Raw genomic sequence first — 72,089 nt, forward strand, 5'->3', positions numbered from 1 at the left:
TTCATTTTCTCCTTTCTTCCTCCTTCCCCTAATCCCCAGTCCCCCCTCCTTCCCTTCTTTCCTTCTTTCAAAAAAGGAAATTAGTAGGTCGAATCGTTAAGTCAGAAATGATCAAACATCAGCAATTTCATACACTTCAACTTGATACTACAAACCAAATCCAAGATTTAAAACCTTTATTTTTGTATACCAAGAAAAGAGAGTAAGAGCACAATATCATTCTAAGAAAATCAAGTTTTTTCCTTATTTGAGAAGGCAACACAGTTTAGGACTGAGAGCCAGTGCCATGAATTTAACCAGGCCTGAAATGGAATCCCAGTTCTACAGTCTGCTCTTTGCAAAACCTTGCTCAAGTGCCTTTGTCTTTCTGAGCCTCATTTCCCACATCTATGAAGTGGGGCTCAGGTATGTATATTACGGGATTGTTCTGAGGGTCAACTGAGCTAAGTATAACAGGGGATGTCACTTTATAAAGTGATATGTTTTTGTGGTATGATACATACATATGCCTCACTATTTTATAGTGTGTTTAGGTGCTTTGGTGATTAGAAAAATGCAAATTAATTCAAAAGCATTACTGAACACTTGTTGTCTTTGGTGAGTATACACAGGGTGATTCGAAAAGAATTGAACATATCTAGGGCGCCTGGGTGGCTCAGTCGTTAAGCGTCTGCCTTTGGCTCAGGTCATGATCCCAGGGTCCTGGGATCGAGCCCCACGTTGGGCTCCCTCCTCGGTTGGGAGTCTGCTTGTCCCTCTCCCTCTGCCCTCTCCCTGCTAGTGTTCTCTCTGTGTCTCTCTCAAATAAATAAATAAAATCTTTAAAAAAAAATTGAACACATTGGGGAAAACTGTATGCCTCAATGACAAGTAAACATGTAGTAGGCACCAACTTGTAACTGCTCTTGCATTTCACTTATCTTGAGAGAACTGTGAATCATTTTTCTGTCCCATTCAGCACAGCCCCAAGAAATCAATAAGGAGGGTTGGCTGAGAGCCTTCTGTTCCTCAGCCATGATCTGGCACCTTGTCTATAAACGATGGAAGGTGAAACCTTCTTGCACCCTGTTCAGGCCCTGTTGGAGGCAGATAAGTTCAAACGATAAAACCTCCAGATTCACATGGAAGATGAAGTTGACTTTGCAGGTGTCTCAAATTCGGCGGTAAGACCGCATTCACTTAATCAAAAAAGTGAATCCACATATCATTCCACATCAAGACACCAAATACCAACATGTGGTGACTGAACACACAAGGGATTCCCCAATAGTTAATGCCTTTTGTGCCATATCACACAATATAGGGCTGTGGGCCATTATGTGAGTATGTGTGTGTGTGTGTGTGTGTGTGTGTGTGTGAACACAGTGTCAGGAGTCATGAGACAGGATATACCAAGAGGTTTCCCCACAGCTTCGGGAAACCTTTGGAAGCCTCATTTTCCAGAAGGATGAAGCTCCCCCTCACTTCCATTGTGCAGTCCAGAAGTTCTTTCATGAATATATTCCAGGGCACTGAGTTGGGGGCTTTCTGTCTCAATATTGACTTAATTCTGGAATAGTAGTGGCTGCCCAGGTCCTCAGATCATCACATCATAGACATCTTATGGGGATACATTGAGAATCTCACAGTCCTGAGGAAAAGAAGGAATTCATCATGGCTGCCATTTCAAACATTGGCATGAAGCACCACATGGAGTCTGGGATGAACTGACACGGGCGCTGTATATCGAATATTCACCCAATTGTAGAAATTATTGTGCTAGTTTCTTTACAACTTTGGTTTTAACTATGTGCTATTATATAACTTTGATTGTCAAGAAATATGTTTTTAAATGTGTTTAATTATTTTTGAATCACCGTTCATTTTCCCTGTCAACAGCTACTGACACTCCGCTGGAGGTGTCTGAATGCTTTTGGAATTTGAAAAGGAAATTCACACGCTTGAGGAATTTGGGAATCCCTGTCCTAGGCTGGTTGACTGAGCTCTGCCTGGATCTGGATCGTAGTGCACCTGAACTGATCTGCCACTCAGGCCGAACGTTTGCTGCTGGGGCATTTCGTGAGATGTGTCCCGCCTTTGCTGGAGCATCGTTCTCTAGAGCATTGGGTAATAAGCCCCCATCCTTTCTCTGACTGCTCAGGACACGGCTCATTTTCCACAGGACTCTTTTGTCACCACCAATTACATGGCATGATTTCCCTTAGTTTGAGACAGAGACATGCCTCCTTAAGGGAAGAAAATCATTAGCTTTTTAAAACAATGACCCTACTAGAAAAGAAAACATGCCACATTCCAGCCCATAATCAGCACAAACTGGGGAAGAAGAAATGACTAAGCCTGGGTCCTCCAGCCCATTCCTCCAACGAATAGCCTAGGCCAGCGCTGAGAAAATTGCAGATAATATGGCATGCTTCACTGGCTTCCACAAGGGCCTCGTATACCTGCCAGCAGAATGCCCCCCACCCCCAAACCTCTCCTGCCTTTGTCCGGCTGCAGGCCCTGCCTCTCGAGGCCTCCAGATGCCATCATTCCGATGCCTCTTCTTAGCTCCAGCTGGAGGGAGAACATGAACACACATGGCCTTCCACAGCCCTCGCCAAGATCAAGAAATAGTTGGCCACTAGGGCTCTCTTATTTGTGGTTATTTCTTGCTTTTAATTTTGCAGCCGGCACCAGACTCTGCCCACAAGAGGATCCTGCCTCACAAGCTGACAGCTCTCAGAGAGGGCGAAAAATGTCAAAACTCAGCAAAACTGTCTGCACACATTCCTGGAAGCGATGCAGGTCGTCTAATGAGAAGGTACACCAGAGCCCGGCTTCTTGGAGCAAACCGTGTACACCGCAGAAAGGCCAGTCTGGCCTGCTGCCTCTCCTGCGTGCTCCCAAGCTCTCCGCCTCTCTCCTCTCCGCCCAAGGGCTTCTGTGTCCTTCGTTACTCTGCGGCCGCTGTGTCAGTCCTTCTGTTGTCGGCGCCCGCCGTGTGGCCTGCCTTCTGCCCGGGGGGGGCCTCACGCGGGCTCCGTGCATTCCGAGTGCTGAGCCTGCCGAAGGAAGATTGTCTGACCACAGTCCACCTGGCATCCATCAAAGACAACTAAACAAACTGTGCTTATCACTGAGCTGCCTGGCGTAGCCAGACCGTAAATTAGAACTACAACGGCCTCCTTAGCAGCATCACAGGGCCCAGGCAGGGCCCTGGTAGTGCTTGGTCTTCACTACGGATAGGTGTGGCGGAGCGTCACCCATCATGGCTTTAGCTGGGGGGGGGCGGGAACACTTTGTTTTACTTCGTCCTTTATATTGGCGTATACACATACACAGCACGTGTGCACGCACGCACACGCACACGCGTGCACGCTAACAACGAACCACAGACAAGCCGAAACATGCACACAGTGGTTGACTTTGCCTGGTGACCACGGGTCGATGAGCACTTTTTCTCTCTTTGTGTGCTTCTGTATTTTCCAAAGTTCCTACCACGAGGACTTCATCATTTCTATAATTCTTAGAAAGGTGGACAGATCATTTTATTTAGTAGTTTTTGAAAATCAAAACTCCTACCTTACGTATGGATGAGGGAAGGTGGGAAACAAGGTGAGCTTAGTGTAAAGGCAGGCACGTTCTGACTGTCAGGGCAGAGCACCCGGGCAAGTTGCTGCTGTAGCAAACTTCCCTGAGCGGAGCCATCTTTGGAACCTGGGCTCTGTGTCCTGTCGTCTGCCTGCCTGTTAGAGCTGGCAAGCTCGGACTTCCTGATGAGACAGTGCTGATCTTCCTGCTGAGACAGTGCTGATCTCCCAACCAAGGAGGGATGTGAGTGAAGGGCTCTCTCCTACCTGCCCCCACCAAACCTTTGCCGATTTTGCCGAAGGGAACAATCACAGGACTCCCAGAGTGAAGGCTGAGGAGCTTGTCAGTTATTTTTGGATACACCCTTTGGCTCTTCCTACTTTTTCTAAGCAATCTCACAGGTGAGCGAGCTGGAATTAAGGTGGTTTATCACCTCACACAGTACCTTACTCAAGTTTATGAACCAGAGGACAGGTTCTTTGTCAATGCCTGGCTCCATTTGACCAAGACAATCTGCCAAGCTGGGGAGTCTCTCGTGTATACACTGCCTGACAGGGTTGACCAAAGAGCCGAATTGTTTTGCGAATGATGTAGACTCGGTTCTCATCAAAACATCAGCCATCTCTGTGGTAAAATAAACCACACAGATGGATTATGTATCTCAAGTATATCCAGGTGGTGGTGATATTATGTGAAACATTCACGTTTAATCTGATTGACTTGGCACTTGAATTGAGACCAGAGATGGAAAGGCTATCCCGGGATACTCTGATCCCTGAATGACGTAAGCAAGACAAAACACATTTTCAACCAAAGGGTTAATTTTTAAAAAAAATTTTGGTAGTTATTTCGAAGAATTTACTCTATTGAATTTGAGGAGGTTGATCTTGAGCTCTGAGAAAGCAGATCTTCCTTTCTTCTCTGCTGGCTTCTAATGTGCTTCTGCCAAAATTTTGCATACGGATACACTGCAGAGAGTTAATAATGAGGAAAGTCATGAAGCCAAGAATCACTGAGGGAAATGCAAATCTGCAGGCCTTCAGCTCTGAGGCAGCATTCTCAAATGCTGAAGTCATCTCGTATTTTCCAGAGGCCCTCAGATCTGCACATCGATATATGAAATTGGAGGCTAATACACAGCTATTGATTTCTCTGAGGATGGGTGTCAATATTTACAATCCCAAGAGGTGGCAACTGATTGAGGCAAAATCAAAGTCATGGTGGCGACTGCCAAGGTCATGGCTGAGCAATAATCCTGCTCTTCACAATGCAGGTCAACGTCTCTGCCTCCAAGCGGTGCCAGATTCTTAATACAAAAAGCGGAAATTTCAATTGGTCCTCTGGACATTAACAATCTCTATCACCTAATAGCCAGGTAATGTGAAACTCAGCATAACTCACTGGATGTCTTCTATCACATAAGCTTTGTCACATTAAAATCACCTGGGAGGATGGGGACTTTTTCAAATTAATTGCTCTGGACTGCTTTCTCCAAAATGGTGATATTTCCACAGCACTGTGTGCCCCTGAGACACATTGCCATAATGCTGGGGTTAGGTCCTTTTTCTCAAGTATGGAGGGGTAAACCAGGAGGTTCAGAACACCTGGCTTCAAGATAAAATCCATTCACATTAAGAATACGAACCACATTGATTCCTAACCCCAGCTATACATTACAATCTTACCTTTAGAGTTTCTGATCTGATTCAGTTGATCTGTGCCGAGGCATAAACATCCGTATTTTTATAAAGTGTCCTGGTGATTCTAATGTGAAGGCAGTACTAAAATCCACTGGTATCTAACATCCTTCAGCTACCTTTCCCATGACATTTCCTCCCCCTACTACACACACACCCCATGTCTTAGTCTTGTGTTTGCATTTACCCGTTTATATTGCTTTTCCTGTAAGGAATTCTCCACCCATATTTGGACACCAAATCACCTATTCTTCCTTCAAGCCACAGATTGTGACCTCTTTTTCTTGTATACTTTCTCTGACGTGGTCCCAACTCTTAAGTCAGATTTCACTTTTCTCCCCCCTCTACACACCTCTAGCAAACCACTCATCACTCCAGGGCAATTGCAAGTTTACAAAATCTATTCCGCCTGGTGGACAGTGGGCCCTCCAAGGCAAGAGATCATGCATGAATCCGCTGGACATCTAAAGCACACCCACTTTGCTTAGTAGCACAATTCACAGTAGCCACTCTATTAGTATCTGTTACAAAGATGGACAAATTGTAAATTCGTGTTTGGGATTACGGTCTTTCGTAAATCAAGGAAGAATTGTCATTGTTGTTTCTATATTTTGAGATAATTGGAATATTTTTTAAATGAGAAAAAAAAATCCCCAATTTTTCATTTGAGCCAAATGTCCCCTCTGGCCCTCCTCCCTATGACATTATCTTTGGGTTCAGTTGGAATAACTCAGATCATTTCAGCCCTGAGCACCCCATGTGCATCAGTGACACACAGAATATAACTCTATTCCGACAGGGAGAAGGGCAGCTTTGTATGCCAACCAGAAGGTGGATGACTATCATCCATGACTGTGTGTTGGGTGTGGGTCCTCCCTTTCTCCTGTTTCAGGCCTTTCCCCCAGGCTGGGCTATTCTCTCACTTCAGATTCCTCCCTCTTTCTATTTGTTGTGTAACTGATTATCGAATGCAAAAATTTTACATCAAGAGTTAATGTTGACACAAGATTTATTGCATACACAGAGATGAAGCGGATCAGCAGGATCAAAACCTCGTCAGCACCAAAATGTGCAGGATGGGTGTCTGTGGCTTGGAGAACATCCTGGAGACAGCAGTGGGTCTTCTTTTAAGAAATTGCTGCATCACCAACACTCCTGATTGTCTACATGATAATTTTGTGTGGAAAATCGTAGATTTTAATGGAGCTGAATAGAAAAGTATTTTAGAAAAGTCATACTCTTTGTGAAGAAGTTTTAGGAATGCCTTAACTAATGTATTTCTATTTTATGATTTCCTTTTTTATGTATGTGCAAGAGTTACATTTGATGAAAGTTAGTCTCCTTGAAAGAATTCTTTGGATATGTCTGAAAAATTCAAAGCTAGGTCTGAATCTCCTCTTCTTACAAGGACACCAGTTATATTGGATTGGGACCCACCCTAATGACCTCATTTTATCTCATTTAAAGATCTTATCTCCAAATGTATTTCATTTTGAGGTACTGGGGGGTAAAGACTTCAATAATGAATTTTGAGGGAACACAATTCAGTCCATAACATTGCCTGCCCTACAGTTGACGGCTTCTTAGTTCAAGAAAATTTTGAGTATAAACCACAGAGGATTGTAATGATAGTAAATGAGTCCCTGGAGCATAGGAAGCAGTCTCTGAGCCTTAGCTGTTTATTATTACCTACTTCACAGGGTGGTTGAGAAAGCTAAATGAGATACAGCACTAGCAAAGTACATAGCACAAAACCTAGCATGTAGCAAGCACTCAAGTCAGCGTTGGCGACTATGATCACTGATTTGGGAATATTTTCATACCAGTAAAAAAAGTTATTGAGGAAAAAGCATCACAGTATGCTTTAAAAACAGGAAATGATTTTTTTAATCTTTGAATTTGATGACAACATTGAAAAACCCTGGTGCACAATTAAGGAAAAGTTGGTAGTTATGACTTCAGACATAATGCTTGTACGATGACTTGAAGGTGCAAAAGTGTTTTGTAATTATCTAATTGTCTGGTACCACTCAAGTCCTATTTTTTAACCCCTTTGTGTCAAGCCAAAGACTCTAGCAAGTGTGACATCCTGATGCAAAATGCATTAAGCTTTTAAGGCACAGCCTCCAGACCCCCAGTAGCATCGAGAGATTAATAATTGGAGTAAGAAAGATAAATGTCTTTTATAAATAATTTAGCCTATCATTAGAAATTAGAAACTTGAGAGCCCCGATACTTGGGAGAGTAAACAGGAGCCTGCCTTTAATGGGCTATCATTTTAAATAGGAGGAGGCCGTTGCCAGTTGTCACTTAGATAAGCGTAAAACACACTTCTCAATGAAAACCAACTCCCTCAAAATGAGGTCACCTAGTTGAGTCAAGTCTGAGATAAATAAAGAGATGAATACATTTCTGATCTGGTTTAACAACTGATTCTCTTTGTCATTCTGAACAAGATAATTAACGTCTTTACAGATCAACTTACGAAGTTTTTAAGCCACGCACATATATTTTATCCTAAACGAGGCATTCCCTCACCATGCCATACTTTTAGAATGCGTCTTCTGTCCTCACACCCAGGATTTCCCACTGAAGCTACCCTTATTAAAATGTCCCAACAAATGCTAGAGCTTTCTAATATTGTCTACAAATCTATTCTGTGCTAACACAAGAAAACTAGTGATGATGGTCCTAAGAAGTTTGTTCATTTTATATCTGGCCTTAAGTGTGCAAAACTCCCATCTTTGACATCATACTCAAGGGAGTGACTCAAATGATGGAAATTTCCATTCAAGCAGGAGGAAAGGATTTTGTCAAGGAAATAGAGTACAAGTGTGCAGACTTCTATCTGTAAAAGAAGGGTATAGGTCTGTGGCAGAGACAAAGCTGTGCACTTACCGGGCCCATTTCATGTTCTTCCTGAGCTCACAGCCAAGCTCCATTTCCAAACCTTCTCTGCAGTGAGTGGGGCCATATGAGTGAGTCCTGGCCAATGGAATGAATGACACTGTTGGGCCTACCCCTAAAATTCCCCAAACCATCTTCCGCTCTTTCGTCTACCATCTGTCACCTGGATGACAGTACAAGCCTGGAGACCACAATGCTCAGGCCAACTTTGGGAGAAAGGCACTGACAATGACAGAGCCATAATCTGGAAGGAGCCTGGCACCCAAATGATTGCAGAGAACAGACCTGCCCCATTAAATCTTTACCGACCATATCGCACTGCGATATGACTGAGAAATAGACTTCTGCTGTGTGAAGCCATTCAGATGCAGGGGTCATTTCTTACAGCAGCTACCTTTACTTATCTTGAAAACTACAGGTATTAATCTTCCTGAGAGGACTATTATAAGGATCAACTTACTTGTTGGCTTTTTAATTTATCCAACAAGTATCTGCTTCAAATCCACCACGCAAGAGTTACTCTGTCAGGTGCCAACTCATGAAGCACTCTGACAATAGCAGTGAAGGCCCTGGACTTTCAAAGCAAAACAGGGGGTTGGATTCTGGCTCTGTCACTTACCAGCTGTGTGACCTTGAGCATGTTAATGAACTTCTCTGTGCTTCAGTTTTCTCACTTGTGAGACGGAGTAATAATAATATCGACCTCAGGGTTGTCCTGCGAATTAAATGTACTAATCAGCGTGCATAAAATCCTTAGCTCCTTATCTGGTATATATCTCAATAAAAGTCAATACCATTGTCAAATCTAGACAAAGCTCCAATTTTCCAAATTAAACATCAAATAAATTACTGTTAATAGTCCAGGTGTAATTGCCTAAGTCTATCCTCCTTGCATGGCCACGAAGCTCAGATCCATGATGCCTCTGAAAGGGACTGAAGGAATGTGATCATTAAAGCAGATTCCCAGCACCCGCTCTCGTTTGGACACGGACACATGCCCTCTGGCAGTGCACGTGGGGAAATCTCATTTTAGCGGAGGAAAAGGACAAAATTACTGGCAAGTTTATTTGCAGATTTGGAAGTAGAAGAGAGAAAGAAAATGGTAGTTGTAGGAAGGCTTGCTTCCCTCAGAGAGCCCTAATCATATGTTTTCTTGGCACTCTGAGGCTTTTCCAGGGGGGTGGGCCCATTGAATAAATACATGTTTCTCTTTACTTTTTCAAAACCCAGTAATGCAAAGACTTATATTTGTTTAGTATTTTCCCATTTGTTTTCATAGCCAAAAGAAATGTCTCTGGGCAGGCAGTTCCTTGTGAAAATCCTGTTTACCCCATCCTGCCCCAGTGAAGAGACTTTCTGGAAGAAAATACAAGATGCCATTTTAGAGGAAGGATTCAGTGGGCTGGCATTCAAAGACTCCATTAACCTGGAGTAGGAGCAAAAGAAAAAACCATGCACAGCAAAACCCAATCCAACGGAACTCTGGATAAATTGACTCCAGGCCCAGAAAAATGTCTTCTTAAAAAAGTTTACATTATGGTGTTTTGGTTTGTTGTTGTTGTTGTTGTTGTTGTTTTTTCCCCTAGGCCTGTTGCCCTGGTTTCAATCACTGATAGCTAATGAACATGAACTTTTATGATGTGAACAAAGGAACTGAAGGAAATGGGAGATTGTGCTCCGAGAGTTGATGACTCGCTTTGGGAGAGAAGCAAAATCCAAATAGGAATACAAATGACATGCTCCCCTACCCTGTGCCCCAGGAATTTTACCAAATAGGAGAGTTTGGGCAAAGATACTAGAGCCTTGAAGATGGGAAGGCAGCCGCTCCCTGCCAAGCAAGCCAGGCAGGTAGCTTAGCCTATTTTCTATGACCGACTGAAAGGATTACATTTTCTCAGACACCCCAAAAAAGGTCAGTGTGAACCTTGAAACCTCCATTTCATTTGTTCGGCAGTTTGCATAGGACAGAGGACAGAGCCATTTGTGAGACAGGGCACACATTTGTGACTTTAACCTCAAAAACTGGAGAAAGATGGGAGCAACCTCTTCTTGGCACTGCCCTTCAGGTGATGAGAGGTGGTTGACAAACGTCCTGTGCCTTTGTTCTCTGGGCCTGGGTTTAGAGATGGGCTCGGGAGCTGGCCGCCCCCAGGGGCTTAGATCCTACCATTTCTGAAAATGTTTTTGAACATTCTTGGAGCAGGTGGACTAATCATATTTTCTTTTTAATGATCTTTCGCTTTAAATAAGAGTGTATTGAAGAAAGAAAATCCATCACGTTAGCATTTGGAGTCAGAAAATCAGCCTAACGTGGAATTAACTGATGACCTTCTGAAACCAGTTTCAGCTGATGGGGCCCGGGATGCTTTCAGTGGCCCCAAGACCTTCCAGGAGAAAGGGGATGGCTCTGTGTTGGGCTCATTCCCCTCCGCCTACATCCCACGCCTGTATTATAAGTCTGTGGGAAGTTTAGAGCTGAACAAGGACTCGGGAAGATTATACAGGAACAGGAAACACCAGAGCAAGTCCTTGTCAAGGGCAATTTTCTGGGTCCTGAAGTAAGTCCTCCTCCGCTGGACCATTGCCACCACTCTTGGCTGTTTGCAGAACTTGAGCTCCAGGTTAGAACCTTGATATCAGACCAATTCTGTGTGTTACATATATCAGCTCAATTTAAGCTTTACAGGGTCTCTGTGAGGCAGAACAATTATTATCCCATTTTACAAATGAGGAGACGGTGGCTCAGAGAATTTAGGTAACTTCCCCAGGGTCACGCAGTCATGAAGTGGCACAGCTAGGATCCGAACATAGGGAGCATGGCCTCAAAGCTCATGGATTTTACTAACTTACTACATCTCCTAAAATACAAAATCCTTAAGATAAGAAGGGATGAATCTCTGACGTTGGAAATGTAGGGAAATCAGTGGGGAGATATTTTTCAGCAGCAAACCCTTCTCAGCTCTCTTCGGATCAATTCCTCTAAGACTCTCCCTGGTAGATACCCCAGGACTGCTCCACTCTATGTAGTTTCTCCTATGTCTCAGTACACCTTCCCTAGGAAATCAGCATCCTGGCAGATCAAGTACCACAGGAGGAAGCTGCTCTCAGTCCCTCCAACTAAATAAGCATATTCACATTTTCCAAGATCCCTGATTATGAGCCTGAATAGAAAATTTGGTTTCTGATTAATAAGCATCCTTGCTTTTATGTTTCTACAGAAAGCATTTGTGCTAATAATATGATGCTTAATAATGAGATGTCTGTCAAAGGAAGGGAATGGCAATGGGGAAACAATGATGTTGGACCAAGTTTAAATATCATGCTATTTAAAAAGCCTTCACCCAAAAGGGTCATGCCCAAATCACTGGTATTTGTGAAAGGTGTTGCAAAGCAGATTTTTGTTTTCCTATTTCATGAGTGGTTCCAGGGTGCTTTTCCATTTTTTAGAAAAGTCTTAGGTCTGGAAACGTTCAAGCATCAGGCTGGCAGAGTTTGGCATGGTGACATTGCTGCCAAGTTCAGGACAAATCTATTTCTCTCTCTGTTGCCATTAGAACCTTCATCCCTGCATTTAGAACCTGACATGTGCCAAACTGCCCAATTAGTCCCTGCCTGTCATTAAAGTGTGCAGCTAAACACTGGGTTTGAAATACATCATTGCAACTGTCCAAACACAAACCCAAGTGTATTCAAGAGTCCCGGGGAGGATCAGGGTGAGGGGCGAGAATGATTCAAATTGGCCAAGATTCAAAATGCCATTTAAACTCAAGCACAAAAAAGGTTGTCCTCATGAAAAGAACTAGATTGACACTCATAGAACACAAAGGCTCAGTCCCATGTTTCCCGAGTTTCTGAGAGGGCCTGCCCCTCTTCACCTTGCCTGTGTGGCTCATTCTGTAGGGACAGAGGAAAGGTGCAGCTTTGGAAGTAGCCTGGCCGGAGGTGTGCCCCCAGACTAATACCCTGGTGATGCTGCCTTTTCTCAGCTTCCCGCTCCTGAAAGCCAACTTGATTCCAGTCAAATCAGAGAGAGGTTGGAGGTGATAGGATTTTATTTTCATAACAAATAAAAATATTTGATTTTCCCATTTAATTTTGCTGGGGAACCTAAAACATAGAACCATCGCACAGTATAACCTAGTCTGTCTGGTCAGGTTACGTGAGGTTGGTGCCACAGGAACAAGTGACTATGAAGTTGCAGTAGCTTAACCCAACAAAGGTTTATTTCCCAACATACTACCTGGCCGTCATAGTTCAGCAGGGATGCTCTGCTCATCACAATCTTCAGAGACCCAGTTTGGCAGAACCTCCACCATCTCTGATGCCATGGGTCAAATGCTAGGGGGAGAGAAAGCCCCGAAGGGTCTCAGAATGGCAACTAAATGATCTGACCTGGAAGTGACACCATGACATTTGCCCAAAATTCACTGGCCAGAACCAGTTATATGGTCCCACCCAAACACAAGAAGGTCAAGACACATAATCTTACCATCTAGCATTAATGACTACCACTGACACAATCCAGGTCACATCTCTAAGTAGCAAAGTTGGAATTCCTGACTCTCATTTGGCCCTAAAACAGAGGCACAGCTCACAGACTTACGGCCCAACCAGGCTCCGGAGCTGATCTAGAAGGGCTCTTGAGGATGGGGAAAGGTGAGACATCTGGATAACTCTCTATAGCTTAAAACTTTAGCTTTGATCAGATATTCCATTCTCACTCCAGGAGAGATCAGAATCCCTGGTTTGGTTCCAGAATAATTGATCCCTTTGTTCAGCTTTTTGGAGTTCTCCAGATTGGAGAGAATCTGAAAACATACTGAGTCTTTTGGACGCTTCCTGGCCCAGATGCCCTTGCCTTCTGGGTAAGAGAAACGTAAATCCCTAGAGCAGAGCAAAAGCCCTAGGTAACTATTTTCTGACATCAGCTCCAATACAGAATTTCTGCAGGAGGTCTGTGATATCAGCAGTGTCTGCAAACTGCTCAAGAATACTTCTTTCCCAGGTGCGGGTGGCTATTTTTAGAAATGTATGCAGATCTAAAAAAAAAGAAATGTATGCAGATCTTGTGATCTGTAAGATATACATTCAATTAAAAACGGGTACTGAATTTATTTTATCATTACATATTTTCTCAACCAACAGTTCCTCAAATCACTTTTAGCATAATTTGGGGGAGGGGTGAGGAGCGATGGTAGTCCGCCAATTTTTTTTTTTTTTTTTTTGAATCATGTAAGGATATAAAGAGGTGCTCATGGTGTTAGAAACCTCTCCTTACTGAGCAGGATGCTTCTGTGAGGGTCTTTTCTCTAGACTTTCTTAGATCTTGTTGGTGAAATTTGTTGACAGAAAAGAAATAGGTAAACATTTCAGTAGCTGTTTCTGAAGCTGTATTTAGCTTCTAGGAGAATTATTCCATTGAGGGAAGGGTGAGGTGAAGAGGGTAAGCAGCATTTTGAGAATACCAGCCTAAAGCTACCCATAAATAAAACCCCTGCCTGCTGGCAGGTCAGTGTATGTGACATTGGTCAAGGGGCATCATGAAAAGCACTAAATCAACAATAACAGAGCTGAAACAGAGGGGATTATATGCACAAACCCTCCAGTGTTTGTTGCAATGACTGAATGGGTGTCATCACCTGTTTCAGGTGGGTCAGAATAAACTGTTTAAAGTCGTGAATGGAGTGAAGGGCAGGTACAGGTCAGGATGATGGCAACATCTCAGCCTATGATTTTCTGTCATGTTAGTACAGACAATAATCCCAATTGTCTGGCCACTTCCATTTATGGGGTGGTTGGTAGTGGTGCAGAGTGAGGAATCAGAAAACCTCCTTAAGTCCATCTCATTCATATTCCTAGCCAGCACTCTCCTTCTCCTTCACGGGGTCTTCTGGAAGGGCTGAGAAGGAGTTCCTGAGGCTGTATATATTAGCTGCCTACATATCCCCCATCTGGGAAAACCTCCGTATCGGTCATTTTCACTGTGAAAGTGACCACAACACATTGTATGAGCTTTGCAGATGCAACCAACCTGCTATACCAGTCATCATTTATAGGGCCAAGAAAAGATTTGTAAGCTGAAGGCAATCATTTATGACCTGAAGCCAAGGGAGCTCCTCTGCTGTGAAGCTTGCTCTGAACTCTGCCCCATGGAGGCATAACATTCTGTTTAATCCACTCAAATACTCTCTTTAGGGAAACATCAATAGTAGGTGAACAACATGAGAGCCTGTCACTTCAGATGAGGTTATTGCCATTGCTCTTGAAAGCTCAAGCATATGTTATTGTTGGAATTTCTGGGAACCAGAGTGACCACATAGCCAATAAGGCCAAGGAGGTAACTTCCTGTGTTACTACTGTGAGTCCCTATGTGCCTTTGTAGTAAGTTCATATCAGTTAATATATGACTCTTCCTTTTGTTTCTCTCTTTAGAAATCTGTCAACATTATTCATTTGCATGCATGAATCCTTTTATCTTAATGGTAAACAATGAGCAAAAGTTGAAATAAAAATTCCATCCTTGGGTCATATAGCCATGTTTTTCCACATGGTTTTCCTGCCAACGGTCCAAACTGGTTGCTGTAAATTCCCCTCCCAAGTCCAGGAGTCGGGGCCAGAAAGGGGAGAAAGGGAGATGGGGCTGGTCTGCAGCTCCTGGGCATGAGAAAATCCACGGTACTGCTTTGGGCAAACACAGACTCAGGACAAAGGTACAATCCAAAGTGGGCTGGCAGGGGGTGTAGCTCAGTGGTAGAGCATTTGACTGCAAAGTGGGCTGGCAAGCTCCAGATCCCAAGGAGAGCATCTGCAATCTGCCTGAGCAATGGGAGCAGGAAGCCCAAGAGCAGACAGAGAGATATGGGCTGAGGCACTGATTCACAGACCTGGGCCCTCTGACAGCAGCTCCTTGGAAGCAGCTGTAGATGGAGGAGGTTGGACTTCACTTTCTGTAGTGTAAACCCAAGGGCCCCTCGGAGTCAAAAAGTTACTGGAGAGTAAAAGAACACTGGCAGCCGAGGGGATTACACCAGCCTTCACTCGGCAGGCTGTCTTCTGATAAGATTAGGATCACAGAGCTCATCAGCCAGAAGCCACCTCTGAATGTCCAGGGTGAGTGGTTTGCACACACAGAAATAATCCATTGCCATGTCCCTGGAGGATAATCTTGGAGCCAGAACTGCAGTGAGGGCAGGACTTGCAGGCTGCCTGTGAAAGCTAACAGGACACCATGAGCTAATGGAGTGAATCCAGATGACGAGAAAGGACATAAGGTGGGTAGAAGGGCCTCAGAGCATCTCCTTGCCAATGAAGGAGCTCCTTGAGGCATGCAGTGGGAGACAGCCTAGGATAGGGCCCAAGATTCTGCATTCTGGACAAAATCCCAAAGTGGAACCACCAGCCACATTTTTGGTGGCTGGCAGGTTTTAGAGGACTGACGTGTGTGGCATCCTGTTGACAGGAAATACAGTTTTCAAATTTCAAATGTTTTTGTAAGACCTCCGGAAGACTATAGTTAGTGGTGTTAGAGAAGGAGTGATGTTTGGGTGGACAGTGGGATAAGCTTGCAGGGCCAGCCTGCTCTAATGTCGAGGGTCTCCCATGCAGATTTGCCCTTGACCTTGCTAAATGTGAATCTGTGAGATGAAGATTAACACTATCTTGGTATGAAGACCAGATGCTCTGTCTTAGGGTCTCACTCATATTGTCATGAAACCTGCCCCATGAGTTATGACCTCCATGTTTCTGAAACAAGTTTGAATAATGTTTAGGAATCCTAGACATTTTCCCTTTGGGTTTTAAGAATAATCTAAAACAAAAATATTACCAGTTATAGAGACAACACTTTTTATTTTAGAGTAATAATTCCCATGTGAATGTCTTCTTCCATAGAATAAAACTTGATTTTTTTAAGTCAGTGTCTCTCCAGATGTGGTCTTCAGAAATGTTGGCGGGGGGATCTTCAAAAATGTTGGCGGGGGGTCTTCAAATGCATTCTCAGGGTTCTATATGAATGGTCTTTTTTTCCTATTAAAAGTGAAAAGTTCTGTTTTAGTGCATTATAATGTAACAGTAGTTTTAAATATAGGACCCAGAAATGAAATTTTCCTTGGCTTTATAATGACTTTAGGTGGAAAATCTCCAAGGATGAATATGTTGCATGCCAATTCATTTGAATTTTATCCAATTCCACAAGTATTTATTGAGCTGTGGTCCTAATGCTCTAGCAGGCACAAAGGAATAGAGAATACTAAGTTCCTGGTCCTTTTGGGAGAGAATTATCGTACAAGAAGCAATGGGAACATTCTCCCTGGAGGAGTCAGGGAAAGCTTCTTAAAGGATGAATTCACTAGGATGACTGGCAGAGAGAGAGAGAAAGAGAGAGAGGTAGATAGAACATTGCACAAGCAACAACATGGACAAAGACATGCATACCTGGTAGTTTAACATGACCAGAACATGGAATTTGAGGATAGACAGCATGAGTAAAGTGACTAGGAAGATGACTACCCTTTGAGCCTTGCTAAGGAGCTTGGGCTCATTGGCAGGAGAACATGGCAACTGTTCTGTGTTGTAATGCCTTTTATTGTTGTTGTTGTTATTGTTGTAATACCTTTTGGGGATCTCTCTCCCTGTATGCCTTTATTACTCCATTTTCTCTGAAAAGTTTGAATTCTCTCAAGAGCCACATGTATTGGTCTCACACTCCCGGGTGTAAAGAGGTAAAAAAATGTCATCAACTTAGCGATGGTACAAGAGTTCCAGTTGGAGAAAGAAATGTCTTTGTTGGGAAAACTATGTTGGAAAAGCCTTGGGGTATATCCAAGACACCTGAAAATTTGTGATTTTAAGTATCAGAAAAAAGGGAAATAATTTTGCCTACGTGGGGAGAAAGAATTTGGGGTTTTGGTGGGGGATCAGTCCGAAGGAAAGGTGCTGACAAGGGTGCGGAGAAGGTTACAGGAAATTGTGGAAGGATATCTCCCAATTCTACAAATCTTGAGGACAGTCTGTAAAATCCACAAATGCTGTATGCAAGTGATTTTTTTTTATAGTGGGATACTGAGAACAGGTTTGAACTTCAGGGCAGACTTGGACTAGGATGTAGGATGGAAGCTGCATGTGTTATGGAGCCTGAGGTGGCCCTAAAAACAAAAGCTTCAAAGAATGTGCAGCCATCTTGGAAAGGGCTTTGGATTCCTCAGGCTATGGTTTTGAACTAGATCTTGAGGATTATGCTGGTTAATTTTATGTGTCAACTTGGCTAGGCTATGGTGCTGGTTATTTGATCAAAAACCAATCTTGATGTCATTGCAAAGATATTTTAGGCGTAATTAACACTTATAATAAGTAAAGTTTGAGTAAAGTAGATTACTCTCCATAATGGGGATGGGCATCATCAAATCATTTGAAGGCTTTAGGAGCAAAAACGGAGGTTTCCAAAGAAGGAACAAATCTGCCTACAGACTTCAACACAGAAACCCTGCCTGAGTTTCTCACCTGATGGCCTGCCCTGCAGAGTTTGGTCTCAAGACTGCAACATCAACTCTTAATTTAATTTCCAGGCTGCCAGCTTGCCTTATGGATTTCAGACTTCCCAGCCCCCACAATCACATGAGGCAATTCCTTAAAATCTCTCTCTAGATAGATGGAAGAAATAGATGTATAGATCTCTAGATGTAGACTTATAAATAAGATATGAATCTATCTTTATCTATCTATTAGCTATCTATCTATCTATCTATCTTACTATTGAGTCTGTTTCTCTAGAGAACGCTGACTAATACAAGCACAAGGAGATTCCAAATGATAGCTGGGTGATACAGCTCTATGAAGGGCAACTATACATGTTTCTAGGTCCTGGGCAGGAACAAGCCTTTCCTCACAATTTGAGAAAATGCCAAAAGGAAAGGGATTCAAATATGGTTGCTCCTTGACTCATTAGGATACTCAGTAAGTGCTCTGTGATATATATTGCTAGATCTTGACCCAATAGCATCTCTCTTACCCTTTCCCTACTGAAAGAATCCTAATTTTGTCTTAATCAACAATTCCTAAACAAGTATTTAATTTTCCAGCCTCTTTTGCAGCTAGGGGTGGTCATGTGACACAGTTACAGCCAATGAGACTTAAGCCATCATGTTTGGCTCTTGAGAAAGTTTGTAATGGGATCAATCTGTCTGGCATGTTTCTTCACTGATTTGCCCTTCCCTCTTTCCCATTCTTCCTGGCTGGAATAAAGATGCAAAACCTCACGGTGCAGCAGCCATCTTGTAATGATGAGGATGAAAGACACTAAGAATGGTAGAGCATAGAGTTACAAGGACTCTGGGCAACTGAAGACATCCCTGATTAGCTGCATCAGACTTGGACTACCTATCTCCAGCCTTCTTAATATAAGAAGACAATAAATCTCTTCCTTGTTTATGCAGACCTGATCAAGTTTCCTGCCACTTGCAGCTGAATGCACTCCTCACTGATACTGCCACAATCTCAATCACTATTGGATTAAGCAATGGCATTGTTTCCAGAAGTCCACCAGGCAAAAGAAGAGTGAGGGGCCTGAAGACCTGACTGACTCTCTCTGTAGCCCTTTTAATTAGCAAATTAATTGAGCTTAAATGATCATATAAACTAATCATCACCTTGAATGGAACACAGAAGAGGTAAATTTCTGTGGATTAGAATTGAGATTTGGATGGAGAAGAACTAAGGGTATGTCATCATCAGGTGGGAATGAGGGAGCAAGAGGGCATTTTAAACTATAAATGATGGTTTTTAAAAAATAAAAGCGTGGTTAAAAAAAAAATAAGTCCACTACAAATAGTATATCTTGATCTATAGTCCAGAGGTGTCTGGTTTAAACAAAAAAGAAATGAATACTCAGTGATACGAATATCTCTGTGTTCATAAATAAAGACTAGTATCCTATGTGTTTTTTTCTATACTTTCCTTCATTTTTTCACTTTATTTACACAATCATTCATTCAACAAACATTTATTAATGAATAGGAACCAGGAACACAAGGATGAGTAAGACAAAGTTCTTATCCCTCTAGAGTCAAATATTGAGTGAACAGACAGAATTGTGAGCGGATAAATAACCAAACAAATCTCTCAGGGATATAGAAGAGATAAAAATAAGTCATGAACCACAAACACTGACCAGAGGAATTAGGAGTGACTGACTCCATAGCATGGGAGACATTTGAGCTGGAGTTTGAATTTTGAATAGGAGTTTCCTAAATGGAGAAGGAGGAAGACCATTTTCATTTCCTATATCTTCATCTTTGGAAACAAATATTAAAGGAGATTTGACCCATTCAGATATCAAGGGAGGCTTCTCTGAGGGAGCTTCTCTTCAGCTGAGACGTGGGTGAAAAGGAGTTAATGAGAAAGAAAAGAGAATTCTGGATAGAGGGAGAAGCAGAACTCATATCATAAGGTGGAGAGAGGTATGAGATGAAGCTGGAGAAATATTTAGGAAATATTCCAAATGATATAGGGGCAGAACAGGTTAAGGAGGGTTTGAGTTTTTTTTTTTTTTTTCCTTAAAAACAATGAGAAGGCATTGACATATTTTATGCCAAGTGAACCTTCTGGCCATCTTAACTGCTAGCAATCTAAAGTGCTTAGACTAAGGAGCTGTGGCTTTTCCCGAGAGCCTTGGGATTCTGAATTCCCCCTGCAACCTCTCTAAAGCCAAGCTGCAGATTCATTGGTGGAACTCACCATAGGTATCAGAATATCTTGCCATCTCTAGTAGTCCCATAATTCTTCTTCTCCATAAAGGCAAGCATACTGGCAAACTTTAATAACTGTCAGGTCTAATTATGAACAGCCATTGCCCTTTAGACTTGCATAGGAAGCCCTTTCCACTCCAGACGCTGCCCTGTCAGTCTCTGAATGGCATCCTATGAAACCACGGGTTAGACAAAGCACTGGGAAAAGATGCAAACAATAGCAGGAGCTAATGATATCTACACATAATACAATCTCCAAAAAGCAGGAGCTAGAGCCCAGCAGATACCACTGCATTGACGGCTTCATTTTATTCATACCCTACTGAATATGTCACTTCCCACAGTTCGGATGTCAGGCTGTGACCTGAATTTCCAAGCTTGTTGTTTGTACCATCAACCGTTAGCTTGGAGAAAGGCAAGAATTTAAACATGCAAAACTGGATTTGCATATTCGGTGTTTTAGGTAAGAAAGATGCCTTGGATTTTGGCCCAGTTGAGAAGGAGCTGCCGTTCTTTTTTCATTAATATCCTCTTACTTACAAGAACATGTTGACACAAACACACACATACACACAGAGGACACACAAAGAAATTCTCAAAGGCTTTCCAGTGATAACCTCTTAAGAAGCAAAGCTCTCAGAAGCACATTTCATTTGAAAAGGTAAAGAGCTAAGCCGGAGGGTTAAAGGAAAGAAAGCAAAGGCTGAGGAATACTGCAGCAGACACGCCATGATTCCTCAGGAACCTCAGAGTTTTCTCTAGGGAAGAAGAACCCGAGGTCAAATAGAAAAGCATGGGAAAAAATGAAGTATGGAAGCAGAAGAGCTGGAACAAAATTCAAAGCAGCCCACACTCTAACCACTATATATGACCCATACAATTACCTTTTAAAAAAAAATTCTTTTTATTAAGACTTTATTTTTTTAGGGCAGTTTAAGGTTTACAGGGGAAGGTACAGAGATTTTCCATATACTCCCTGTCCCCTCACATGTACACCTTCCCCCATTACCAACATTCCGCACCAGAGTGGTACATTTGTTACAACTAAGGAACCTACACTGATACAACATAATTCTCTTAAGTCCATATTTTACATTAAGATTCACTCTTGGGGGTCCCTGGATGGCTCAGTCAGTTAAGTGTCTACTTTTGGCTCAGGTCATGATCTCAGGGTCCTGGGATGGAGCCTCATGTTGGGCTCCCTGCTCAACGGGGAGTCTCTGCCTGTCCCTCTCCCTCTTTCAACCTCTCTCTCTCAAATAAATAAATAAAATCTTTAAAAAAAATTCACTCTTGGTGTTATACATTCGGGTTTGGACAAATGTCTAATTACATGCATCCATCATTATGGTATCATACAGAATATTTTCACTGCCTTAAAAGTCTTCTGTGCTCCCACTCTTCACCCCTCTCTCTCCCCAATTCCTGATAACCACTGATTTTTTACTGCCTCACTGGTTTTGCCTTTTCCAGAATTTCCTATCTTGGAATCATATAGTATGTAGACATTTCAGATTGTCTCTCTTCACTTGGTAAGATGCATTCAAAATTCCTCCATGCCTTTCATGGCTTGATAACACTGAATAATATTCCATAGTCTGGATAAACGACAGTTCACTATTAAGTATGATGTTAGCTGTGGAGTTTTTGTAGACACTTTTTTTTTTAAAGACTTATTTATTTTATATATATAGAGAGAGAGAGCGCGAGAGCATGAGTGAGGGGAGGGGCAGAGGGAGAGAATCTCAAGCAGACTCCCTACTGAGCATGGAGCCCAATGTGGGCCTCAATCTCACAATCCTGAGACCATAACCCAAGCTGAAATCAAGGGTCAGTTGCTTAAACAACTGAGCCCCCCAGACACCCCAGGCACCAACCAAAATGTCCTTCATTAGGTGAATAGCTAAACCATAAAGATATTCTTTATCTAGTTGAAGAAGTTCTAGTCCTACTTTACTGAGAGTTTTTACCATAAATAGGTATTGGATTTTGTCAAAATCTTTCTTTTTCAGCCTATTAATGTGATAGATTACAAAAATTGGTTTTCAGATGTTGAACCAGCCTTGCATACCTGGCATGAATTCCGCTTGGTTGAGGTGTGTAATTCTTTTTATATGTTACTGGATTCGATTTGCTAATATTTTCTTGAGATTTTTTTTTTCAATCTGTATTTATGACAGATACTGGCCTGCAGTTTTCTTCTCCTGTAATGTCTTTGTCTGGTTTTGGTATCAGGGTGATGCTGGCCTCATAGAAAGAGCTAGGAAGCATTCCTTCTGTTTCTATCCTCTAAAAGAGATTGTAGAGAATTGATATCATTTTTTTTTTTTTTTTTTTTTTAAATATTTGGTAGAATTAGGGCGCCTGGGTGGCTCAGTTGGTTAAGCGACTGCCTTCGGCTCAGGTCATGATCCTGGAGTCCCAGGATCGAGTCCCGCATCGGGCTTCCTGCTCGGCAGGGAGTCTGCTTCTCCCTCTGACCCTCCTCCCTCTCATGCTCTCTGTCTCTCATTCTCTCTCTCTCAAATAAAAATAAATAAAAAAAAATCTTTAAAAAAAAAAAAAAAATATTTGGTAGAATTAGCCAGCAAACCCATCTGGGCCTGGTGCTACCTGTTTTGGAAGGTTATTAATTACTGATTGAATTTCTTTTATAAATATAAACCTATTCATATTGTCTATTTTTATCTTCCAGGCAGTTTAATTACTGACCATTTACCATGAATGTGGGGAGGCTTGGTTTTAAGCTTTGTTAGAGTGTTGTTTAAGCTATTGTGATGTTAAGCTAGAGTGAGATTATTCAGTTATTTCCTAAGTTTTGAGGCTTTTACTTAGTCTTGGGACATAGATTTTACTACTAAAGCCTGGCTATTATGGTATTTCAAAAGGAAAACCATACCCGGTAATTGCACTCCTGGACATTTATTCCAGAGAATTGAAAGTTTCTGGGTGCACAAAAGATCATAGCAGCTTTATTTGCAATAAAACTTAATACTTGAATATTTGTAATAAAACCAAAAACTTGAAATAACCAAAATGTCCTTCATTAGGTGAATAGCTAAACAAGCTGTTATATCCATGTCAGGGAATACTATTCAGCAGCAAAATGGAACCATTAGATCTATCGAGACACACAACAACTTAGGTAGATCTCAAGAACATTATGCTGAGTGGAAAAAAGCCAATTTCAAAAGGTTATATACCATATGATTCCATATATATGACATTCTCAAAATAACAAAATTGCAGAGATTGAGAGCATATTAGTTATCGTCAGGATTAGAGATAGTGAGATAGTGGCGGGGGGGCATGATTATAAGGGGTAGCACGAGGGAGCTCTTTGTGGTGATGGAACAGTTTTGTGTCTTGATTGCAATGGTGGTTACATAAATCTACACCTGTAATAAAATGGCATAAAAACTGTGCACGTTTTGTAATGTCGATTTTCTGGTTTGACATCATAATATAGTTAATATAAGATCCAACCATGGGAGAAACTGAGTGTAGAGTGCATGGGACCTATCTTTGCAACTTCCTGTGATCTACTATTATTTCAAAATACAAGATTTAGAAGAAAAAAAGGAAATCCTGGGCCTTTACCAAGTCCCTCCAACTTGGTGGGATATAAACTCCAGTCTGTTGCCTCTGTGTAAGACAACAGCTGGAACTCTGCTCAACTTTCACAGATGTCTAGCTGTTGAATGTTACTCATCTCCTCTGCATCTCCTCCATGCATCCAGGTCATCCATACACTTGAGAGCTTTATGCAGATCTGAGAGCTTCCTCCTTTGCAGTGCCTCCTTTTCAGGATTTGCCCCCTCAGTTTCTTTGGAGCCCCAAACTGCATCTTCTGACACCTCAAGCCAATAGGACTGGCTTTCTGCTTGAATTCTAACTACCCTGCAGTTCATAGAATGCAGAGTGCCCCAAATAAATGTAGATCTCACCTACTGTGGTTCCCTTCTTTCAAGGACTGGAGCCTCTCCAAACTTCATCTGCTTTTGTTCAATCTCCAGTGCCTTCAAGGCATTATATATATCACTATCATATAAATATGCAAATATATATGCATATATATAGATATAAAGCACTGCATGCATAAAATCAAACTGCAAACTTGTAATAATATCCTATAACTTTAGAATGTTTTCTAGTTTACAAACCACTTTTCCATTTTATGCATACCAAGCCTATGAGTTAAAAGACATAGTATTATACAATATATATAACCTTTGTATAAATTATCCTGGGTCTCCTCATTTGGTAGCCATTCTTCAGTCTGTTATGAGCACTTCATCCTCAGTGTTCTCCATAGACATTTTGGTTCACAAGGTCGCTCTCCTCATTTTCTGGTTATTTCCCCCTCCACCTACCCCATGGGTGTTCTCATTCATGATCAGAATTTTAACTACCTCCTATGAACTACAAATCACGAATTTGTACTTAATTCATGACCTATCATCAGATTCCTGACTCATGTATCTAATTGGCATCTCCATTTGGGAACCCATAGATACCTCAAAGAACATATTCAAAATTCAACATTTATCCTCCCCTAAGACCTAATTTTATTTTCTATATTTTCTGTTTTTTGGAATGGTACCACCTTTTTCAACACTCAAGCTAGAAACATGAAACTTGTCTTTCACCCTTTAGGTCCAACTGCCCACCAAGTCCTGCCAACTCTACCTTGTTTATTTCCTGAGTCCCATCTCTCCTCTCCATCTGACCTCTGCCTTGGTTCAGTACCTCAGGATTTCTCATCCAGACTATTGCAATAGACGCCTAACTGGTCTCCTCATTTCTGATTTTGCTTTGGACTGGGACAGGGGTTACAGCCTCAAGAGGGCAGACAGCAAATTTGGACTGTGGTCTAAGTTAAAGAGGAACCATGGGTTAGTAAGTAACTCTCTGGTAATACAGAAACCTCCCAAATTAGAGTGTTAACACCAGCAAAAATCAATATGCTCTTTTCCTTCTATGATAGCAGACAGGCTTAGTGATAAGAGTTTGGGTCGGTGTGGGCAGGCAGACCACAGCTTCTGAGGGCCCCTATCTTTTTAGGGGACAGAGGGAGTAGAGAGGACAGAGGGCAGAGAATGAAAGCCTATACAGACAGAGGTGGATAAAGAGGTTCAGCTCAGATCTTAATATGGGTTCCTGGTGAACTCCAAGACTCAGCTCTATGAATAGTAGGAAGGAAGCAAGTGTACACCCAAGACTGTGCTAGTCCACAAAAGGCATAAAGTGTGAGAGGAGTAGTTTGGGCTAAGATTATTTACTTAAGAATTCTCAGTATCTGTATGTGTTTCAAACACTTTTGTTTCATGTAAATATTATTTAGTCATTCATGTTAAACTTCTTAATGTAATCCCATTTAAGTGTTTGTCTTATATTTCAAATATCCCCAAGGATATGGTATGTGTGTGTTTGGGGCGGGGGGCGTGCCAAATAACAGTGTCCTATGCGACCATTATCTAAATCAAACTCACATAACAAATGAAACAGTTCCCTCACACTGCCGCCAAGCCTCACCTATCCAAAGGTAAATTGGACAAATCTGCTGAAAATACTTCAGTGGCTCCTCCATCCTTGATAGTCTGTAAACATCCCCCACCCCTGATGACCCCACTCCCTTGGTCTCTGAAGCCTCACCTAACGTTTTCATAGGATAAAGAATCCTTTTCCGTAGTCAACTCCAGATGCTGCACTTTGACTGTGAGCTTCATAGGCAAGAAGTCTCTCTGACCCATCCCTGTGTCATCATTATCTAGCACTATGTGTGGCTCATGGTAAGTGCTCAAAAAAAGATTTGCTGAACAATTAATTTACTCAGGGATTAGCAAACATTTTCTGTAAAGAGACAGAAAATAAATATTCTGGGCTTTGCAGAACCTAAGTCTCTGTTACAACAATTCAGCTCTGCCATTGTAGCATAAAAGCAGCCATAGACAATACAAAAATGGGGCATGGCTGTATTCCAATAAAACTTTATTTACAAAAACAGGTACACGGATGGCTTTAGCCTGAGGGTCATAGTTGGACAACTTTTGAATTAAATGAATGAATGAATATGCAAATTGCCTTGGAACCACTTGGTTTTGACTCAAACTCTCTTTTCCAGGAAAGCGGACTTTCTCCTCACACAAATTCTTCATAGTTTCCTAAAGTAAGGCCCAGACCAAAAGATGCTCCAAGTGCAGATAGGATAAGATCTGTTTATTTTCTCATTGAACAGTTTGAATGGTATTATTTAGATGCAGTGTCACTTGAAAGGATAGTACTGGCAGCTCTCATAAGTTATTAAAACTGGAATTTACTATCATGTATATTAAAAACAAGAAAAAATGTCCTGATGCTCAAGACCATGATACATTGAATAAAATATGCCATGATTTCCCAACAGCCACAGATTCCCATGAAAAAAATGAAAACAAAGATAATAGAATAAATAGGGTGAGTTCAAGCATGGTTCAAATATGTGTACCACAGTCATGATTAAAGCTTCTCTGAGGTCCACTGCAGGGGAAGTGACTGTGAATAGCTGAGTATTTGGAGAAGTTGGGCATCCAACAGAAGGTTCTTTAAACTGGGTTCAAATACTAACTTTGACCCTTGTTAGTAGTAGGACTCCACAGATTACTTAACTCCTCAGGGCCTCATTTCAGTAAAATAAGCATAATAATACCCATATTCCCAGGTACTCTTAGGGATTATAGGAGATATTTAAAGCCTTGAGGACAGTGTAGGAAACACTACTGAACATCTGTTGGAGCTGGGAACAGTGGTGCATGACTCACACACCTCATCTCCTGGGTTCCTTCATAGCACTTACCACTCACTGCCTGATACTGTCTTATACATTTATGTCCATTTGTTATTGCCTGCCTCTGTTCCCCATTAAAATATAAAATCCATGAGGCCAGGCACCAGCCCACTTTCTGAACAAAGACAGAGCAGACTTCAGGTTCTGTGCCTTTGCCAGGCAACACCATCCAGCTAGAATTTAATCATATTTGGTTTGCATTTACATTTCTTTTTCTCATTTAGAACAAGTGATACTGAATTTCTATTTATGGGTCTAATAAAAGTGCCTTTTTAAATTAAATTTTTTGATAATTCCAAATATATGCATGAATTTATTCAGGCTTATTTGTTTATAAGTATTGGGTAAATGATAGTAAAGATGTAATGCTGATATGATCAAAAAATATATATCGATTTCTGAAGTTGAGGGCTTGCTGAAGCATAGGACCTCTAGGTCCTTTTCTAGGATCTTCATGCTATGATTTGACGCTTTTGTAAGGATTGACCTCAGCATGAGCAAAATGTGTCACAGATACACTTTTGTCTTGGGAGACCAAGTTTTGGGTGAAAGGAAAAGCAGCTTGTGAGTAGCAACCTGAGGAGATTCTCCCTACCCCAGAGGGAAAGCTTCCAAGCTCTTGTTTTCTTACTTTCCCCTTGTCTATTTTTGTTCAGCAAATTTCTGTTTAGACACCAAACATCTTGGAGCCAGACACTATGCAAATCAAAACAAATGATAAAAGTGAGACTTGAAGAAGGCAAGTGGAAAGGAGAAGTGAGTCAAGATTTCTTCACTTTACAAGTATCGGATCCCAGGCATGGGGACATCGTAAGGCAGGATTGCATCCTAACTCAAGGCAACCCACGGTTTCTTCACGTCTCCTCCTTCTCCTGCTTCCTTTTCCCAATCATTTTCCCTTTCTTTTTTGTTTAAATGAAGAAATTCAATGCATACACTGATGAAATCTTTGGGTCTTGTTCAGTTCATTTTCAATTACACCAGAGTGGTGTGGCTGGGGTGAGAAGACATGTCAGATTCCTCAGCACTTTCTTGTTTTCAGGGAACATCCCGAATCATGAGGAAAGCCATCCTGCCAGCAAGGAGAGGATGTCCTCATGGGAGGATGCCCTCCTATGCCAATGCTTCTCAAACTTTAATGAGAATATAAATCACCTGAGGATCTTCTGATTTGGTAGGTCTGGGGCACACAAGAGAGTTGGCATTGCTAACAAGCTCCAGTGAGGCTGACCCATGGACCACACTAGAAGGTTATATCATTACTAGCAGCATATGTCACAGCACTTGCTAAGCATCTACTTACACTATGCTCTGACCTACGTGCTGAAGTGACATTCATTTTCAGATCAGAACCTCTCTCCTAGGTCCTGGGAAAAACGTGAAGGTGAATAAGATTTTATTTTTGCCCTCAATAAGCTTACCTACCATGTCTAAGATCAAAGCCAAAGACATAAAATAGCACTGTAATTATTGTGTGAAAAAGCCCTCATAATGAGGGCACAGGATATATACCAAATCCAGGGTGATCAACTTAAAATATATATATTAAATTATCTCTGTATCTCTCTCTCACACACACACATACACACACACACTCATGTTCTCCGTTCTAAGAAATTAAAGTTAGTTATATCTTGTGTTCATAGATTTTACCTGGACTGTTTAGATGGAGGGTGGACGAGAGGTAGCCAACCATTTAGGTAGACCTTGAAGGGCAAGAATGTAAAGCACTGAAAATTTAAAAAATTTTAAATTACCCTTGAAAACCTCTTTTCTGGGGTCCCCAGAGGAGGTATCTCCTACTGTCCTTTGTTGCTGAATTTGGTCACATCTTGGGTCCTGCCCTCAATGTTCTTCATGCATATATGTGGTATAAGGCCTAATATTGGGGCTCAATATCATGTGCTGCGTTCACATCTAGAGCACAACGTGGGGCTTTGAGTGCTTAAGTGCAAGTTCCCTGCCCTCTTTGCTGCCGTGAATGAGGTTCCTTGCCAAACAACCCTCCTTATCCAGGGACCAGACACAGTTCCCATTTATCTCTGAGTAGTGGGTTCCGTTTCCTCTCAGCCCACAGAATTATTGAAACAAGCCAATTACATCCTCCCATGGGAACCAGGAGTCACCCCACCCTCTTGATACTACAAACCTACCTAGCAGCCCCTGATAGTTTACACTGTTCCTGAGTGCAACCCCTGTGTGGTCCTGCAGGATATGAGTGTCCACCTACTCCAGGCTGTGAATATATGTGCTTAATAAACTCCTCTCAGTCTCCTCTGTCTGGGGTTCAGTGCTTTGTGTTCAACCATCCCCACAACCCTAGGACAGGAATCCCTCTCTCACTAATGAGGTGATTAAGAGGAAATTAAAACAATATGTGATTTGTCTTTGAGCGGAATCTCAGTTTGATGTGTGTGCTGAATGACATGCAGGTGTAGTTTGCTGCATAGAACATGGATTTCAGACAGCACTGAAGTTCTCTTTATTACCATCGTTACCTTATAGGCATTCATGCATGGGCTTATGCTAACTCCCAGATGCCTTGGTATTTAAAACCCTTTTGATTGGGTGTTGAATTTCTATTTCAGTAATCCTTTCACTTATACTAATACTGTTCATTGTCTAACACAATATTGGAAACATTTTAACTACTCATATATATTACAATTTATTCTGAAATCAATCTGGATTGTGTTCAACTCAATACCATAATCATTACTAAAATGCAAACACCATAGAAGAGTGTTCATAGCAGCATTATTTGTTATAGTCCCAAACTGGAATATCCATCAAGACACAATATCTCAATGCAAGTGCCCATCAAGATTAGAATAAATAAATAAACCTAGGTATATTTATACAGTGGAATACTATTCAGCAATGAAAATAAACAAACAAAATAAAGCCACATGCAACCACTTGGATAAATCTCTCAAACACAGTATGGAGCTAAAAGAAACCAGACACCAGAGAACACATGTGTGCAATTACAGTATATAAAATTTAAAAAACAGTCAAACTAATCTGTAGTATTAGAAGTCATAACAGTGGCTAACTTTGGGAAAAGGAAGTAATAATTAGGAGGAGAAAGGAGACCTTAAGGGGGTGTGTTTAATGTTCAATCTCTTGGGGCACACGGGTGGCTCAGTCATTAAGAGTCCGACTCTTGGTTTCAGTTAAGGTCATGATCTCAGTGTTGTGAGATCGAGCCCCGCAACAGGCTCTGCACTGAGGTTGGAGACTGCTTAAGATTCTCCCTCTCCTGACAAACCACGAGAGACTCTGGACTTCCAGAAACAAACTGAGGGTTACAAAAGGGAGTGGGGTAGGGGGATGGGGTAACTGGATGATGGGTATTAAGGAGGGCACATGTTGTGATGAGCACTGGGAGTTATACACAACTAATGAATTGTTGAACACTACATCAAAAATTAATGATGAGCTAATTGAACATAATAATTTAAAAAATAATAAAAATAAATTTAAAAAAATTCTCCCTTTCTCTCTCCCTCTGCCCATCCCCCCCCCCCCCCCGATGAGCCTCTCTCTCTAAAAAATAAAAGAATAAATAATATTCAATTTCTTGACCTGGGTCACAATTTAGTGGCTATGTGTCCTTTGTAATAATTAATTGTACACATCATTTTCTCTTTTTTCTATATGTATGTTTTATTTCAATAAAAAGAGGTACCACGTTTGCAGTAAAAAAATCTTTTCATCCATGTAACATTATTAGGTGCTTACTATGTGTTTAATATGAAGATGAGGTTTCTGTGCTGAACAAGATACGCACAGTCCCCTGTGGTATATCAAGATGAGAATTGGTCACTAACAATTAGTGCTCTGGGTGGTAAGTGATAAAGCCCATGAGAGATGCATATGCAAATTGTCATAGGAGTTCCAAGGAGGGAAGGATCTTTTTCACCTGGGGGATGAGGGGAGGTTCCATGCACTGCCCCTGGGCCATGAAGGGCAGGTAAAATTTAGATGTGTAGACATGGTAGAAGACATTGTAGGTGGAGAAAATGATACCGATAGGATGAGTCTAAGGTGAATAGGGAAGTCAAATGCTTTAAGATGGCTGAAGCACAGGAGTGTGGTAGGAAAAGATGGGGAATGAAAACAGAAAAGTGGTTGTAGTCGAGTCCTGGAAGTCTCTGAATGTCAGGCTATAGAGATCAAGCTCCTGCAGAGGGTGGGGTTTTACTGAAGGAGAATTGAGCTTTAGGGAGATAAATAACCACAATATGGCTATCAGATCATAGGTGGGAAGGCCAGCTGCAAGGAAGCCGGGTAAGGCACCATGGCTATAGTCCAGAACTGAGGGGTTAAATGCTTGAATCCGTGTGCCTACAATGTGACAGACAAGTGGGGCTGATTAAGCAAAAGTCCAATGGATTTGAGGTTTTAATCCTAGGTCCGCTACTTCACTGATGTGTAAACTTGATTCACTTGTCTAATTGTTAGTTTGTCTATCTGTAAAATGGGGCTAATACAGGATTGTGCTGAGGTTTATGAATATAAATGAATATAAAATACCTAGTACACTGCTCATAATAGAAACTTGATAAATAGTAGTGATCATTATCATTATAATTGTTATTGCCATCCTAGCCGGCCTTAACTCAATTTTCTTTGGGTTTAGTCTAAATTAGATTCCTTTCACCCAGAAGGTAAATATCAACTTTTAAGAAAACAATCTCCTTCAATCAACTGGAGCTCTTTCAAAATTCTTCCCAAACATAGTATATTAAAATAAAACAAAATAAAATAAACATTTCTCTCTGTGTGTGGGTGTCAATTTGTGCCTCAGTGCACATTCCTAGCATTAACCAAAAAATGACACCTTTCTAGAAATCGATGAGAATGATCAGCTCTTGAGATGGACTGATGACTTATCCTTCATCAAGTCCAAATACAGCTTCAAGGTCATGAGTCACACCAATGACCACTCCTGACTGGTAAAGATGTTTTTTCATGAGGACATTTTTACTTATTTATTTAACAGCAGACACCACTCTGTCTGACTCAAAATGTGGTTAGCTTCTGTAACAAAATCCATGTAAATAGGTCTCCCATGAGCCACTGCAAAAATCCTCAGTAACTTCATGCATAATGGAAGCTTATATAAGTGTGTGTTGCCTCAGGCGGGTGCCTTTTCAGAACTCCTGGGGGTTTCTCTTGTGATTTTTGAGTTCTGTCTCCTTCAGATGTTTGGGTTCTCTGAGCTGTCATTCCACAGAGATGATTTCAATCCTGGATTGAAATGCCAGTCCAAAAAAAAAAAAAAAACAGATAGTGAACATTTACTTTTCCCTTCAGAATTAATTTGTCTGACATGAAATAGACAAAATCGTTGTCAAGAAAATAGACTTAGTTTCACCAAATAATGAAGAGTTGTCTGTACTTTAAAAGGTATCTCATGAAAATAGAAACTTCAGTCCAAAGGGTTAATTTCCACAAAATATATCCCATTTCCTGGAGTTTATCATTTTACATTTAAAATTTGCTATCCATATTTATGACAATTGAACAGACACAACTGAGTTTTGGTTTAGCTTAAATTTGAGCTAGTTTGGTCTATTATGTCTCTTCTGCAGAAGCCATTTATCTGGTAAGCTTATCAAACCAGAATACAGAGAATAAGCATCCCCCATCACTGTATACACAATTGTAACCAGCTTGGTTATCTGGATTCTCACATTAGAGAAGATTAGAAGCGAGAGGGAAGCTAGAATTAGACACATTGACAATTATCAGCAATGACAGCTGACAACCTGACAGAGAGTGAAATAATAGGAAATATCTAAAGCACACACATAAAAACACAAGGCCGGCAGTTTGGAGTCATTAAATGTAGGGGCACATCAACAGCCACTGACCCCCAAATTGTGTTGACAAATGTTTCAAGTAGTCATCATACAAACATCACAAAGCCATTGTACATTTAAAAATGCTTTCCATCCAACATGGCTTAAATTGATCCCCATTGCTTACAGGGCTAATCTTTAGACCTTTAAATTTTGTACTCAGCTGTACAGGACTTATTCTACGGTGTCAATGGCTAAAAGAAATGTTACCATATGTTTATAAAAATGGCAGCATCAGCTCAATTAGTCTAAAAAATAAAAACTTACTATGAAAACTGTTAATAATCTTCCCTTTTAGGTCCATTTCCAAGGTATATCCAAATACTGCATTTCTACAATGACTCCATGGGAGCGTTTCTTGGAAAATTGCTTACAAAGGATGTGTTTTATTTTTTTTTATTTTTTTAAATATTTTATTTATTTATTTGAGAGAGAGAGAGAGAGAGCATGAGAGGGGGGAGGGGCAGAGGGAGAAGCAGACTCCCCGCTGAGCAGGGAGCCCGATGCGGGACTCGATCCCAGGACTCCAGGATCATGACCTGAGCCGAAGTCAGTCACTTAACCAACTGAGCCACCCAGGCGCCCGGATGTGTTTTAGAAAAAAGAAATGGCCATGAAGTTTTAAGACTTACTCACAATGCATAACAGCTATATTAAATTCTCTGAGTAAAGAAAGAAACATTCTAATTTGGTCAGATCCTTTCTTTCCTAGACTTCTTTGACCAACGAATATTTTTCAATGTAAAAAGTATCCCCACTTCCCAGGGCCCATCTTCTCTAGATCTTCCCTCTGTGGCACTTGTGGAAATACCAGTCTCTGGCAATGGTTCCCACATTAGTCAGGCCTCCAGTGTAGAGCAGATGATACACTCAAACGAATTTAACTGAAGGGAGTTTAATAAAGGGACTATTCTGAGAGGTGTGGTCAGAAGTAGGAGAACCAACAAGAATACAGCTGTCAGCAGTAAAGAGAAGCTGTCATCAACCCTAGGCCTGAAGACCCAAGGGGAGGACACAGTGCTACCAAAGCATGGTGAGGGTTGGAGTGGTTGTGCCCAGTGGTTGTTTCCTGGTACATGTTGCACAATCTGTTCTTCAGGGAGGAAAAAAAGCCTGCTTGTAAATCCTCCCATTATGGCCAATTTCAAGCTACCACTGTGAAGTCATTGCACGTGGAGTTGGGAAGAAACAAAGAGCAGCCTACCTTTCTCTAGGATTGCCATCATACAAACACAAGAGTTGTAAGCAACCTCAGCAGCATATGTGATAACAAAATAAATGCAGAAAACTATTTCAGGAGTGATGGGTTTTGTGTGTTTATTTTGTTAAATGTATTTACTTGAAATTCGATGTATTTTATTTATAAAGACTGGCTGTCTTTCGCAACTACCTTCACAAAATTACTGAAAACTTAACAAGCCAGCAACAGCAAACTGTTGGCTGTAATAATACAGGAAATAGCCAATATCGAAATCAGAACAATGGGGAGGGATCCTGGGAAAAGATACACAGGCTCTCCGATCTCTAACCAGGGAGCCCAGAAAACTCTGCATCCATGAGAGGATGCAGTCTTCATGAGTCAGTCTCCCAGGGTTCAGGATTGGGCAGCAAAGGGCAGAGAATGGAACTGAGGGAGGGAGGCAGATGCAGAATAAATAGCGGAGTTCCTAAATGCATATGTTTGTGGGACTTGCAGTTAGGCTGGTTGTGTGAGGATCCCCCCAAAGTACCTTTAAATGTACATGCTGAAGCAAAAGTCACTAGGAATCTATATATATTTCTAATGCTCCTTAGGTGATTCTAATACATAACTGGATTTGGAGTAAGGTATTACATGAATATGACTCTCAGGTATTAATGGTGCCATAAGGCACTGTTTTTCTCTTTATTTGAGCTCAACTGTTCTTTACTATCTGACTTGCCCACTTGAGAAAACATCTTCCTAGATTATCTCGCCACATCAGGGGTAGCTGGCTGGATTCTGAGTGATTCAGGTGGGAGCAATACTACAGCCAGAAGCTCAAAGATTGGAGTGAGAACTGAGAAGAGCCACATAGGGGATCAGAACCCCACCTAAAGAGTGGGAGTAGAGTACTGTGGTTCCCCTGAGTTGAAGAGGCAGAGAGATCAGAATTTGGGGCAACTGAAGTAGCTAGAATCTACAGAACAGGTGTCTTAGTCAGCTCAGGCTGTCATAACAAAATGCCATAGACTGAGTGGTTTAAATAACAGGAATTTATTTCTCAGAGTTCTGGGAGCTGGGAAGCACAAGATCAAGGAGCCAGTCAATTCAGTTCCCACGAAGGCTCTCTTCCTAGCTTGCAGACAGCTGCCTGCTCACTGTGTCTTCCCATGGTCTCTCTCCTTCTCTTTGTAATGACACTAATCTCATCCTAGGGGCCCACTCTCATGACTTTATCTAAGCCTAATTACCTCCCAAAGGCCCCACCTCCCAATACCATCATCCTGCAGATAAGGACTTCAACATATGAATTTTAGGGTGACATAAATGTTCAGTCCATAACAGGAGGGCAACAGAAAAGAGAGAGCTGAGCAATCCAGATGTTCTGTGGGTTTCAACCATGAGTCCTTGACTGAGGACTAGTGTATACATGCCCAGGGCAGGACCAACCCAGCTTACTACATGGAATGAAGTCCAAGCTCTAGGTTTCATCTTCCACACCCTTGCATGTGTTTATAGTTTCCCTCTGCATCTAAATCTCATGAGCCCTCCCAAGTGCTCTCCATGCTTAGGGCTCTCAGCTTTTCACATCTCTATTTGTTAATGTTGCCCCCTATCCTGGGGCTTCCCTGTATTCTTCATGTAGCTGGATTTTTTTATTTTTTATTTTTTAAAGATTTTATTTATTTATTTGACAGAGAGAGAGAGAGAGAATGGGTAAGAGAGAGCACAAGCAGGTAAAATGGCAGACAGAGGGAGAGGGAGAGGGAGAAGCAGACTTCCCGCTGAGCAGGGAGCCCGATGCCCGGATCGATCCCAGGAACCTGGGATTGCGACTTGAGCTGAAAGCAGACACTTAACTGACTGAGCCACCCAGGAGTCCCTAGCTGGATTCTTTTTATCCTTCAAGCCTCATCTTAAAGTCACATTCTCAAAGAGGCCTTCCTTGAACATACACTATAGACATTCACTGTGTTTCCTTGTTTAATTTTTTTTTTTTTTTTTTTTTTTAAGATTTTATTTATTTATTTGAGAGAGAGAGAGAATGAGAGACAGAGAGCATGAGAGGGAGGAGGGTCAGAGGGAGAAGCAGACTCCCTGCCGAGCAGGGAGCCTGATGCGGGGCTCGATCCTGGGACTCCAGGATCATGACCTGAGCCGAAGGCAGTCGCTTAACCAACTGAGCCACCCAGGCGCCCCTCCTTGTTTAATTTTTTAAAAATTGTTTTTACTTACTATTATAAAAAAAAACACAGACACACAAAAAACTGTATAAAGCACATGTATTATTTCATGGCAAAGATCTTGGCAACCACTACCCACACCAAGAAATAGAACTTTGACAGCCACCTCAGAAACCCCTCCATTAACCCCATGAAAATTTTCTCTCTTCCTGCTACAGTAACTGACTTTTATACAAATTGTTTCCACGCATTTTTCTATAGTTGTATCACTTAAGTGTACCTCCCTAAACATTATATTCTCCTCTGCTTTTTAAAATTTGTTTGCTATGTCTTTTAATTCTCCTTACTTACAATCCCTTTTTTATTCCAATATTTAAAACTTAAAAAAACTTAAGGAATAATTTGCATGCAATAAAGTACATGGATTTTTTTTAAAAGATTTTATTTATTTATTTGAAAGAGCGAAAGAGCATGAGCAGGGATGAGAGGGAGAAGCAGGCTCTCCATTGAGCAGGGAGACTGACTGACCTGCGGCTCGATCCCAGGACCCCGGGATCATGACCTGAGCCGAAGGCAGACCCTTAACCGACTGAGCCACCCAGGCGCCCCTACATGGGTTTTAAATGTATAGTTCAATGAACTTTGACAAATATATACATCCATGCAGCCACCATTCCAATGAAGGCATAGACTTTCTGCATCGCTGTTGTGTTAATGTATGTGTCCCCCCCACACCCAAATTCATATGTCATAGGTCATGAGAACAGAGTCGCCATGAAGTGGATTCATGCCCTTATAAAAGAGCCCCCAGAGAGCTAGCTTACCGCTTCCACCATGTGAGGACACACAAGGCGCTGTCTCTGCAGAAGCGGGCTCTCACCAAACAATGAACTTGCCAGTGCCATGATCTTGCATTTCCCGGCCTCTAGAACTATGAGAAATAAATGTTTGTTACTTATAAGCCACCCAATTTATGGCAGTTTTGGTTATAGATGACTTTAGGGTTTTTTTACATGTATTTTTGTCTTCTTTCATTAATTCACACTCACCGTATTGTTTTTATAATCAGAAATAAGCTGATTGTACAAATAAAGATGCTGAAAGGGAAATTTGTATTTAGCTACAATGCACAAAAGTAGAATAATGAAGCCATTTTAGCCCATTTTACCCAGAGCAAAGATTTCATTTCTAGGCTCCTGACATTGCTTTGGTTTCACTGTCCACAAATCCAAAGAAGGCTATGTAAGGAAGTTGTTAATATTTATGAAAACATTATAGAATAGTAAAACAAATATGTAATGAAGCCATATGGATTTGTAGAGATGCGAGCTCCCATATCACATGTATTAAAGTCCTGCAGTACCCATTTCCTAGCACATAGTAGATTTTCAGTTAATGCTTATTGAATGCATGAACAGGCATGTGAAGACCCTGATGAAATAATATGTTATTGTGTAAAGGCTCTATGCACACCAGTGTAATTAAAGAAATGTTGACATGAGCACCAAGAAGACAATACATCCTGGAAGACAGCCTTGGTCTTGGAAGATGAGGGAGCCCGACCAGAGAAAAGGCCCTAGAGAGAGGTTAAAACATGAGCTAAATCTCTAAGGATTAATGGAAAATCCATGAGTTAAACAAGGAAAGAGATAGCCTTACAGGTAGAAGAAACAACATATGAAAAAGCATAAATGTGGGATAAGTATACCACATTCTGGGACATGCAAGTCATTGAGAAGGGCTGGTATAGAGGGTTTAGCAATATGCAGATAGTTGTAGCCCAAGCTTGAGAAGTTTAGAAGGACATAGAGACCACCAAATACAATGTGAAACATCTGAGTTTACTGCTTGCCTGGCAAAGCCGAGACATGACACTCAGGTGATAAGTTCAGCCGCTCACCCAACAGAAAGGACCAGATATAGAGTGAAAAGAAGGAAGAACACCAGGTAAGGCACAAATGTGAGCTCAGGTCTATTTGGCTCCAAGGTGGTCTGTAAATTCTTCACAAACAAGGATTCATGTTGTTGCTGCTGTTAAGATGAGTTTTAAATGTTCTAGGATGAGTTGGGTGAGATGCAGGAGGGCATGGGGTCATTCCATAGACACCCTTGCTCAAGTTTGCAAGATTTCTTTAAATAAAAGAAAGCAGGGAGAAGCTCATTACAGACTTTGTGCCATGCTAAGAAATTTCACATCTCTTCCACCTCATTACTCACCAGCCTCCTAGTTGGTCTCTCTTGCTCCAGCCCTGCATTCTCACAATCCATTCTCCATAGCTTATAAACCACAGCTTGATTCAGTGGATATTTCTCAAAGACCTGTTAAATGCTGGGCACTCTTTGACTTCCCTGCTTAAAGTTTTTCAATAAGTTCTTGTTACTTATAAAGTCCAAAGTCCTTGCCAGGACACGCAAGGCTGTCTAAGATCTGATGCCATTCTCCTTTCCTGTGTTGTCCATCATCACTCTCCTGATTAACTCACCTTCTAAAAGCCAGTGGTGCTTTGAAGTTTGGTTATCATTTTTAGCTGAATCACTTATATGGTCATATGCCTTTGGGCATGTTTCTTAACCCCTCAAAGTCTCAGCTTCCCCATCTATCATATAAAATAATAAGAGCATCTATCTTCTAGGGTTGACTTACAGATCAAAACTAATCTTGTTCATAAATTACTTAGCCCTGTGCCTGACACATAGGAAGAGCTCATTTTATGATAGCTGTTATTTTAGATACACCAGGTGGGGTTCCATGAGGACAGATGGAGAAATGCAAGTGTCTGCCTATACTCCAACTTTTCCCCAGTAAAGCTGAATAACCTGATGCTACTTCAAAACCAATACTCTTCAAATACTTGTTCAAATATTCATTTGGAGGAGAGTTGAGCCCTGTTCAGAGGATATTGGGTGCTCCCCTCCTGAATACATCTCACTCATCAAAGTTGATCAGGCCCACTGTCCTTAAAAGGCAGCTTATCATCTCTAGCATTCAGCTTCTCCCTGGGGTCACTCATTGCCTTCCCACTCCAACCATCAACCCAGGGCTATATGAGTTCCTTGGCAAGGGACAGATACAGAGGAATTTACCATCAGCCTGCAGCCAAGTCAGTATTAATGTTCCAGTAAGACAAGCAAGGAGAATGGTTCTTTTTATTACTTTTCCTAGGGCAGATATCCAATTAGAGCTTTCTCTTTACCATATTTGGAATATAAGAGGACAAATTCTTCCTAATTTTTAGAGAAATGCATAGAGCAAGCAAGAATGTATAATAGTGTATTTTCAGACCTTAAATGTTCCCCCTTATTGTAGATATGCAGCTCATGCTCTAGAAGGTCTAGATTAACCTTGCCAAAGGACACTAGATAGCAGTAATAGGCCATTAATGACAGGGTAAGGGGTCTAAAACCCCACCCATAGAATGTTCTGAGGATCTTCCATAAAAAACTGCCCAGGCTGTTTCATACCCCAGGCCTTTACTATGCTGAATCTTCTGTCTACTCTTCTTCCACATTCTTCCATGTTTCATCTGTATTAGATTCCTAGGGTTGCAGTAACAAACTACCAAAAACTTGCGTAATTTAAAACAGCAGAAATCATCTCACGATTCTGGAACCTAGAAGCCCAAAAGCAAGTTGCCAGCAGGGTTGGTTCCTTCTGGGGGCTGTCGGGGACAATCTATTATATGCCACTATCCTAGTTTCTGGTGGTTGCCAGAAATCCTTGTTTTTCTTGGACTTGTAGACACAGCACTCCCATCTTTGCCTCTGTTGTCACGTGACATTCTCCTTGTTTGTCTCTGTGTCCACGTTTCCTTCTTCTTATGAGGACACCAATCATTGTTTTCAGGCCCACCCTAGGTTCAGTATGACTTCATCTTAACTTGATTTCATCTGCAAAGACCCTGTAAGACCATATTTATAGATAATGGGAGTTAGGACTTGAACATATCTTTGGGGGAGCACAATTCAACTCACAGCAACCTCCATTTAGCAGACACCTAGCTATCTCAAAGACTTAGCTTAGTCATATCAAAAACTATGACCCAAACATAATTTTTTAAATAGCTGTGTCTCCTGGGTTCTGAAATTGTTTTTTTTTTTTTTTCCCACTCTTATATTTCTATCTTGTTGGCCAAGTCAGTTACTTCTTTCCCTGTGTTTTCAGTTTACTAACTTAAGAGCTCTACAGATTGGAGGGTTTTATAGGTCCCCAATAGGTACATGATCAATCTGTATTCAAGATTGAGCCTCAGTAATTCTTATTTTACATTTTCAATACTGATTATAAAGACAGCATTTTTTTGAAAAATAGAAGAACAAACATTTTATAAGTTCCATATCAGTATACCTTTAGTTCTCAGCATACATATCTTTAATTTTTATATATTACGCCCAAGTATGAATATCAACTGTTATGACAGTGGGGAGCAAATAATATATTAATGAATTATATTTCTGTCTATCCTTTCAAACTACTTTATTTAGCAAATATAATTATAATTGTGTTTCCAAAAGTGAAATTTTGTGTCTCCTGTAATTGTATAAAAGGTACCTGGGATTATAATATGCTCATACATGTTAAGACAGAAGGGTTTTAAGCACTAACATTCTGAGATTTTAATTAAATAATTAGCTTTGACTTTATATATATAATAATCTATATTTATTTGTATATATATAAATTCAAAGCTTACATATATAATATATGTAAATTCAAAGCTAATTACTTATATAATTATGTAATTCAAAGTTAATTATATATATATATATGGAGAGGGGAATTGGAAATTATTGTCCATTATTGTCAAATAAGTACAGAGTTTTGGTTTGGGATGATGAAAAAGTTCTGGAGATGTATAGTAGTGATAGTTGTACAACAACTTGAATGTATTTAATGACACTGAAATGTACTAAAATGGTTAAATGTTAAATTTTGTTAAAGAAAAAAAAGGCTTAGCTTAATGCTACCCTCACAGAAAGTTCTCCTGATCCAATCTTCCCAAGTCCAATTGGCCACTCCCTTTTGTGTTCCCTCTGATCCTCTGTTTAATTTTCTGCTACCTATATCCTATAGCTTTCTTTGTTCCTCTCAATATATTCAATCATCAAAAAATATTCAAACATCAATATTAAGAGCTTCTCTCTTTCTTTCTCCCCCTTTTTGTCCCACTCCTAAAGTTATTTGTATTTGTGTTGTGAGCTATTATGTGCTGGTCAAAATAATGAACACAGATGCAAAATTGACAGAATCTAAAGGAGGCAGCTAACTTGATTTACATGAGAAATGGAATGAACTACTCTCAGAGGAAGATAATATATCCAGAAGTCAAAAGGAAGATGGGAGGATCTGAAAGCCCCTTGAGATCCAACACACATCATGTATCTTTTTAATTCACCAGTGAATAACACAGTCCCTGGATCATGGTATGTAATTATTGAATAATGACTAATTTTGCAGTCTTTGGGAGCCACTGAAAGATTTTAAGGGTCTAAAAGTGGAGACACAAGAAGATTTGTGCTTTAGAAAGATCACCGTTGCAGAATCTGGAATTTGTGGATATATATCCTAAGGATCTAGAACTCAGATTCCTTATATTTTTCACCAGTGGTGACATCGGAGAAAACCCAGTGAAATCTTAATGAACAGTGGAGCTGAGTTAACAGTATTGTACCAATGTTGGTTCTTTATTTGTGACAAATGAATCACAGTAGTGTAGGATGCTAACAACAAAGGAGCTGGGTAAAGGGTATGCAGAACCCTCTGCAGCATCTTCACATTCTGTAAATCTACTGTAATATTTTAAAGTTTATTTTTAAAAAGTTTGGGGAAGGGGCGCCTGGGTGGCTCAGTCGTTAAGCGTCTGCCTTCGGTTCAGGTCATGATCCCAGGGTCCTGGGATGGAGCCCCGCATCAGGCTCCCTGCTCAGTGGGGAGCTTGCTTCTCCCTCTCGCTCTGTCTGCTGCTCCCCCTGCTTGTGCTCTCTCGCTCTCTCTCTCTCCCTCTCTCTGTCAAATAAATAAACAAATAAAAAGAAGAAAAAAAAAAACTATGGTGTGAAGCAGAAACCTTGAAATTCTTGAATTTCAAAAACCAGTAAAATTTCAGATAAAATCTAGGAATCTCTCAAAGTATTGTATATTATTCATTTTGTCAAATGAAAACAATACATTTTTAGAAAAACTGCCATTCTATTACTGCCAGCACATTATAAAAGAATGAACATTTTAACAACCCAAAATAAAAATAAGAGTAAAGAAAGCCCTTTTACTTTTTTTGTAAAGTCCTTTTACTTTAGGGTTTTCTATATCCTGCCACACACGACAATATGGATGAAACTTGAGGATGTTATGGTAAGTGAAAATAAGCCAGTCGCAAAAGATCACAGACTACATGACTCCACTTATATGAGGTATCTAGAATAGTCATACACATATAAACGGAAAGTAAAATGGTAGTGGCCAGGGTCTGGAGAGACAAGGAATGGGATTTGCAGTTCAATGACTCTAAAACATCAGTTATGCAAGATGATTAAGTTCTAGATCTTTGCTGTACAACATTGTACCTATAGTCAACAATATTGTACTGCACTCTTAAAATTTTTTTAAGAAGGTAGATCTCATGTTGAGCGTTCTTACCACAATAAAAAAGAAAAAGAAACAAGAAAAGCCCTTTTAATTGAATATTTACTTTTATGAAAAACTTCTACATGATTTTTATTTTTCTCAGTTTCCTGCAGACTGGCCAAAACTGTTTCCTAGATATAGACCAGCATTTGGGAACCAAGGGAGTAAAGAATGTGGCTAAATGTGTACTGGCCCCAGGAAGTCATTGGAAGGGCTCTCTGTTTTGTTCTGTTTTGCTTTCAATAAATTGCTGATATGAGTTTGCCCCCTTATGATTTAGCTCTTTGTCCTTTTTTTTTTTTTAAGAGATTTCTGGAGCCAATATATGTGTATTTTCTACTGAGAACCTTAAAATCAGAGTTTACTGCTAATTTTTCCATGTGCTAGTTGTAAGACCTTGATCCAGTTGCTTAATCTCTTTAACATCTTTTTCTCCCACAGCAAAGTGGGGATCATAATGCTGTGGGAAGCAATCTCTAAGGGCCCCTGATCATCTATTTCCTGGTATTCATGCCCTTGTGTGACCCACTCCCCTTGAGGATGGACTGGACCCATGTTTATTCCTAACAGACAGACTATGGTGAAAGTTGACATGTCATTTCTGAGCTTAGATTACAAAGAAACTATGGCTTCCAAATTGAGAGTTCTTTCTACTTTCTCGCTTAATCACTATAGGAGGAGTTAGCTGCCGTATCGTGAGCTGCTTTGTGGGGAGGCCATCTTGGCAATAAACTGAGGCAGGTCTCAGCTAGGTTAGGAACTGAAGCCTCCCGACAGCCATGTGAATGAGCTTGGAATTGGATCCTCCCCTTCCTTCAGATGAGACCACAGCTCAGACCAGCAGCAGAACTGGACCCTCCTGAGAGACCTTGACCCAGAGGTACCCAGCTAAGCCAAAGCCAGGAATTCCATGACCCACAGGAATTGTGAGATCCTGAATATTGTTGTTTTAAGCTGCTAAATGTTGGTGTAATTTGTATATGGCAATAGATACTAGTACAAATGCCTACCTCGCAAAATTGTTGCAAAGAATAATTGGGAAAATGTGCTTAATTATATTATATATGCTAATGAGCTAAAACATGTAAAGCAGGAAGCACAAAATCCCTAGCCCATAAAAGACAGCCTATAAATGTTAGTTCTGTCCTCCATTCTCCTCTAAAACGAGAACAATCATACCTGCTCTATTGTGAAACTGTTTTGAAAGCTGTAAGGTACTATGGAATTATAATACATGTAATATTGTAAGCTATTATTGTAATAGGAAAGAAAACATTGTTACTTTAAAAGCTGTTTGCAGTTTACCTTGGCCCAGAAGGAAGGCAAAAATTCTTCTTAACAAGAAACTAGTTCTTTTGTCAAGGAGGGAAAAAACCTAAATCAGCAGGTATGATTATGAAAAAGAAAGGAATCCAGTGGGAGCTGAAATTCAAAACAGGAGGTGACGCTAATCATGCGAGACCCCTGGGAAACTCTGGTAATCTTGGAGGTGTGGTTTTGCGACATATGGGGCCACATACTATTTAATGTGTATATTCAAAGAAACCATGTCTCTAGAAAGGTAGAGGGCCTGGAGGCATAGGGGCAGGAAATACATAGTTCACACAATATGTACTGGATTGAAATTTGCCCCCAGAATAAAGCTTTGAATTGTTTGAAGGTGGAGCCTAAAATCAAAGTATAAAGTAAATTATTATATAAACACTCAAGAAACATGCTCTTTCCCAAAACATGGAGGACAATAGGTTTATTATAAAAAATGTTTACTATCCCTCTTTTTATTTATTCTTATATTTATATTGATTACTCTTATTAATCATTAATTAATTGATCTTTTAATCTCATCAATTTAAGGGATACAAAGGAGATGTGTTATGTACTAATCAAAGACCCGAGTCAACAGTAAGTTAAAATTTAACAAACCTGTATCGTTTTAATAAACTTTTGTGATTCCTTGGGTATTTTTCTTTTTTTCTTTTTTTTCTTTTAGTATGATTAAAAAAAAACAAAAACAAAAACAGAAAACTAAGAATCCAGAGCAGTTCAGAGAATAAGACACTCATATACCCAGCTCTGGTGTTTTGTCTATACATACGGCCGTGTCTTTCCTTTAAATCTTTCACAAGCCACAGGACAGAGTCTAAGCTGTTTGGGACAGCATTCAAGTTCTTTCATGATCTGCCTCCTGACCATCTCTCCAATCGCACTTCCCACCCAATCCTTCCCTCTCCTGCAACATACTCCATAACACCAAACTGCCCAAGTTCCAGAACTCACCCTGCTGTTTCAGACTTCTCTGCCTATAATCCACCACCTCCTTCATCCTGAAGAACCCAACTCAAAGGTCACCTGCACCAGGAAGCATCCTCCATCCCCCATCAGTCCCTCTCCTTCTGTCTGGGCATCTGTTTCCATAACTAACTGCATTTATGGTTAACAGTTTGGGCTGCCTGGAGCCATCACTCACTAGTTGTGTAACCTTGGCCAAGTTATTTTGCTCTTCTTTCTCCCAGATTTCTCATTTGTAAAATGAGGACAATAATAGCGCCTGTAATGTAGGTTTATTGTAAGTATTTAAATGGGTACTACTTATAAAGCATTCAGAACAGTGCTTGGCACATAGTAAGTGCTCAATAAATGTTATTGTTATTATGATTATTAATTTGCTTGTCTTTGTTTGCTTATTTGATTCTGAATGCTTTTGAATTAAAGACAGCACAATGCCTAGCACATCATAGAACCAGAATATACATTTCATGCTAATGAAAATTGTGTGCTTATATATTTTTTTAATCAGAAACCTCTGTGGCTATGGATTCCTTAGTGAGTTCTTTAATAATTCCCAGATGTTGCAAATATGAGCTAAATTTAATTTTTAATATTCCATGAGCATCTATTGATAAGGATAATAAAATCCTATTTTTGTTTAAAAACAAGCTCCAAAACACAATGTTCACAGTCCATGGTACTCTATATTTTCCTTCATGGAAACAAAACATCAAATTTAATTTGCATTTGCATCAAGAAGTTTTTTTTTAAAAAAAGGATTTTCATTAAGAGCAGAATATGGCATTTAGGGAGGATAATTAAATGCATCTGAAACCCAGGAGATAAAAAGAGATGAAGAATTTTGTAATAAAAACAGCCTAGCTGGATCCCCTCCCCCTCCCTCTAAGTTCAAAAATGACCTTCCTTGGAAGACAGAATGCGCTCTTCATTTAGAGTATCACTGAAGGCTTAGTTCGGCCTTTGTCTTTGGGAGTATCCACCTCCTCTTGATGCGTGAGGTTGACGTTGTCAGAATTGGACTTGACCCCTAGGAATAAAGACAGACTTAGGAATATTTCATTTCCAGCCCCAATTTTCCCTCCCCTCCTTCTCACTTCTCTGTTACAGAAACACAATAGGTTTCCTTCCTTTTCTTCTTCTTTCCTTCTTCCCTTCCTCTCTCCCTCCTCACCTTCTTTCCTCCTTCCCTTATTATATCCCTCTCTTCTTCCTTCTCCCTCTTTCTCCCATTCTTCTTTTCTTTCTCCGAAACCCCCTTTTTTCCAGACTGTGTTTCAGAAAGAAAATGTTCCTAAAATATCATTGAACCAGCTAATGAAATGACAGCAATGATTAGTGGAGGCATGAAGCCCGCCAACATCCCTAGGAGAGAATGCCAGCCTCCTCCCCTGCCTCTGGTGAACTTCTTCCTCTGTTAGCACCTGCCCCCTCCCACTCCAACTCATCACTGTCTCTTCACTGGATCCTCCCCCTCTGTTGCCAAACAGGCTCATAGCTTCCCAATAATGAATAAAAAAAAGTTTTACTTGCCTTTTCTGCCTCTTCAAACTGCCATAGCATTTTCCTTCTTTCAGAGCCAAATTTCTTGAATATGTCACATACTATTTTTGTCTTCCTCACTACCTGTTTAGTCCACAACTCCCTACAATTCACTGCTCTATAAAACAGCTGTCTAGAACAGCTGTTCTTAAATTTGGGGGAGAATTCAAAATTTCTTTGGTAATCTGGTGGAAGTTACGGACTACTTCATCAAAACCCCCCAAAAATGTAATTTTTTTTTACAACAAAAATTTCCACATAACTTTAGGGATTAATAAACTTCCTGAAGCTTATCCAGGGAGCTGGTAAGGACCAAAGATTATGACCCTTTGCTCCAACAAGTCACATCTTCATTTCCATTTTTGAAAGGTTTAGGGGAAGAGCAAGCACTCTGGGTTCAAACTAAGAACTTGGATTCAAATCCTTCCACTTACTAAATGAATGACCTTGGCCAAGTTGCATTGTGTCTCTGCCCATCGATTTCCTCACCTGTAAAATGAAGATGGTAATAAATATCTCAGAATTTACTGTGGGGATTCCACGTAACAACATGTGGGAAACACCTAAAGTCATACTTCACATCTGTGAGGCACGTGGTAGATGAAACTTTTCATTCCTCTTTCCATAGCCTTATACTTCTCTCTTCTGATCATTCTGACTCTCCCTTCTTTGTTTTATTTATTGGCTCTGTTTTATCCTGCTGTCCCGTCAGATTAGATGCTTCCCAGGATTCAACTGTGACTGGCCTTATATCCCCATCCTTCCTCAGAGGATGTGTTTGTTCTCACCTCTTACCTGACAGAATCTCTGCTCCCTGTCTTCCTATCTCCAGCCCTAACTGCAATGGCACATTTCCACCATCACCTGAAACCTAGTGTCGAAAGCCAAACTTGTCTGCCCTACCTCACCACTGTTTTGTACCAGCTCCCCCCTGTCTATTGCTCTGAACTCAACACCATTTTGGTCAGGGAATAAAATGACTAGTGAAATCAACCACAAATTTTATTAACATGTTCATGTTCAAGTACCTTTTAGAAATAAATTTATTCTGTGGGGAAAAAAGAAACCAGTCTTGTTCCTAAAATAAAACCAATAAAAGAGGACAATAAAAAATAAGTCTACTTAACAACAATTAATGACACCAAGACAATGAAAATGAAAATGCTGGTTCTTTGAAAAAACTGAATCACAGAAACATATTGTGGTTTGCAGACATTGAGAAGAATGCCAGGTAGCATTGGTATTATTCACCAAGGAAGGACTACACCAAACACATAGCCCAGTACCTTAAACCACACACTAGATTAGAACCTGTGTCATAAGATACTGGAGGTAAATCTGATTTGGGATTGTTGGCTAGTGATACTGCCCTACACAAAGGGAATCTTGAGTAGAAATCTATGTGCATTCAAAGAGGCACCAAAGAAAACAGAGAAGTGGAGGTTTAGAATCAATATGTAAATCTAAGCATGTATTCATGCATTTCTTAAAATCTGGGGAGTGCAATCATATTGTTTTTTCTTGCAGACCTGACTCAGGTTGTACAATCTCCATGTGTTCTTTCCTGACCACTCCGAACCTCTCTGAATTCATAGTGCCTATTATCTAACCCAGAGATTTCCAACTTTCTCTGTTCACAGCATCTTAAGTGTCTCCTTTTCTTTTTTTCATGGTGTCTCTTGGCCAAAAGAAATACCTAATAGTCTTCTTTATGTCCAAACAACTTAATAAATCATGTTCTAGCAACTCAGCAGCTGTTTGAATGAAATCGTGCCTGTAAATTAAAAAGAAAACTGCTATTTACAATTTTATTCTTATACAATTATAATTACTAATGGATGGATGTGCCTATAGGGCACTGCACGACTTCTCAAATTTCGAAATCAGATGGGACACTGCCACCTTCCTTGCCTGTTCCACATGGTTTTTCGTACAGTGCTTGCATATTTATCACAGTAACTGCCAAGAATCTAGTTTTGCAAAGATATGATAATATTAAAGCAATGTAGCATGACCTAATGTCAAAACCATGAACTAATAGTAGCTCACATGGCAGATGATGAGCCATACTGAATTTTTTTTTAAGTAAAAAAATGTCCCATGGTGCTCCTGTGAATTCTCTGTGGCACCCTGGGGTGCCTCATCATACAATTTTGGCATCTCAGATCTAATCCCTGGTTGCCCAAAATTTGGTCATAAGCCATGAGCATTGGCATCAGCAAAGAACTCATTCCCACCGCACCCCCAGATCTACTGAATCAGAATGTGCATTCCAAAAAAGAAAAAAGAAAAAGAATGTGCACTTCAACAAGATGCTTAAGAGATTTGTATGCATGTAATAGTTTGAGAAGCACAGTTAGAAGCCATTTATTTGTCACCAGATCTTATCCTATGGTTGTAGAATGTCTTATATTATTATATAGTTTTTAGTTCTTGCGCCTTTATTTAATCTTTTCTGCACAACCTTCCCAAGTGGACAATTAGTTGGGTGGAGGACAGAGATGTCATTATGTTTTTATGTTTTGTGGTTCCCCCAGTGTCCAGCACAGTACCTTGCATGGAGTAAGAGGCTCAAATATCTGCTGAATGACTGGATTCAATCTCCAGGTCTCCCAGACATCCTGGGTAGAGTCACTTGTGCAAGAAAATTGTTGATGAAGCTAGTTCCCAAAGATATCAACAACATTCTTAGTAGGTTTAAAAAAGAACATGGCATTTTTAGGATCTTGGGCTTGATATGTTAGTTCTTCAAAAATGGACACATCCCATTATTTGGGTCATGGTGAGAAGCGAATTATATTTTACTATTCAGGTTGATTAGGAATATAATTATGTTGTAGGGATATGTAGCCCAACACTACAGTGACATGAGTATATAAAAATGAAGACTGAATATAACTAGTCAAAAGTTAGGTAGACTGCATTTCCTAAAAACATAATGAACTAAGTATTCCAAAATAATGCTGCCATTTATTAATTGCACTCATGAATCATTTGAATGCCAAGATCTGCATGTGTGCAAAATGCCATGGAAATTGGATTTAATTCTGTTTGAAACAGCTGTCTCCACTACAGCCAAACTGAATGTACCAAGTTCTTGGGAACAAATATGAAAGGGAAAGAAAGCAAAAAGAAGTCTTTGCTTTGTTAGAAGGTTCAGGTTTGTCTCAATGCCACCAGCTACTCTCTACTTACTTACCCATCTGAGATATTTCTCCCATCGGATGTTCCATTGACTCAGTGAGATGAAGCATCATGCTAGGGGATGCAAGGTCAGTCTATGATCTCTCTGCAGCTACTCAAATTGATCTCATAACCACAAACCATTTTTCTCACCCCAATCAACCTCCTCTTATATGTAGAAAGGGAGAGAGGGGAACTCAGATGGGAACATAGAATAATGGAATCTTATAGACCAATAGATCAAAAAGTCATAAACATCCACTCCTTAGCAAGTACTCTTGACTCAAACTCTGTGACATGTCCCAATTCTGTTTGTCCCACTAGCTCCACCACTACAATTATCTCTCAGCTGAATTACTACAGCAGGCTCATACCTACTGCCTTTGTTTCATTCTTACCCATTAATATAGCCCATCTTCACCCAGCACCCTGAGGCATCTCTAAAAACAAAAACAAGGCAAAAATACACCACATACTCACTTGACTAAAACTGTTCAGTGGGTCAAATTGCTCATGACGACTAGAATAAAATATAAGCTCCTTCTATAGCCAACCATACCTTACAGGATCTGGCCACTGTCCACTATTCAGACCTCATTTCATCTCACTTTCTTCTCCATTCACTAGGCTCCAGCCACACTGATTACACTTAACCCTAGAAGAGTCCACTATTTGGGACCTTGCTCTAGCTACTCTTGTTGCCTAAAATGCCCTTACCCGAGACCTTTGTGTGGATAACTGTTTCTCATGATTCAGACCTCAGAAAAGAAGGAACTTCATCAGAGAAGTTTTCCTATCTCTCTATACACCATTAGCCCATTTCATTTTCTTAAATACTTATCCCATCTGAATGGGATATCCTATTGTTTATTAATTAATATGTCCACTATACAAATTATGCTCTGTCATAAAAATGAATGCTCAAATGGGATCAGGGATCTTATTTGTTTTGTTCACTCCCCCATTCCTTGAGAAAAACCTGACATAATTAGCGCATGCTTGTAAAGGCTTTATAAATGATCTATTCTCCCTCCCTTGTTTTCCAAGAATAATTGAGATCCAGAAAAGCCATTGGCTTGTGCTGCATCATATGTCTACTTAGTGCAAAGCCAAAACTAGGACTCAGTCTAGGAGCTTCTGGGGCACCGCTATTTCTGTTACCCCCCCTGGCTATTCATTCAAGGGTAACACAACATCATCCAAGTAGTTTAAAAAAATTGTTCAACAGAAGTTTAGGTGACTCTGATTTAGGAATGCCCCATCTTTGGATATGAAAAATGCTCTGTGAAGTTCATCATCCAGACCCTTCTGTGTAAAGACCTCTTTACTTTACCAGACTTCCTTGGGGTATTAACATACAAGTTGGTTTAGACTTCAAGGTGGAAGACTTTTTTTTTTTAGTTTCTTCTTCCCTTATTAAAATAAATCTGTTGATGAAATTAACATATCAGATGGAACAACAAAACTAGAAATAACTTAGATCTCTGAAGATAATTTATTCATTAGATTAGAACTTTTAAATACAGGCAAAAGAGAAAATAACTATTATTAAAATGTTCCAACCAAATTGCTGCTTATCTTACACTATGCTAATTAGTAACAGCACCCAAAATTCACTCTTCCCAAACCATCAGAGAAAATTGGAGATTGGAGAAAAGCTGTGGAGGGGCTGAAAGGCAGGGGGTGGGGTGCTACTAGTTATTAGAAAGGCTGAATAATAGCCATTAAGGTTTGAGTTCAAATTCTATCCTTAGGATTTGTGCCCAGATTCTTAATACTTCTTTTCTCTTCCTACCATGCTGAGGACAACTCTTTCATATGTGCATGTTAGATTTTTCACAGGATTAAATCCCCTTCAATCTATTTTCTGCACAGCAGACAGAATAATCCTAACAAAGCTCAAGTCATATTAGGCCATGTTTCCACTTAAAACCCTTCCAAGTCTCCCCATTGCTCTTAGGAGAAAAATGCAAACTCCTTAATGTGAACTACTGGTCCCATTATAGTAGTACACCTGCTTGCTTTTCAAATTTTGTCTTTCTCCTGTGTTCTCTACCTCAGCCATGCTGGATTATAGTAAGTGTTTTACCTGAGAGCCTTTATAGATGCCTGACTCCTTTGCTGGGATGCATACTTTTTTTTTTTTAATTTTGGAAATATTATATAATATTATATGCGAGGGACTGAATTATGTCCTCCCCAAAATCTGTATATTGAAACCCTAACCCCTCAAGGTGACTGTATGTGGAATTAGGGCCTCTAGCAGGTAATTAAGGTTAAATGAGGTCATAAGCATATGGCCCCAGTCTGATAGGATTAGTATCCTTACAAGAAGAGAAACCTGATAGCTCGCTCTCTTTTCCTCTCTCTCTCGCTGTTTCTCCATGTGTGCACAAATAAGTGAATATCGAACATACAGCAAGACAGATGGTGTCTACCTACAAGCCAAGGGAAGCAGTCCCCAAATTAAACCTACCTTGCTGGCATCTTGATCCTGGACTTCTGATCTCCAGACCTGTGAGAAAAAGATTTCTGTTGTTTAAGTCACCCAGTCTGTGTTATGTTTGTTATGGCAGCCTGAATTGACTAATATATATAGTATTAAAATATAGTAATGTAAAGAAAATAATAGCAACAACAAAAATGTACTTTGTGTGTTCTGGGCATTGAGTTAGCCATTTTATATGGATTACCTCACATAATCTTCAAGACAATTCATTACGTAACTATTATTGTCTTCATTTTACAGATGAAACAACTGAAGTTCAGAGAGATTATATCTTTCTTTTACAAATGATAAACCTGAAGTCAATAAAGGTTAAGTAACGTACACAAGTCACACAGCAGACTTGAGGTGCATCGTGGAGCAAGGGTTACGACTTGGCTCTATCTGAGTGCATGCCCTTTGCATCTAATTGCTACATGACTCGGTGTCTGCCTTAAAGGGGATTAAAGCCCTAATGTCCCATGAGGGGCTGCTGAAGGACCTTAGAATGTTTTCCCTAGACATGTGTGGTAGCTGCCTCAAGTATCTAAAGGACTGTAAGAGGACTAGATTTATTTTTCAAGAACTTAAGCAAGAGCATTTGAATCAATGGCAGAAATGTCATAAAATAGCTGTCAGCTCACTGTAACAGAGAATTTTCTAACAGTCCATAGATGAAATGGGCTGTCTGGAGACCCGGGTCTCTCTTCATGAGTGGGATCAAGAAAGGAACTAGAAATTAATTCAGGGCAGTATGGAGGTGATCAGACAGCAGACGGTGGTTGAAAACAGATGAACTCTGAGCTTCCATCCAGCTCCAGGAATAAATGGCACTTGGTTTGGACTGTTCATGACCTTATTGTTGGTACAACCATTTGAGTTGGCAAAACACACGGTCCTAAACCAGCCAGACCTGCTTGGTGAAGACACGGTTGCATTTTTCTGCCACTATTATAGCCACCCTTCCTTTTACTGAATGCCTGAGGGGAGGTACAATGAAGATCCCATTCTTATTTGGGAATGAGTAATTCCACTTGTGGTAAAGGCCATCCCAGTTCCCCACCCTCACTTTCCCCCCTTCCCCTGCCTTCTAAAGCCCAACTGGGATGGTGAGATACAATAGGGCTCAGGGAGGAAAGTTGCACTCTCTAGTTTCCATCTTTAATAAACAAAAGCACAATTACATTATTTTATGAAGTGTTATATTTTATAAGAAGAAGTTTTAGTTTAAAAACTATTGGGGAAGAGGGAAGGGAAATAAATATTTCTGGCTTCCTATAGTTCATTTTGCCAAGTTGGCAGCAGATTTATTCTTTTTCTGCAATTGTTTTACTTTTTCATTGTTTTCCCCACATTTGGTCATACAAACCATCAAGTTCTTATTCTCCCAATACACCTAAGTAACACTGGGTGCTTTCTTTTCATTTTAGACTGATCAGCATGGTTCTCAGTAAACCAAATTCAGCTAATTTATATTTCGCCTTAAAACAATAAATAAATGTCTTGAGTGCCTACTCTGGGCCAGGATCTATGCTAGATTTTGTGATACATAAGTGAGCAAACTTTGGCCTTTACTCTGGAGGAAAACCTTATGGGACTCTTTGGTAGCAAATCACAAAAACCAAATTTGAATTAGCTGAGACAAAAAAGGGAATACATTGACTCATGTATTCAAACTCAGAAATGGCTGAAACAACAGGAACCCGAGCCTTGAGTGCTTTCAAGATATTTTCTTCCCATTTCTTATCTCAACTCACTTTCTGTTTTGGCAACTCCTCCCATGAAGCTGACACAATAACAATCAGGAGCTCCAGAAAATCGAGGTTCCACATTCCCTAATTCACTAGCCAAAAGAAGAAGTGTCCACACAGCTGTAGGCTTAAAAATCCTGGGGAAGAACTTGACTGGGCCAGTATAGGTCACATGCTGCCAGTCACTGTGGCTACAGGGGCAGGACCAATTTTTTTTTAAATATCAGCTTGTATTAAGGTATAATTGATACACAAAGATATAATACACAAAGGTTTAATTGATACACTGCACATGTTTAATGTGTACAATTTGATGAGTTTGGACATCAACTACCATTTGAATCTCATATTAGAATAGAGGGGCAAGCCAGGAGGGAGAGGGAGGAATAGTTTCCTAAAAAGAAGGAGATGTTATTCCCTGAATAAAGACTGGCTACAAGGTAGATGAAAGACCAAAATGCACTTTAAGGAGCTTACTAGCTGATAGGAAAGGCAGTTATGCAAGCAAGTAATAACAATGCAATGTTATACATGCTTTAATGGAAGTATGTTCAAGAGTAAGTGGAGAATCATCAAAGCATGAGAAAACAATTAATTCTGCCTGGAGGTTTAGGTAAAACTATAATGAGAGGTGACAAGTTCATGGAGAAATGAGAAAAGGTGTGAAAATAGGCTGAAATCAGGTTGTGCTAGGCCTTGTGTACTACAGTAAGGAGTTTAGACAAAATTCAGTGGGTTACAGGATGGGACTTGAGAATTTTATGCAGGGGAGTAACGTCGTATCACCCTCACACTGAGACATAAGGGCCCTCCATTGGAACCTACACTTTATGAGACCCAGCTCTAACTCTCTTCTAGACATACCAATCTCTTCAAGGCAAGGAGTCCACAGGGCCAATGGGATGTGTCCCCCAGAGCCTGTACTCTCCCCGACTTCTAGACCACAGTCTGGGTGTTCAAGAACTGAAATTCCCTGTTCAAAGTATTCCAAGCCTGCTTTTAGGGTTTGGAAATTGTGCAGGCCTCCATAGGTCCATTCTCTAGGCCTTAGAGGTGGTTGTTAGGAATGTGAGAAGGAGCTTGGACATGGAAGCTGAGATGTCTACATGTATGTTTGTGAGGCCCTTTGCAGTGGGATGGAGCAATGGGGTGGAAAGGAGGGGTTTGGGCAAAGGGCTGAAAACCTCCATTTTAACACTTCTTTGGGGCCCTGCAAATGTTAGGGGTGGGCCTGAGTTATACACTCTCAGGTTAGCCAGAAAACTGTGGGGAATTTTAACAGAAAAGAGTGGAAGCAGAGAGAAGCAGATGGGTTTGAGAGATATTTCTGAAGTAGGCCTTATAGGATTCAATGACCAGGTGAATGTGAGGCATGAAAACAAAAAAGAATAAATAAAGGTTCTAGTTTGCAACTTGGGTGATTGCAGTGTCATAACAAAATGGACAATATAGGAAGAGAAACAGGAGTGAAGAAAAGATAATACTATGATAAAAATGATTTTCTTGTGTTTTCACTATAAATTTGGATTATCAATGTCCCTTTGGGGAGATAGTAATAATCAATGTCCCCTTTGGGGAAGGAAATAATAAAAATCAATGAAATAGAGAATAGAAAAATAGAGAAAATCAAATGAAACTAAAAGCTGATTGTTTGAAAAAATTAACAAAACTGACAAACTTTTAGCTTAGATTTACCAAGAAAAAAGAGAGAAGACTCAAATAACTAGAATCAGAAATGAAATGTCTACCAACCTTAAAAATACTACCAACCTTAAAAAATAAAGAGGATTATAAACGAATACTATGAGCAATTGTATGCCAGTAATTAGAGAACTCAGATGATATGGACAAATTCCTAAAAAGACACAAACTCCTGAAACTGACCTAAGAAGAAATAGATGATCTGAATAGACTGATAACAAGAGACTGAATTAATAATCAAAAAACTACCCACAAAGGAAATTCCAGGCCCAGATGGCTTCACTTCTGAATTCTCAAACATCAAAGAATATTGAGTATCAGTTCTTTATGAACTTCCACAAAATAGAAAAGGAGGGAACTCTTCCATTATGGTTATTTTTAGGTGTCAAATTGACTGTGCCATGGGGTGCCCAGATAAACATTATTTCTGTGTGTCTGTGAGGATGTTTCAGGATGAGATTAACATTTAAATTGATGGACTCAGTAAAGTAGATTGCCCTCCCCAATGTGGGTGGGCATTATTCAATCCATTGGGGGTGAATAGAACAAAAGGCAGAGAAAGAAGACATTCATCCCTTTTTCTTCCTGCCTACCTCATTATTTATAGAATTAAAAACAAAATCCACATAATTCTCTCAATAAACACAAACAAAATTTGGCAAAATCCAACACTTGTTCATGATAAAAACACACACAAAAAACCTAAGAATGGGAAGGAACTTCCTCAACTTGGTAAAGGGTAACTACAAAAAATCCACAGCTAACATGATACTTAATGGTGAAAAATGCTTTCCCGTAAGGTTAGGACTGGATGCTTTTGCCCCTACGATTAGGAAAAGACAAGGATGTTCACTCTCACCACCTCTATTCAATGTGTCCTGGAGGTTCTAGCCAGGGCAATTAAGCAAGAAAAATAAATAAAGGCATCTAAATTGAAAAGGAAGAAATAAAACTACCTCTATTCACAGATGGCATTATCCTGTGTATAGAAAAACTTAAATAATTCAATAAAACTATTAGAACTAATAAATGAATTCAGCAAGCTTGCAGGATGCAAGATGAATATACAAAACTCAATTGTATTTTTATATACTTTTAACTAACAATCCAGAAATGAAATTAAGAAAACAATTTTATTAACAACAGTATCAAAAAGAATAAAATAGTTAAGAATAAATTTGACAAAATTATTGCAAAATTTACACTCTGAAAACTACAAAGTATTGTTGAAAGAAAAAAAAAAGAAGATCTAAATAAATGGAAAAGCATCCCATGTTCATGGATTGGAAAACTTAACATTGTTAAGATGGCAATACTCCCCAAACTGATCTACAGATTTAACATGATCCCTATCAGAACTCCAGCTGACTTCTTTCTGGAAATCAGTAAGGTGATTCTAAAATTCACATGAAATTGCAAGGGATCAAGAATAACCAAAACAATTTTAAAAAAGAAAAACAAAGATAGAAGACTTACATTTCCCAATTTCAAAACTTACTGCAAAGCAATGGTAATCAATACAGTGTAGTACTGCACAAAGATGTACATATAGATCAATGGAAGAGAATTGCAAGTCTAAAAATAAGCCATGTGTCTACGGTCAACTCATTTTGACAAGGGTCCCAAAACAATCTAATGGAAAAAGAATAATTTTTTCAACAAATGGTGCTGGAAAAACTGAATATCTACATGCAGAAAAATGGAGTTGGATCCTTACCTCACATGATGTACAAAATTAATTTAAAATGCAATAAAGACCCAAATACTAAATTTTAAAGTTCTTAGAGGAAAATATTGGGGTAAGTCTTCATGACCTCAGATTTGGCAATGGATTCTTAGATATGACAGTGAAAGCACAAGGAATAACAGAAAAACACAGATAAATTAGACCTCATCAAAACTTAAAAATTTTGTGCTCAAAGAATACTGTCAAAAAAGTGAAAAGACAACTCACAGAATGGGGAAAAATATTGGCAAATCAAATATCTGATGAGGGACATGTATCTATATATAAAGAGCTCATACAACTCAATAAGAAGAAGATAGATAACCCAATTTAAAAATGGGAAAATGAAATGAATAAATATTTCTCTAAATAAGATAGATACGCAAATGGCCAAAAGCATATTTAAACATCTTCATGTTTGGCATCATTAGTCATCAGGGAAATGCAAATCAAGCCTATAATGTGATATGATTTCACAGCCATTAGGATTGCTAGAATTAAAGTCAGATAATAACAAGTGTTGATGAAAATGTGGAGAAACCAGAGCCCTCATACACTGCTAGTAGGAATGTAATATGGTGCAGCCACTTTGGAAAACAGTTGTATACTTTCCTGAATGGTTAAACATAGACTTACCACAAGACCCGGCAATTCCACCCCTAGGCATATACATAAGAGAAACAAAAACAAATGTCCATATAAACCTGTACACAAATGTTTATAGCCAAAAGGTGGAAACACCCCAAATGTCCAACTGATAAATTTAAAAAATGTGTTTTGCCATCTATACAATGAAATATTATTAAGCCATTAGAAGGAATGGAGACTAACACATGCTACAATATGGATGAACCCCGAAAACATTATGCCAAGTGAAAGAAGCCTGACGCAACAGACTGCATATTACGTGATTTCATTTAGATAAATGTCCAAATCTAAAAAGACAGAAAGTAGATTAGTAGTTGCTTAGGGCTAGAGGGGATGGAAGAACAGGGAGATAACTGTTAAAGTGTACAGGATTTCTTTAAAGGTGACAGAATGCTCTAAAATTAACTGTGCTAATGGTTGCTCATATCAGTGCATATACTAAAAACCATTCTACCATGTTCTTTAAATGGGTGAAATGTATGATATGTGGGTTATATCTCAATAAACCTTTAAACTGGTTTTAAAGACAGTTTGAAGGAAAGAGAAAACAAGCAAAGATGTCAAAGTTGTAAGTTAATCCGCAACTGAGGATACAAATGATATTTAGGTATCAAAATTCATAACTTTTCAAAAGTTTAAAAATGAAAGGAGTCCTCTCCAATCCAACTGCCTAGAAGGAGGTAACCCCCATTCCCTTGCCTCATGTTTCCACGTGGGGACTTCTTCCAGTGTAACATTCCTGGCCTCTCTTATCCCCCTCTCCCAACTCAGGAGCAATTTACCTGATGGTGAATTTGAAAATGAAACTGAGCATCCTCTCTAGTGTAGCCCAGCCTGCCCACAGAGGCATTGAGCAAGCTTCTTGTGGCAGACTTTCCCCCTGCAAGGGGTAAGACTACCGCTAGGAGCCAAGTTCATTCAGTTCAGGGGAGAAGATGAGGGAAACCAGGTGATGGCATCGTGTGGTGGTTTTAAAACATGTCTGCACGTTCTTCAACATTCTTCCCATCAAGAGGTGGAGTCTATGTCCCCATCTTTTGAACCTAGCTGGGAACTTTGTGACTGCCTTAATAAACAGAAAGGTGCAGAAGGGGAGCAGTGTAATTTCTAAAGCCATTAAAAAAGCCATGTGGCTTTTGTTGGTTTCCCTTGAAACAATCACTTGGAGACACTTCCGTCACCATGAAAGAAGCCCAGGTACCCTGAGGTGACCATGTGATGAGTGTATATGGGAGCAGGGAAGAGATGTTCTTCCAGCCCTAGCTGTTGGAGTCTTTCCAGCCTAGGTGCTAGATATGTGAATGAATGCTCCTACACCCTACCACCATCTGACCCCAACCACATGAGGTACCCTACTGAAACTCACCAGGCAGAGTCCAGACAGTTCCCACATCATGGGCAAATTAATGACTGCTATTATTTTAAGTCACTCTTTTGAGGTGATTTATTAAATAGCAAAAAACAAAAACAAAAAACTGGAACACACATATTCTCCATCCCCCTGGAGAATTACATTTACTAGTAATGACATTGGTTCCTCTTTATCTGACCCCTCTTTCTTATTTCTCAGTAAAAATTGGTTCCAAACTCAGAAGGGTAAATTTTTATTTAGTGGTCCCCTTAGCCTCCAACTTTATCTGCTCAATATAAGAATTTCTCCTGTCCTTTCTCTGTGGGCATCTATGGGCCTTAGGGCTCTCTGCTGGACTCTCTCTAGTGACTGGAAATGTCTCTGCAAACATTCAAATTAGCATGGCTCCTCCATAAAATGTTCTTTCTTCAGTTTCTTGAAAACCCTTTAAAGCACCACTGAACAAACCATCTCTACATTCACCTCTTTCAAACCTTTCGTGGCAGACATCACATATTTCTTTAGTTGGTTACCTCCACTTCCTTCAACTTTACCTCCTCAAACTTGAGTGTGCAACACCTGAGGCCTTCTTACCACATGGATTATTGGGCCCCCTCCCCAGGGTTTCTGATTCAGGAGGCCTGGGGTAGGGTCAGCGAATTTGCTTATTTAACAAGTTCCCAAGTCCTGCTGACACTGTAATCCAGGGACTGCTCTTTGAGAACCACTGAGCTTGAGAAACCAAATGTATAGGGTGGTAGAAAGAGTCCTCACACTGGCTGTGATATCTTCCAATAAAATATAAAGGTAGTGATCCAGAGGGACACCTGCACCTCAATGTCCATAGCAGCAATGTCCGCAAAAGCTAAACTGTAGAAAGAGCCCACATGTCCATCGACAGATGAATGGATAAAGAAGATGTGGTGTGTATATATATATATATATATATATATATATATATACACAATGGAATATTACTCAGTCATCAGAAAGAATGAATACTTAACATTTACATTAACGTGGATGGAACTGGAGGGTATGATGCTGAACAAAATGAGGGAGTCAGAGAAAGACAATTATCATATGGTTTCACTCGTATGTGGAATATAAGAAACAGCGCAGAGGATCATAGGGGAAGGGAGGGAAAACTGAATGGGAAGAAATCAGAGAGGGAGACAAACCATGAGAGACTCTTGACTATAGGAAACGAACTGAGAGTTGCTGGAGGAGAGGTGGGTAGGGGGATGGGGTAATTCAGTGATGGACATTAAGGAGGGCACGTGTTGTGATGACTACTGGGGGTTATACGCAACTGATAAATTATTGAACACTACATTTGAAACTAATGATGTACTGTAAGTTTGGCTAATTGAATTTAAATTAAAAAATAGCTTTTTTTTTTTTTTGGTTCAAAAAAATATATAAAGGTCCCCAGTAAAACTAAGGCCCCTGCCTGTATCACACAGTTGCAAGGATCTACAGCAAGAACTCCGCCGTCTGGGGTTATAGAGACAGGAAATATTGCTTGAAGAGATTCGTCTGTGGACTTCATCTAAGTGTTAATATCCTCTTTCCAAGTAGCATGAGAATCAAACAGAATAGGATGGCGGAAGACCGTAGCAGAATCCACTAACCCATTTCCTGTTAGTGGCATACTCCTGTGCTTTCTAGAAGCTCTGATAATCCAGAAGTAAAAACAAAAGAGTAACAGGTACTGCATGCTTTCCTATACATATGGAAGAGGCCACATTCCTGAAAGAGGAGATCTGAGCCTCTTCCTGGGTGGGACCATTATTCAGAGCCTCAGCTGCATTTGCAGGAAGGGGTGACAGATAGCTCTACCTCACAAGTTGCCAGGAGGATTAAATGAATTAATATATGCAAAGCTCTTAGAAACAGACCTGGCATGTATTAATTATTATTGCTGGTATTATTATTTCCTCCTTTTTAAAGATGAGGATTGAGACTTAGGGAATTTGAGAAATATACCCTAAAATCTCACAGCTGGAAACTCGGCAATCCTGCCCCTTAGTCAAACAGAGGGATTGGAATAGGGATGTCAAAATAAAATGTGCACATCATAGCGCTGATACCATCACCTTGACCTGTGAAAGGCATTGCTAATGAGTCCCAGCACACTGTTCTGCAGAGCCCAGGTAAGGCTGCCGAGCCCTCCTGCAGCCCGTGCTGGGGCTGGTGAGGGCTGCCTAGAAGCCCAGAGACAGACCTGCTTGACCACACCTGTAGTGGGAACATTGAATCTGGAGACACTTGTAGAGTGTTATAAAGTGAAAGGGCCAAACTCAATAGTAGAAATACCTACAGATGGGGAAGAATCCTACCATCTTCCCTCTCGCTCCTTCTGGGTTAAGTTTCCCTGACTTGCAGCCTTCCAGATAGGGCAGTGAATTCAAAGAAAAGAAACGCCATTTCTACCGCCATTCTACCTCTGGTATAGGCCAATAGTTTCTACAACATTTAAAAAAAAACCAAAACTTTGTATTTCAAAGGCACGCTTCGGTGACTCAATTTTGTCTAAGGCAACCTCACATTAAGTGCTTCCTGATCAGCAGCAGGAGCTCCATTAAAACCAAATAAAAAGGGAAACATTTTAAGGATCAAAGCAGATGAAACATTACAGAAATGCCACCATCATATTCAAAGGTCCAGTAATTCTGCAATGCAAATCCCCGATTCTTTACAATGGTGCTAGAAAAATTAATTGTTTAATCACGATGAAGACATGGTTATAAGTAATATTAATTAATATTGCCTTGGGCTGATATTTTATTCTTCTCCCACACTGAGAAGGGGATTATTAGGCATAGCAAAAGATCATCTTCAAAGAGATGTTTCAGCATTCTCCCCACCCCCTCCCTGGCATCATGCACACAGGCACTTTCTCTCACCATTATTCCCTGACTGACTTCACAAGTTCTCATTCTGGTCAAGGCACGCACTGTTCCAAGCACTTCACACGTCTTAACTCACTTAATCCTCACCAGATCCTATAAGATGTTACAGAACAAACCTGGGCACAGAAAGGTCAAGTCGCTTGCCTGGGGTCACACAACTAGGACACGGCACAATCCCAGTAGGGGCAGGTGTGATGACGTAGCCTGGAGAGAGTATGACGTGAAGTGTTCCTGGTGAAGCTCTGCCTTCACCCTGTGTGTGAATTCTACCCACTGGCCTACATTATCTCAGGGCACGCTTCGTTAACCCTACAAGGAAGTCAGCAGTACTTCTTTGCATTTTACAGTTAATGAGAGTCAAGACGAGAGAGGCAAGGAACTTGTCATAGCCACACAACTAACAAATAGGGGGATTCCGACCCACTGGAGGACTCCAGAGCACCTCTTTGCAGCAGGCTGTGTTGGAGAGACTTCTAGCTCTGTTCCTGCTCTCCTTTGTCTCGGGCACAATTCCCTGTTTCTGGCTTTCCGAGGGAGGCTTTTCACCACTGGCTGCACCGCTGTTTGACTATGTGGTTCCTGGGTGAACAGTTTCACCCGAGTATTCCCACATTCGCCTCCTGAGTGCGACACGCAGCGGCTCCCACGGCAAGTCCAGACACATGAGAGAGTCTGCCTCCCTCTCCAACACCAGGGTGAAGGTCTACATGCAATAGCCTGGCCTTAGTCCTGCTCACCGCTGGGCGCTCCTGGGCCCACCACATCAAACGTGACCAAATAGAACCAATGTGCCGAGAAACAGACAACTTCCTAGCACAGGATTCTTAACCTAAGAGCTTGCATTTCCCTGGCAATTAAATGTTCTTGCCTACACACCAGGAACACTCAACTATGGCAGAGTCTGGACCAGAGAATGAAACCAAGTTTAATTTTAAATAAAACGCTGAGGGAGAAGATTATAAAACAAAGTGCAACAGAAATGTTAGCTTCTTAAGTCTTTAATATAGTTAGCGTTTGAGGGACTTAAACTTTCTCTGGAGGTGTTGGGAACCCAAACACCTGGATTCCAGGGGCTTGTGTTAAGGGTTGTCTTAGAGATATTGTCTCCCTGTCTCTCTGTCTGTCTCTCCGTCTGTCTCTCCCTGTCTCTCTCTCTCTCTGTGAAGCAGCACATCCCTGTTCATTTCCTGATGCGGAGCTCCCGGGAGTTGGAAACAAAATGTTTTCGATGGATGCCCTTTATCTTTGGAATCCCTTCCTTCCTGGACTGGCCGAATCTAAATCTCTTGGCCTTCCACAAAGCCTGTTCCAAGGTTTGTCTTTTTAATTGAGCTTCCGCTTAAGAATGCTTAAGACTATTTGCTTACTACTGACAACACAATGAAACTCGGTCATCAAACAGTGCTAGGCCCTCATTTTTTTCCGGACTTTTAAAGATCCAACTCAGTGCTCACTTAACTAGTAACCATCCTCCCTCTTGTAATTTTCTATTAAGAATTCTTTTCTCAGCCCCTAGAAAAAGGCTTTATGGTGTGATTTGCTTTGGACTTAATTTTGACTCTCAGAGGAGTTTTTAACCCATGGTAAGAGGAATGCACGAAGAGAAAGCCTGCAGGGGTGACTTCCAAAGGCCAGGCTAAGTGGAATGTGAGCATCAGATGTGAGTTCCAATCTCCAGAGCCTCCAAAACAAATGATAGGGCATAAATTAATTTGAAAATGTTTTTATGTTAATGAGTTTAAAGTTTTAGTAAAGAGAGCTATTTTCCCTAAGTTTATCTTGCACTAAGAAATTGAAATGCCGGGGCACCTGGGTGGCTCAGTCATTAAGCGTCTGCCTTTGGCTCAGGTCTTGATCCTGGGGTCCTGGGATCGAGCCCCGCATTGGGCTCCCTGCTCGGCGGGAAGCCTGCTTCTCCCTCTCCCACTCCCCCTGCTTGTGTTCCCTCTCTAGCTGTCTCTCTCTCTGTGTCAAATAAATAAATAAAAATAAATAAAATCTTTAAAAAAAAAAAGAAATTGAAATGCCATTTTATATGTCCAGATTTGAGTAAACAAACTGATCCGACATCATTAAATTTTTAGGAAAAAAGATTATATAAACACAGACTTTCCAAAAGCAACATATTTAGTAACTAGTGAAGTCTATTTTCTCCACTGAAACTCATTTTATTGTGTGTCCCATTGTCCTAGTAAAATCTGAGTGAGGAAATCAGAATGATTGGTATGATAGGAGGAATATGACATTTTGCTGATCTGGCTGACTTTCCTTAACTCTTGGTTTGCACATTTCCACAAGGCTCTTTTAGCCAGTGTCGGACACTGCCCGCAAAACTATCCGTCCCTTTTCCTAAGTCCAGTTCATACCCAGGACTGGACTTTGTGTTCCCACCATTGGTCATCACGCTGTTATTTCCCGGCACCTGTCAAAACCCTGAGACAGTTTTTTAATCCACTAAGGTCACTTGTGGTGATCCAGAGCAGAAGGCAGGAAGACCCGTGATGTTTGCCAATCAGAGTATTCTCTGCATCTTGGCTTCTGTGTTCCCACTTCCTGCCTGCTCACCCTTGAAGGAGTCCCGGTGGAACCATGAGCTGGAGGATACAGCTTCTACAACTCAGATGCTATCCAGACTCCAGGTCTTGGATTTTCACTGACCTCTGGGCCCCTAGCTGGCTGACTTCCCCTGCCCTCCCTCCCATCCAGGTGTTTGAAATGACAAGTTACTATTTACTTAGCTCCCTTCCCACTTTCAACAGAAACTAGTGGCTAAAGATGTGCCAGGTGGTGCTGTTGATAAACAAGTTCTAATACAAGATTTCCTCCTGAAACTCCAGCTTCTTTTTTTTTCTGGCTGATGACCGAGGTGGGAGGAAACTTGGCTCTGCCTTCTAGACATTTTTCCTTTGATAGCTCATCTCCATGCCGCATAGAGTGATGGGAGAAAGAGAATAATAAGCTGGCTGTGCAGGAGTCCCTGAGGCTGTTTCATTCACCCTAACCTCACCCAACTTACTGAATTCCCAAGGCCAAGCCACCTCCCCTCCCCCCCCCCCGGAGTGCCTGGTCTTAGGACAGTGCCCATATGACTCTGGGGTTCCCCTAGCAAGCCCCTTCATCCACCACAGCCCTACAAAGTCTATCCCTTAGATCTCTTGCACATTCCATCAGGGTATTTCTTATCTCTGTTCCTGGACATAGGAAGTGCTCAATAGATATTTTTGAAAGTTGAATGAACTCTACTCATTGTTTTCCAGTTTTACTAATAGTCCTTTATTCCAGAATTAACACATCAATCCAGTAACTGACTTCCTTGTTTCTGAGTTCCATGAGAGATAGTAGAGTACACTGGAGCCTGAAGTTTTCATGGAGATCAGCTTTGCCACTTATTGTCTACAGCCATGGCTAGTTTCTTCACTGATGCAGGAAGCAACAAAGAGTGATTATGGGTCAAGGACTGTGCAAGACACAAAAGATGGAGACATGAAATGCACAGTGCTTGCCTGCAGCCTGCAAGTCTCCCACAGCTTAATGGGGGACAGCCAGGGAACGCTTCCCAGAAGAACTCACACTTGGGCTAGGTCTGGAATTATAACTTAGCCATTCAGAGAAGGGGAAGAAGGGTACTTCTGGCACAGAGAACAGAATGTATATTGTCAAAACAGGCCAGTTTGAAAAAAACTGGAGCAAAGGTTCTTGTGGAAGAATGGAAGGAGATAATACTGGAAGGTGAGGCAAGGGGCCTGAATTCTATAATGAGGTATCTGATTTTTACCCTGAAGATGGTAGGAAGCAAATGAAAGATTTAAAAACAAGAATAGCCTGATTATGGGGCCCCTGGGTGTTACAGTCAGTTAAGCATCTGACTTTTGGTTTCAGCTCAGGTCGTGATCTCAAGGTCGTGAGATTGAGCCCCATGACTGAGCTGGACTTGGACCCACCCACCCCCTCCCGTGACGGCTCTGCACTCAGCACAGAGTCTGCTTGGGGCTCTCTCTCCCTCTGCCCCTCCCCCCTCTCTAAAATAAATAAATAAATCTTTTAAAAAAAGAAAAAAATTATGTTTAAAATAAATAAAATAAAATAAAATAAAATAAAATAAAATAAAATAAAAACAGGAGTATCCTGATCAGACAGGCATTTTAGAATGCTCACTCTGACTAAGGAAGAGAAAACAGTAAAGGGAGTTAAAATTCATTCATTCAACAAATATTTAGGCATCTTCTGTGTGCCTGGTGCACATTTGGCAGGCAGGGCTCCCGTCAGCTGGAGCTTGAAGCCTAGCTTAGAGACAAGAGGAGAACTTGGAGGCCAATATAGTGCAGTGGGAACGAAGAGAAGGATATTGATTTGAGAAATATTTAGGAGGTATAATTAACAGGACTCAGTGACAGGTTAGCAGGGTGAGGAGAGGGGAAGAGAGAGGAAGGGATCTTGGATGACTTCCAGGTTTTTCTCTTGGGCAATTGGGTATCCAATGCTGACATTCATATAGTGTTTCTTAATGGAGGTACTAGTGGCATTTTGGACAGGACAAGCCTTTCTATGTGGGACTCTTCTGTGTATTTTAAAAATGTTTGTCATCTTTGGCCCCAATCCACTAAATTCCAGTAGCATTTCCTAGCCATTATGACATCCAAAAAGTGACCCTCCTCCCACATTTCCAAATACCTCTTGAGAGCCAGAATACAGAAGAAAAAATGGATTGGAGTTGCAGAGGAGAAATGAGACCAGTTTGGGGCATATTCAACTTGAGGAACTAATCCCCGTCTTCCATGTCTGCATCCACCTGTGTGCCACCACCCCCATCACCTGCAGAACGAAAGCAAGTGGAGATGCCAGGGTCTCACTGTGGGAACACCTGTGCTGCTCTCACCTACAAACCGCAGATGGGTTCACCTGCCCAGAAACTGCAGAATTCCACTTCTCCAAATAAAACACATTTTTTTCAAAGTACTTCATTAAAGTTTTTCCGCGTACTATTTTCATCTCCACATTTCCTACCTCCTGAAAGTATCAACATCCCTTTTCCAAAACTCAAAAGAGCTGTGGTTCAGCATAAGCTCAGATATACTGAGGGGGTGTATAAAGTCACTCTCATCTTTCTCAACTCTCCATCTTCACTTGGTTCCGCAGCTCAGCTCAGTTCACCTTGGGCTTCTTTTCTGATGACCCATTAAAATACCCTTCTGTCCCCTCTCACTCTTTCCCTTTGATATGATCTGATGTTCCCCCATGGCTCTGATATCAAAGCTGTAAGTAAAATGTGTTCCTGCTTCCTACTCCAATTCCTATAGGATGCACCCATTTACTGATGAAACCAGGATCATGAAAGTAGTTGCCCAGGGAATATGTATGTGTTAGATAAGATGATCCAAGGCCAGAACTTTGGTGAATACCAACAGGGAGCAGAGGCAGAGGTACCCCAAGGGGATCCAAGAAGTAACAGGCATAGACCAGTAGAAGCCACAAAGGAAAATAAATATCTCACAAAGGAAGGACTGATCAAGTATTAAAAATGAAGGGAGGTCAAGTACAACGAAAACTAAAGATGAGTATTCCAAGCACAGCAACTAGGAGGAAACTCGTGTCTTTGGTTTATCAATCAGGATAGGCTAGGTTATGTTGCATTAACAAATGGCCCCCACTTCTCAATGGCTTGCAGGATCAGAGCAAAGATTTCTTGCTCTGATTACATGCCCATTGTGGGTTGTGGCTGCAGACCTGTTCAGATCCTCTTCACTCTAGGACCTGGGCTGACAAGGTAGCCTCTACTGAGAGGAAAAAGAGCAATGGGTCTTTAAGGTTCTGCTTAGAAGTAGTGAAGGTCACTTTCACTCACATTTATTGGCCAAAGAAAGTCATATAACCAAACTTGATGTCAATGGCACAAGTATAATCAGAAAGTTGTCTGGTAGGGCGGACCTGATAAAGAGAAGCTACACAGGGAATGACAAAATATAGTTTTGAACAATAACACAGTCTACCACACTTGACAAAGCAGTTTCCCCCAACCCTCATTTTTTCCTTCTGTAAAATGATGAAGATGATTATGTTACCATCCCCATCAGGGTTGTGAGGTATAAATGACATGATGTATGTGAAAAATTACTATAGAAGATGACTTTATCTCTTATTTACCCAATGCACAGCTATTTTTACTATTATGATGATGATTATTAATATTCTCTCTCTCCATATGTCACTCCTATATTCAAGAGCCATTGCTCCCTCCATAACATTCAAATCAGGACCTTAAGCCCCCTTCCAACAGGCTTGTTTGGCATTCATTTCCTATCATCCCTCTTCACACCTGCAAAGCTACTCACAGTATTATCTCTGTCTCGAGTGTCTTTCTCTCTTTTCTCCCAACTCATATCTCTCAGCTCTATATGAGCTCACCACAAAGTTATCTTGGTTTGAACCAACTCAAACGTAACAACTCCTCCATAGTATGTCCTGTCTTATTTGATCCCAAAACAATGTGGTGTGTAAGTGTCTGGCAGGGTTTCAAATGTGTCTGTGTGTATGAAGTTTATGAGAAGCCTAAGAATGAGGGAGTCAGGTTATAGAATGTGGGATTTGTGCTGGCTATTCTCCATGTGCCTCTCTGAACCCCTTCTCCACCATTCCTTGCCTGGTTCTGTGCCCCAGGAGATTGCTGTCCACAGATGGCAAAACCCAGGGTCACTTGCCATCCAGCTGCTGGTTGGTTTGGCCAATAGGAGGCACCAATATGGAGACTGGAAGGTAGAAGAGAGGTGGGTGTTTATTTGCTCTGCATCCTTCCCTGGCCTGCTGTGATCCTGGCAGTGGCCAGGTCCTGTGGCTGCACTTCTCTTCTCTGAAGCTCAAGCTCCAACAGCACCATTCCTGTTTCCTGCCCCTTTATATCATGAAGGCCAGGTTCTGGTCTTTTCTATCGCAAATTCCATAATTAGAACCTGCAGGAAAAGTGACAACCCCCTCCACTCTTACCCATACACATATATTTTAAAGTATTTTTATTGGTCACCTTTTGTCTACACTTCCGTCTGGGTCTTTATACTTTAAGTAAGGTCACTTAAAGGCCCACTTTAAGTAAGGTCAAGTCTGCTAGCTCTTCAGGAGTCTAACATGTGGCCCTTTCAATGGCTAAATGAAACCCCTGACTTTGAAAGGACAGATGCCCTGACTGGAGTGATAGCTCATCTGGTTTGGATAATTTATCTCCCTAAAAAATCATTAGCCTGACTCAAACTATATAAAATTGCATTCCTATAATGCCCATGTGGAATACTTAGTGATTCAAGTAGAGTTATCTAGCCTCAAAGTTTCCAGATAAAAATGGAAAACAATATGCATGGTGACCATACCTGAATTACCATATTTAAGTTCTTAAAAAAAACTGAACAAAGTATGTAAAAGTCCCACAGAAATGACAGGTTTAGAAGACCTTAGAGGTCACCTTAATTTTCTCATGCTCCTAAATTCCATTTTGTAAAAAGATAGGACGTTAATTAATCAATATGTGGTAATAGAAGTTACCTAGGGCCTTGCCACTCAGAGCGACCTAAGGACAGGCAACATCAACATCACCCAGGAGCTTGTCAGAAATGCAGAATCGCCACCCCCACCCCAGACCTCCTGAGTCAGAATCTGCATATTTAACAGGGTTCCAGAAGTTCCTTTGTACACTGAAATTGGAGAAGAACTAAACTAAGAGAATCCACAAACTATCTGTGCTGAAGGGCCAGTTGTTGTCTTTACTCAGGGTTCTTTAGAGAAACAGGACCAGTAGGGTGTGTGTGTATGCATGTGCACATGTGCGTGCATGTGTGTATGTTTATGTGTGTGTGAAGAGACTTACAGGGAATTGGCTCACACAATTATGGAGGCAGGCAACGGTGAGTTAATAAGCAAAGACCCATGGTTTAGTTCCAGCCCAGGAGCGCATGGTCGAGTCCCGATCCAAGTCTGAGGGCCTGAGAAACAGGAGATCTAGTGGTGTAGTTACCATCCAAAGGTTGGCAGGCTTGAGACCCAATGTTTCAGTCCAAGTCCAAAGTAGGAAAAAAAATCCAAATGTCCCATGTCAAATGCAATCAGGCAGAAAGAATTCTCTCTTACCTGGGGGAGGGTCAGCTTTTTTGGTCTATTCATGCCTTCAACTGATTAGATGAGGCCCACCACATTAAGGAGAGCAATCTGCTTTATTCAGTCTACTGATTTAAATGTTAATCTTGTCCAAAAACACCCTCACACACACACACCCAGAATGATGTCTGACCAAATATTTGGTCACCTTATGGCCAAGTCAAGTTGATACATAAAATTAACCATTACAATGTTTAACCACTATCCCATCCTACCTCCCTTCCCTACTCTTTTCATGAATTATTAATTGCAGGGACAAAAGTTCAGTTATACTGAACTTGCTGGCCCAGGCTTGCACACAATCTTATTTTACATTAAAATAATACGCTAGCCCAAAGTTTTTGAGACCCCTGAAATTGAGCCAAGTTTTCTGCCACTTTGTAACAAGGAACACTTTTCCTCCAACATCCAAGACTATGTTCATCACTTCCAGCTGAGACTTCGCCAGAAGTACCTTTCACATTCACATCTGCAGTGACATTCTGTAGGACAGCATATGCATTCTCCAAGATGATAAAAGCTTTCTCGGCAGTCTCCCCACTTCTTTCTGAGTCTTCGCCAAAATTGTCTTTCATGTCTGTATTTCTATCGATCAAGACAATCTAGGCTCTTTCTATCACATATCTTAAAATTTTTCTAACCTCTGCTGTAACCCAATTCCAAAGCCACATCTACATTTTTAGGCATTTATTACAGCACCATCCCACATTCACTACCAAAATCTGTATCAGTCAGGGTTCTCCAGGGATTTATTTTAAGGAATTGGGGGGCTGGCACATCCAAAACCCATAGGCCAGCCAGCTAGAAGCCCAAGCGGGAGTTGGTGCTGCTTTCTTGGCTTGAGTCTGAAATGTGCAGTGCAGACGAGCAGGCTGGGAACTCAGGCAGGAGTTAAGACTGCAGTCTTGCGCAGAATTTCTTCTCTGCTCTTGAGGCCTTCAACTGGTTGGGTGAGACCCACCCGTGTTATCAATTATGATCACCTTTACTTAAAGTCAGTTGATTGCATATGTTAACCACACCTACAAAATAACTTTATACCTAGATTGGTGTTTGATTATGTAACTGGGTACAATAGCCTAGCCAAGGTGACATATAAAACTAACCATTGAGACTGCCCACCACTACCTTAACCCTTCTGATCCTCCTAATTGCTTACCTTGATCTTCTTTATTTCTTTATTTTTTTTGCCATAGAGCTTAACACCTTCTAACATTTTATATAATTTACTTATTTATTATGTTATTTATTGTGTGCCTCTCTCCCCTGAATTTACAAAGGGAAAGGAATCTTTTCTGTTTTGTTCACTGATATAGTCCAAAGACCTAGAACAGTGTCTGGCACTCAAAAAATAAATATTGAATGAATGAATCCAGGTTTTGCCACTCACTAGAAAGTAACGACCAATGGATAAATTATTTAACTTCAGTGACCAATAAAAAGCAAATGAACAAATAAGAATTTTTCTCTTAAGATTGTCATAGGACAAAGCAAGATAATGTTTACAAAGTGTCAGTAAATGGTATTGATGATTGTCATCTCCTCAGGCATTCATTCAGCAAATGCTTACAAAGTACCTACTATGTGTTGGGTACTGGGCACCAAGGATACCACAGAGTGTAACGAAGTCTTGGAACTTACTGTCTTGTGTGAAAATAAGACCATAAAAATATTCCCTGTCTTAGAGAGGAAGTTTCTACATTTTTATTACAACTCATGGCTTTACTACAAGGTCAGCATCATGGGCAGTCAGGGGTTCTTTCACA

At 40.7% G+C, this 72,089-nt stretch overlaps 1 long non-coding RNA gene across 1 annotated transcript; it reads right to left on the reverse strand.

Annotated features, from left to right (window-relative positions):
- Positions 1-16,114: 16,114 nt before the first annotated feature.
- On the reverse strand, positions 16,115-38,428 carry LOC118534676 (uncharacterized). Its single transcript, XR_004916826.2, has 3 exons — positions 38,195-38,428; positions 36,802-36,908; positions 16,115-16,199 (listed from the first exon to the last, which is right to left on the reverse strand). It is a non-coding gene; the product is annotated as an uncharacterized LOC118534676 (long non-coding RNA).
- Between the last annotated feature and the right edge of the window lie 33,661 nt (positions 38,429-72,089).

Source organism: Halichoerus grypus, chromosome 3 (genome assembly GCF_964656455.1).
Source record: "Halichoerus grypus chromosome 3, mHalGry1.hap1.1, whole genome shotgun sequence".
Classification (NCBI taxonomy): domain Eukaryota; kingdom Metazoa; phylum Chordata; class Mammalia; order Carnivora; family Phocidae; genus Halichoerus; species Halichoerus grypus.